General features: G+C 35.3%; 1 protein-coding gene, 1 long non-coding RNA gene and 1 pseudogene across 3 annotated transcripts; all 3 read left to right on the top strand.

The window, feature by feature from the left end:
- Positions 1-17,298: 17,298 nt before the first annotated feature.
- Positions 17,299-21,074, top strand: LOC106664041. Its single transcript, XR_002910243.1, has 2 exons — positions 17,299-17,489; positions 21,026-21,074. It is a non-coding gene; the product is annotated as an uncharacterized LOC106664041 (long non-coding RNA).
- Positions 21,075-23,872: 2,798 nt separating this feature from the next.
- On the top strand, positions 23,873-24,504 carry LOC112126811 (annotated as a pseudogene).
- Positions 24,505-34,982: 10,478 nt separating this feature from the next.
- Positions 34,983-39,428, top strand: LOC106663966 (MICOS complex subunit MIC10-like). 2 transcript variants are annotated; one of them, XR_001340117.2, is made up of 5 exons: positions 34,983-35,204; positions 35,293-35,344; positions 38,916-39,085; positions 39,164-39,235; positions 39,296-39,428. XR_001340117.2 is itself a non-coding variant. In XM_014389228.2 (5 exons), exons 1-4 carry the CDS (start codon positions 35,060-35,062, stop codon positions 39,176-39,178), a joined length of 378 nt encoding a protein of 125 aa, XP_014244714.1. In that variant the 5' UTR covers positions 34,983-35,059; the 3' UTR covers positions 39,179-39,235; positions 39,296-39,428. The 2 variants fall into 2 exon arrangements, 1 of the variants encoding a protein (XP_014244714.1); XM_014389228.2 differs by having other exon boundaries at positions 35,293-35,340.
- Positions 39,429-72,089: the final 32,661 nt, after the last annotated feature.

The raw sequence follows: 72,089 nt of genomic DNA on the forward strand, positions 1-72,089 counted from the left end.
GCTAGAAAATTTTCGATAAAAAAAAACGAATTTATACAATGCTAGAAACTTTTATAAACACTTTGAGTGAGTACGAATACTTTGATTGAATCTAAACAAATTTCTAGCATTGTATAAATTCATTCTTTTTTTAATCTAAAAATTTCTTGCATTGTATAAATTTAATTTTTTTTATCTAAAAATTTTCTTCCATTGTATTAATTCATATTTTTTTTCACATCCTACATGTATTTTTATAAATCACACAATGTTTATAAATCCCAGGCCCTGAAGATGATCTCAACAAAGATCGAAACGTTGGCACGATAAAGAAAATGTTTTTCTAAAACCTACGTCATACCAGACCGCATCTCACGATCTCCGAATAATCATTAATTTATTTCCAGAAATAAAATATTTTCTGTTATTCTGTTATTCAATATTCTTCTAAGAATACTTGAAAATAGCTCAGGATGGTCAAAATTTCAAAAAATTGTAAATTTTATTTAAAAAAAATTAACTTCTAAATAAAGTCTAAAATCTTATTAATATCTGTTTGTACTTCTATTAGACTCTAATAACACATTCACAGTCATAACACGGTTGACGATAAATATAATGCAAATTTACGTTGTTGTGTTTAGCAGTTATTCATAATTGATAAAATATTTAAAATGTAGAATATTTTTCAATTAATGTTGAAATAAGAACAACATTAAAGTTCAAAATATGCAAATAAAGCAAAAACTTCATCCCTCGATGCAGCTTTTTTTTACTCGGCTCAAGAAAGGAAACAGCCTAAAATGCAATTAGCTTCTCATGTTTTCCCGTCTTATAAAATATGTCACTGGAATCTTACGTAATTAGCGAGTGTAAGAACGTTTTAATAAGTGTTTCCAGAGAGGGGATCATGCATATTCATCCTGCTGATGAGGAGGGCGGCGTCGAGTGCTCGAACGTTGTTTTTATATATTAGTAAACTAAAGTTAATAGTGAGGGCCAAAAGCGAAACGACAAAAAAAAGCAAAACGTTAAGAACGAAAAGCACGGTTTAGTTAATGAACACATAATTTGTTTGATATTTTCGACATTAAGACAAAAATAAAAAAAATAAATGAATTTACTTGCTGAACCTTGAATACATTAGTCTGAGAAAAAAAAAATTAAATGAAAATATAGTAATGTAAAATGAACAGCCGATGAAAGAAATAAATAAGAAATATTTTTTTTATTAACAACCTTTTACGTTTTAGCAAATAATTTGCAATTGAGACAGAAAAAAAATGTTTAAAGTGAAAAAATATAAATGGTGAGTATAAATTGTTATGTATTTAGTTGTTATATGTCAATATAATAAGTGAACCGATAATTTGAAAATGTTATTTTTAGTACATTACATTTCGTAGTCCGATTGACCGAATAACGTTTTTCAATTAACTAATCTTTATATAAGTTATTGGTTGAGATAAAAAAGTCAGTGACATGAACGGGATTCGAACCCAGGGCCTTCGGCTCAATACGCTTCTCTAACTACTTCAGTCATTGTGACAGCGGCGTATTGAGCCGAAGGTCATGGGTTCGAATCACGCTCGTGTCACTGACTTTTTTATCTCAACCAATACCTTATATAAAGATTAATTAATTGAAAAACGTTATTCGGTCAATCTGACCGCGAACTGTAATGAATTTAATAAATAAAATAAAGTATATCTTCACGAAAGCTCTCTGTGGCTATTTCATTTGTCGCCGGGAATCGAATAGATTCACAACATTTGAAAATTGGCAAAAAGGATGGAAAATTCGAAAGGTAGGGATGAGATGGTAAGTTAGTGTCCGAGTGGATCGAAGTCACAGCTCAAGTGGTAGAGCAGCGGCGCATTTAGCCGAGGATCGTGGGTTCGAATCCCGCTCGTGACACTGACTTTTTATCTCAACCAATGCCTTATATAAAGATTAATTAATTGATAAACGTTATTTATGGTGCATTTTCGTTTTACGTAGTAAATTTGTTGAACATGATCCTAGTCAATACTACTTTATGTGACGTAATTTATTTTTACTACGACCATTTCCAATTTATACACATCGGTAACATAAAAATTGATTCAAATTGATCGACAGTTACGTTATTAAAAATGAACAAAGAAAAGAAAAATAGTAATTTAAATTTTACTCATGACTGAAAAAGTAAACATCGAGATTTCCAGATCTTTCCCATTCGGATATCTACAACTCGCATATCCGATAATCCGAATAATTCTGATTTAATCTCGTAAAGGGTTGAAATCTACGAAGATAAATGTTGCCTGTTTGAGTCCGGGCTCGAGGATTACCTGACCCCCTTTAAGATATAGAGATTGGTACGGTTTTCCAAAATGCAAGATCCGTTTCAGGTATTAGGTTTTATTTATTGTTTTATTATTCCCACCCAGTAGCCAAGGGGAAGATATTTGTGAATTTTATCCGAAAAACAGCGAACTCTTCTTGGATATTTTCGTAAGTAAAATACGTCATATCAAATCAAGAAAATACAAGATATAAATTGATTAAAAACTTATCAGTTTGAATTTTTCCATTGTTTAATTTTTTTCACTATTTCGCATTTGCCAGAATCTTTGATGTTCAACCCTTCCACAGCAGATTCAAGTGTCTTAAATCAATTAAAATACACATTCAAGCTATTAACTATTATCTAACCAGAATTTGGCGGGAATCATGGTTCTCGATATACTGCTGAACTTACAACTACGCTAAAATTTTGTACAGACTAAACTTTTTTTTTGTAATAAATTTACATGGAATACATTCCTTTAAGTTTCAGATTAAGTGGCGGGGCAGTATTGCAATAATTGATCTATTTGATCCGTAGTCTAAATATAGAGGATTTTTACAATTCACTAGTTTTTGTGGTCCGCGTGACCAATTAATATCTTTCAAGTAATTAAAGTTTTTAGTTGAGATAAAAAAGTCAGTTTCACGAGCGGGATTCGAACCCACGATCTTTGGCTAGATACGCCGCTGCTCTACCACTTGAGCTATCGTGACCTCGATCCGCTCGGACACTAACTTCCCATCTCAACCCTACCTTTTGAATTTTCCCTCCTTTTTGTCAGATATTCCTTTTTAATTATTTTTTATTATTATCTCCCAAAAACCAAACTAATATGCATTTTATTGTTAACCTTTGTACAAAGTATATTTACATTGCTTTTGATACATATACTGCTGTAATAGGGTAAGATGTGGAGTGGGGAACAAACAAAAATGCAAGAATCCTATTCAAATTTGACGTTTTATTTATTTCAATTAATTAAGATTTTTAGTTGAGATAAAAAAGCCAGTGTCCGAGCGGGATTCGAACCCACGACCTTCGGCTAGATACGCCGCTATTCTACCACTTGAGCTATCGTGACCTCGATCCACTCGGGCAGTGACTTCCCATCTCAACCCCACCTTTTGAATTTTCCCTCCTTTTTGCCATTTTTCAAATGTCGTGTAATTATCGTGTTTAATGATTTAAAATGAAGTATGCTTCACTAAAGCTCTCCGTGGCCGTTTCGTGTGTCGCCGAGAATCCAATTCGATTACACGACATTTGAAAAATCGCAAAAAGGAAGAAAATTCAAAAGGTGGGGTGGAGATGGGAAGTTAGCGTTCGAGTGGATCGAGGTCACGAAAGTTCAAGTGGTAGAGTAGCGGTGTATCTAGCCGATGGTCGTGGGTTCAAATCCCGCTCGTGACATTGACTTTTTATCTCAACTAAAAACCTTAATTAATTGAAAGATATTAATTGGTCAAGCGGACCACGAAAACTAGTGAGTTTTATTTATTGTTTTGATATTTTCGACAATAAACAAAAAAGGAGTCTCTGAATTATATTTAAAAACATTAAACTCCACTTGGATGTATTTGAAGTAAAATTTTATAAAGGTAACAGCATTTTTGTATTCCAAAGTTGTAATAAGTGTTCAATTGTTTAAATGATCGTGTTATCAGAATTTCCAAATAAATTGAAGTAAAAACATGTCTTAAAATTATATTAAAGAGATTAAACTTCAATTTTTATCTCAACATAAAATAATTTTAAAATAATTGTATATTTATTTTGAGCATGTCTCAACATGAAAAAGATAGGTGGGATGTAAGGTCAAAATCTATTTCCATAAAGGACGATTGCTCGCCCCCTTGTGAATCATGCATAAGTCCATGAGATTCTGGGGCTTATTTTCCCTAATTAACTCCTATATTATTTAAGCCGGCTGACATTCTCTTCCGAAGATTTGATCGATCATTAATAAATTTCCCAGGGAAGATCCAGTCGTCGGCGAAGTAGACGAAGGAATCGTAACTTTTTGAAAATCTAATTATAAATTATTTTGTATTAAATCGACGATCGATTCGAGGAAAGAAGGAAAACAGCAGTGCAATTGTTTAATTGCAATTGGGTTTTCTTCTCATAAATTAAAACCATCCGAGAGCTTATCATTTTCCTCATTTGTTTCCAATGTTGATTGATTAAACTTAAAAGTATATTTTTTTGTTCAACCTTTTCTCTAATTAAGTCGACCCAAGCATACTAATCGCGTCATCGATCCAACGGCGGTGTCACCACGATTAATTGGCTCAAAACTGAGGGTCAGAGTTGGTACTTAAAACTTTTCGCGAGAGTAAGTCGACATTTTCCGAATCATTTTGAAACCCTTCCTCTCTCACAAATAAACTTGAAATTAATCCTTGGTACAATTAGCCAATCAATTTAATTTTGTAGATGAATCTATAGGGTTGTTTCCCATGAAATGTCCGATTTTACAGTTTCTGAAATTCATAAAGGATAGACAGATAGGGGAGAGATAGAGAGAGTGAGAGAGTGAGAGAGAGAGACAGACAGATACACAAAAACAGTGAGAAAGTGGGTGAGAGATAAATAGATAGATAGAGAGGGAGAGATAAATAGATAGCTGGATATATAGATAAATAGATAGATAGATAGATAGATAGATAGATAGAGAGATAGAGAGAGAGAGAGAGAGAGAGAAAGAGACAGACCGAGACAGAAAAACAGTGAGAAAGTGGGTGAGAGATAGATAAATAGATAGAGAGAGAGACAGAAAGAGGGAGAGAGAGAGAGAGGGAAAGGCGAGAGAGATAAATAGATAGATAGAGAAATAGATAGATATATAGATAAATAGATACAGAGAGAGAGAGAGACAGACAGACAGAGACAAAAAACAGTGAGAAAGAGGGTGAGAAGAAAAGACATAGAAAAGCAGAGCGAGAGAGCGAGATGTGTTCAAGGTGTTAAAAAATTTTTGACAAGTTTGGGAAAATGAGGAAGGAAGTGAGAGAGAGAGAGAGAGAGAGAGAGAGAGAGAGAGAGAGAGAGAGAGAGAGAGAGACAGACAGAGACATAAAAACAGTGAGAAAGTGGGTGAGAGAGAAAGACATAGAAAAGCAGAGCGAGAGAGCGAGATGTGTTCAAGTTTTTCGAGATGAGTTGACATGTTTGGGAAAATAAGGAAGAGAGAGATAGATAGATAGATAGAGCGAGTGAGGGAGTGAGAGAGATAAATAGATATATTGATAGATAGATAGATAGATAGATAGATAGATAGATAGATAGATAGAGAGAGAAAGATAAATAGATAGATAGATAGAGATAGAGGGAGAGAGAGATAAATAGATAGATTGATAGATAGATAGATAGACAGATAGATAGATAGATAGAGAGAGAGAGAGAGAGAGAAAGAGGGAGAGAAAAAAGAGAGAGAATAGACACGTTTGTACAAACTTAAAGAGAACGAATAGTGCCTTTGTAGCTAGGAAAAATGTATAATTTTCTAACCATCCGAAATAGCTTACTAATAGAACAAAAATGTATCTACAAAATCCGGTTGGATCCATGGAAAACGTAACTTTTTAAAATTTGATTATCAGGTAATTAAAAGCCTTACCCACAAAAACGATTTAAATGAAAATTATTAAATTAGAACAGAAGTTAGAAATAGAGAATAACCGAGAAATATAACAAGAAAAAATAGATTTTTAAATGATTAAGTATGCAAGAAAGTGAACGAGTAAAGCATTTTCATTTTATCACGTTCCTTTGGTAGTTTATTTTTACAGAAAATTATCTGGGTTATTATATTCTATCGGGGTTGGACTTGTTCCTGATTGTGTAGAAAACTTCAATAATAGAAGCCCATAGGGGGCATTTCTTTTCTTGTTCTATATTCCCCGGAAAAGCTAACAGCAAAATTTAATAATTTTGTAAAAGGAAACGGAAAAAATCAAAAAAGGGAAAGAATGTTTTCCCATCTCCGGTCATCTCCATGAAATAAGGGGCCGGGAGGATTTTTTTCCCTTGGAAGGTTCCTCCGAACTGGCATTACCGAGGGGAAGGGTATTTGATTGTTTTTACAGTAATGGAGGATATGGTCACTTGGGAGCATCTGCTACAGGGAAAGCCTCTCTTCCACGAGTCGACCGAATGGACTCCTCCATTCATAAAACCTAATGGGCGACGAGGTCTCCGGGAATACCAAGTGGCATTACGTGGCGATCGTCCTGTTCCCCAGGATGGGACGAGATTTATGATAATAAAACCTTCGGACTTATTTACCGTGATGACAGGCGTTGTTGATTTGGTCTACATATACCTTCTCGTGGATATGATGCTCACAAAAAATATGAATTGCTTTAGGGCACATCTTTTTGTGTTTTCATGGTCGTTATGTAGATTTTGTCTTACCTGACTCAAGAGAGCTCATCCAACATTCCAGCTTATCGGATTGGTGATATCGACTATTTGATCTGTCTCGTTCTTTCATATAAAACATAATTTCAAAATAAAACTTACTTTTTTTTTTTANTGATCACCATCACTTCACACATAACATTAATTATAAAATAAATAAAACAATCACAACATTCCTCACATCATACATTTCTATATAGTAAATTCACTAGTTTTCGTGGTACGCTTGACCAATTAATATAATCGAATTAATTAAATGTACTTCTTCCTTATCTTTCTTTATTGTTTTTATGTTACCGATGTGTATAAATTGGAAATGGTCGTAGTAAAAATAAATTACGTCACATAAAGTAGTATTGACTAAGATCATGTTCAACAAATTTACTACGTAAAACGAAAATGCACCATAAATACTGTTTATCAATTAATTAATGTTTATATAAGGCATTGGTTGAGATAAAAAGTCAGAGTCACGAGCGGGATTCGAACCCAGGATCTTTGGCTAGATACGCCGCTGCTCTACCACTTGAGCTATCGTGACCTCGATCCACTCGGACACTAACTTCCCATCACAACCCCACCTTTTGAATTTTCCCTCCTTTTTGCCATTTTTCAAATTTCGTATAATCTATTTGATTCCCGGCGACAAATGGAGTGGATTGAAGTCACGATAGCTCAATTGGTGGAGCAGTGGCATATCTAGCCGAAGTTCGTGGGTTCGAATCCCGCACGAGACACGACTTTTTTATCTCTACTAAAAATTTCTACATAGTATTCTTCAACAATTTGGCTTTCCTATCCTTAATTATCCCCGTATATATAATCCTGAAAGGATAATTAGGCCGAACCTGTACCCAAGTTTTTTCCCATTGTCGGCTCTTTTCACCTCAAAGAAGCCAACTCCTCGTATAAAAATCTCTTCCTATCCCGACTTCCTTCTTCACCACTTCAAAATCCAACGTATATAAACATAAAACATCAATCTCAATGGCACTCAACACGAACCTAACAATGACACATATATACGGGAAAAAAACACTTTGAGTTAGTATAAATAATGTATAAATTCATTTTTTCACATCCTACGAGTATTTTTATAATTTAAAAAATGTTTATAAATCCCAGGCCCCGAAGATGATCTCAATAAAGATCGAAACGTTGGCACGATAAAAAAAATGTTTTTCTGTACCTAGTCACACCAGACCGCATCTCAAGATTTCCAAATAATCGTAGCGATTAGTGAAGAAGTTTTCATAAAATGCTTTAAAGTTATGCTACAAGTTTAAGTTTCTAAAAATTAACAATCGATAATTTTATAAACTTTCTATCTTAAGGAAGCATGTGTTCTATTTCAATTGTGCTATAGTTACATTAATGCATCGATTTATGCTTTAAAAAGAAACCAATGATATATATATTTCATACAAAAGCTAAATATGAATTAAGGTTCGCGACTTTTTTTTCGTCTAAAAATACATTCTTTTTTTTAAGTAAATCTCTTTTCAATAGAAATGAAATTAATTTGTTGTGGTTTCGAGCTTTTAAAATCTCGTGTATCACGTTTTGATGATATTCAACTTTATGAAGACCCTCTTCTTTATGAATAATCTCGTTTTTAAAAAGTTGTATTTTTCTTTTTTTCAATTTATTTTTTCAAAGAAGTTTCAGAGGTGAGATATTATAACACTAATCAAGTAATAATAAGCGTACAATCGTAGCAAGAAAAGTTTTTAAAAAAAATTCAGAAATTAAAAACAATCTTGAAAAATTGAATCACAGGTTAAGATAATTGCCACAAATAAGGAATCAGTATGTATAAAAAAACATTCGGTTAACTCTTTCCTATATTTACATGTATAAAAATTATATTATACTATAATGATAAAAATAATTCTACTTGAGCCTAAAAAGCTACCAGTACAACATTTACTTTTTTACAAATAATGATAACACCATTAAGGAAGAGTAGCGTCTGTTTTACGAACCAAAAATTATGAAAATTTTTGTATATAAAAGATTAAATTATTTTTTGAACGGAATGAAACTAGGTTCATGAAATTCCTGGCTTTATAAGTGTTTCAAATAATTTTTTTAAAGTTGCGACTCAAGTATACTCGTACACCACGCTTTGATGATTATGCAAAACGCTATGCATTATATTGTATAAAGACACTCGTCTTTTATGTTTATTATATGTCAAAAATTATTTTACTGCGATGAGAATTGGTGTGAAACGTTTTTATGGCAAAAAATTTGGCAGCAACGGTAAAAATTCGAACTCGATCAAACGATCGCTCTTAAAAAGAGTTTTTCGTATTTTGGTAAAACTTTCTCCAAAGCTAACCGTCATATATAAACAAAAATATTGAGGAATGTAGAGCAATAATAATCAAACAGTTCTAGCAAGCTTTTTTTTTAACAGTTGTGAAGATAGCATTTTTTTACGAGGGTTCGGAACAGCAGGGGTCATATAAACCCTCAGGGTGCCGGTGTTTTTGAAAAAATGCCCATTTGCATGTATGTCGTGTTCAAATGCAGGGCCGCTGGATTCGAACCCGGGACCTTTACTTTACAGTGATGAGCGCCGTGTCAACGTCTAAACCGTGCCACCGACGCCCCAATTTGTTTTATTAAAAAAATATATAAATTTGAGTCAGACGTTAGAATGTTTAAAAAATTAATTATTCATGTCTCACAACTTTTAGCTCTATCTTACATAAAATTTTATTGAATTTTTATTATACCATAATCATAAAAATGCATCCATTTGAGCAAAACATTTATCAGTGTTAAAGCTCGAAAGCAGCAAAGAATGAAGGCAAAATTTACTTTACAACACAAATAATGGTTTAACGAAAGTTTTTCGTAGCAAAAACCCAATTTTTTAAAAAACAAAATATTTTGTAGATAGGAGACACTGGTTTTATGAGATTTCGAGCTTTAACAGTGATATTTTTTTGGGAAAGTTTTGAGCCAAGTGCTCTCGTATATCATGTTTTGACGGTTTTGCAACTCCCCATATGTTATGCTGTATGTAGAATATCGTCTTTTATGTTTATCTCTATCTACCATGTCAAACATCGTCAAATAGTTTTATTCTGTTGTGCAATGTTTTCTGGCCGAAAATGGGCTGCATCGGGAAAAATTCGAGCTTGATTTGAAAATCATCTCTAGCAATTTCTATTTTCTCAACTTTCAATACACTTTTTCTCCAATTTATGTCAAAACTATTTAATCATAGGTAAAAGTGTGTAAGTTAACAACTAGGACTATTTTGTGACGTGGGCGCAAAAAGAGATAGAACAACAGAGAAAAAATTGACTCTTGTTTGAGTCAAATGGTTCACAGAACAGAAGGGTAACAAAAAGACAAACTAACCAAATAGGGTTCTTAGTTGGGTTAACAACTCTAATCTATCAAGTTGAAGGGTGATGTTTTCTCTGAACAAGTTAGCACAACCCCCTGGGCGTACGGTAAAGGCAAAAGTCAGAAACATTTTGCTAAACTTACAAAAGGCTGGATCCAGTAAAGCAAGCAAGAAATAGGATTATTGAGGATTAATTGACAGCATTGCCTATTTATTTTGTATATCAGAATATTTAGAATATCAGTAGAAAGGAGTTGCAGATGTTGACAAGAAAAAACAAATTTCATATTTGATTACAAATGCCTAATAAGGAGAAAATGTTTACTCACAAAAAGTTCAATGTAGCTAATCTGAGAAGACACTTTCTTTAAAATATGGCAAAAAGGAGGGAAAGTTCAAAATGTGGGGTTGTGATGGGAAGTTAGTGTCCGAGTTGATCAAAGTCACGATAGCTCAAGTGGTAGAGCAGCGGCGTATCTAGCCGAAGATCGTGGGTCCGAATGCCGATCGTGACAATGGCTTTTTTATCTCAACTAAAAACATTAATTAATTGAAAAATTCTTTAAAAACTTAGCAAGCTTACAAAAGCCTAAAGCTAAATATTTATGAACGTTGTCCACCTTATTTACATATAGTTTTCATATCTGTTTTAACAGTTTGATGGAAAAGTTCTTTGCGAAAATAATTGATTGTGTATTTCATTTTTCTATGTTCTATGAATTTGTATATACACTAACTGGCAAAAAGTTCTGACCACTTGTAATATAAGTTTTATTTATTAATCAAAGTTTCACGTTTTTTAACGTTTAATAATTAAGTCTTTGTCTATAAAAGTCTATAAAAAGACGGACAGATAAAATTTGCTTAAATTTTGTTTTAATTTTGTAATTATCATTTCAATATGGCATATTTCCTTCTCTTTCCTTAATTACAACTTGAAAACGCCTCGGCATACTTTCTACCAGTTGGAAATATTTCTTTGCTGGAGGTTTGACGGTCTTTTGGATAAAGAGATTTTCAAGACCGTGGAGTGTATCAGGAAGTTATGGTCATGCACTTATTCGTCTTTTGAGGTTACCTTGTACATGTTGGAGGTGTTAAGTCTGGAGAACGGGCAGGCCTGGCTAAGACCTTCATGTTATGCTGTTAAAAGTTTGTTCTATGCGAGCGACATGTGTACGGACTTTATCGTACATAAGGATAGAATTGTCGCTTATGACATCGAGGATAAGCAACGCATGACATTACAAAAGTTCATCCACATAGCGAGTGGCCGTCGAAGATCCTCCACGAACGACAACCAACTCTGTGCTACTCTCCATTGAAATCCCGCCCATCACCGAGCTACGTTGAAAAGGCTGGCTCTGGCAAAAAATTTCAGGCTTCGTACCTTTCATTTTGCCTTCTCCACACTCTTTCACGCCCATCAGGAGATCGTAGAGGAAATCTACCCTCATCAGTAAAACTTATAGCAGGCGAATTTTCCAAGAGATGTGCAACTGTGTTCTGGTAAATTCTGACCTCTTATTGAGCAAAACGCCATCAGTCAATGATTTAATCTTTTTCCAGCAGGGAGTTCAGAAATTTGGACACCTCGAACTTCCTGAAGCTGAGGAATTGTTTGAACAAGAGTAAGGTGGCGTTATTGCAAAATTCTCACAGTCAAAAAACGGTCCTGTGGTTCTGTTACTTTAGGGCGTCCAGAACCGGTCCTTCCATGGTAGGACCCAGTTCCTCCAAAACGGCTAACGGCGTCTCGCATTGTTTCGTAGGGAACTTCAATGGAAGCAGCCGCATACCTGATGGAACGTCATCATCATACGGGCCACTCCACGTCCAACATTCTCATCCCTAAGTGGCATTTTTAAATTGAAAAATTGAAATTAAGAAAACAAAGATGAACACTAAACATTTTATTCCTTCAGAATCCAAATGCGACTGAATAAACATTTTAAACTCCTTAAAAATTAAACATTGAAAAATCTGTAGAGGGGGGACCGCGGTAGCCGAGTGGTTAGCATGAGAGACTCTCACGCCGCGGTCGTGGGTTCGATTCCCACCATCGCCTCTGGCCCTTTTTTCACAATAACGCCCCTCTCACCAATTTGAAACACACATATAAGAATTGTCACCATGGCTAATATGCATAGTTCATAACGCAAAAAAAAAAAAAAAAAAAAAAAAAAAAAAAAAAAAAAAAAAAAAAANATGTGTAGAGATTAGTGACCGTTAATCGATAGTTATTCAGATATCGTGAGATGCGGTCGGGTGTGATGTATGCACTCTCAACACGACACGCAAGGATGGCACAATTACACAGAAGACAAACTCTTTGTGCCCTGAAGATGATCTCAATAAAGATCGAAACGTTGGCACGATAAAGAAAATGTTTTTCTGAAACCTACATCGCACCCGACCGCATCTCACGATATCTGAATAACCATTGAAAAATCCTTCATCCTTGTTTAGGATAAATGATTAAGTGTGTTTACATCTAATTGATATTCCCAATTTGAAACATAGCTCAAATGAAGGGCAGAATATTCTTTTATCGAGAAAACGAAAAAAAAAAGTTGGGTGGAATTTTTTGCTTCTAATCATCACAAAACGATACTTGTAAATCACACAAGAACCTGTTGTTCTTCTATTTATTCCATTTAAGCTCACTTTTCTTAGATAAGTACGCTTGCTCCTTTAATTTACTTTTCATGTAATTCTTTAGTTATTCTCACTCCATCTAAAAACCTTAATTTTATTTTTCAAATTTGAGAGTCGAAGATGCTGTCTTTCTTTTGAAACGCCATTGTTATTTTTATACTTTATACTTTCTTCTTCTTTTTTGTTTGTTTGTAGTTTACTAGTTTTTTTGTTAATAATCCCATTTTACTGTAGCAAGTCCTATAAATGTGCTATTAGAGGGAATAAATTTCAAAAATGCTTTTAGTATGGCACTTTCCTTAAAATAGACTTCTTTTTTCTATCTCCAATCTTTCACCTTTACAACCTGAAACTTCGGATTCGGTGATACATCAAGCTTAAGCATAGACACATTTAGCTTAACATATACATATACATAGTTTACACTACAAATCGTAAAGCTTGTCACATGACTATTTATCCATCAATTCAAATTCTCCAGTGAATATTCTAAGATATATTAGGCTATATCTGGACATAAAGCCTGTCTGTTCTCCAAATGGACAAATCAATCGAACAACATCAGAAAGAAAATTCTGAATGAAACTACTTGTCAAAAACATTACCTAATAAAATATTATTATTTTGAGCAATTTTGATGCTAATCTTGTTCAAAAATAAAAATTAACATTTAGCATCAACTAATCTTTATGTAAGGTATTGCTTGTGATAAAAAAGTCAGTGTCACGAGCGGGATTCGAACCCACGACCTTCGGCTTAATACGCCGCTGCTCTATCACTTAAGCCGTAATGCCAGCGGCGTATTGAGCCGAAGGTTATGGGTTCGAATCCCGCTCGTGACACTGACTTTTTCATCTCAACCAATACCTGACATAAAGATTAATTAATTGAAAGATATTATTTAGTCAATCGTACCAAGGCCAAATTAATGGATTTTGCATTAAGTTAATAGTTAAATTTATATACTCGTTATTTTCTTTTAAAACAATTTTGTAGGCTTCTCTAACCATTTCTAATGGACAGTTTTAGCCAAAAGCTTTGGAAAAACTGAGAAACATACTTACAAAATTTTGAAAAGAAAAAATCAATACAAGAAAAACAAAACTGGGGCAATTTTAATAATAGTGGAATTATGTAGTAAACAATACGTCTAATGTAAGAAGGGCAGGAAAAACCTCTCGGATTAATGGAAAACAGTCCCGACAAAAGGGAAGAACCTAAGAAAGCCTTTTGTGAAGAAGATAATTAAATTGAAATAAAAGTTGGTTCAGAAAGAACCTGCGAAGGGTGGAGGGGTGAGCCAGTAAGCACTCCACTCAAGCTTGTTATTAACACAATCTACTGGCAAGCCAGACGGGCTTGTTTGAGGCTAAGTCCTATCCGAGATAAAGTGAACAAGGCGATTGTAAAATTGGTTCTTCCTTCAAACAGATTTTGAAGTATTTCTTTTAAAAAATTATACGTTTAGTGAAAATATTTAAACACATGTTTATTAAAATTTTCCATTGCCAATAACTACTATCTCTTTAGTTAAAATATAAATTTGTAATTTCCAAAATTTTTTAAAATTATATAGATTTTATATAAAATTTGATATATTTGCTTAACTGAATTCTATTTTCCCCCATATGGGCAAAATGACTATTGATCAATACATTCCAGTAACAATATGTCAAGAAATGTTTGATTTTCCCCTTTTCAGTTTTATACAAGGCCTAGATTGTATATTATTTTGTACCAAGCCGAAACGATATATGTTCAATTGTCAATTCCGTTTAGAAACGATGAAAAAAAAATTTCCGACCCGGTGTTGCGCGATAAAAGACATACGTGATTTATCTGACGATGATTTGTTTACAACTGGGCACAATAAATGAAGTTTTCATCGAAGTTCCAGGTGTTTAGTGACCCCTGGAGGGACGTGGCATTGATTATCACGTTATCTGATCAAGGGGAGGCAGGAACGCCTCGTTTTCGATTCACGTCTAAATCTCACGCGGAAAAAAATTGGAGTTAATATATTCTGATAAGGGAAATGACAAATGAGTCTGATCTACCGGAGAAAAGTTTTACGACCTGAAAAATTGTCCAATTATTTACCCGATCTATAAAAACAACAAAAAATCCATTGACGGATTCGTCACAGTATTTTGTGAATCTATTGTAACGGTATAACAAAATGCGTTTTTAGTCTATTTCGTACACGGCCTCTCTCATTTTATCTCTCTCTCACTGACTCACTATCTTTTCTTTTTTTCTATATGAGTATTGCGTGCCTGGGTTCGTTCTTAGACGTAGCACAGGCCTTCGACAGGGTCTGGCATCCAGGCAAACTTTTTTAACTTAAGCACTTCCTACCCTCTCATTTTTTTCACCTTTTATTGAAATTCTACCTAACTGATCTCTGTCAGAGTGAGGTCCGGCAGTGAATTCTCGGAAGACAAACAGATACTTTACAGGTGTACCGCAAGGTAGTATCCTTGGTCGTATTATATATATCTTTTATACTGCTGGCCTACCAATACCCCCTAACGCTATTATCACCACCTACGCGGACGACACCGCAATTCTATCCTTTAACTCGAATCCTGACACGCAATCTTCAACATCCAGGAGCACCTTGAGCTTATGGAAGACTGGTGTAAAAAATGGAGGGCAAGACTGAAGAAAAATGCACTCCGTGTACTTGTACGCTGAAAAAGCAGTCCTCCATTGTAGATCAACAACAAAGAGGGACCAGTTTCCACTCAAGTCAAATACCTGGGAATACATCTCGACAGCAGACTGACGTGTAATCCCCACAAAAGACTTAAAAACAACTTAATACAAGGTCTACAACTAAGACTTCTAAAGCTGAAATCGACATTGACAATTTAAACAAAGCTAACATTGTACAAGACTTTTCTAAGACCAATATGGACATAGTGGAGCTGTGCTGTACTGCCAAACCAATATCCAACGCATCCAGTCCTTCCAATCGAAAATCTTTAGACATATTGTCAAAGCGTCTTATTATGTCACTAACCACAAACACATCGACATTCCTTTTGTCAACGAACTAATCCGGTACAAATTCCAAACCTTCCAAACAAACTTTTCGAACCATCTTAACCATACCGCTCGAGCTCTCTCCACCCAGACCCATCTTGAAAACCACGACGGATCAACGAAGGTCGCCTCGGGACCTAATCATGCACACTGAGCGCCAGCAATGGCTGGATCCTCAAATCATGTGTTCTAGCTGGTGCTAGTGTTTTGCTGTGTGATATATTAATCATGTGTGCATATTTCTATAGTATACTATCATGTTTAGGTAACAAATTAATTCAAAATTTTTTTTTGTATTTGTCTTATTAATTTTTAATAATAAATTTTTATTATAATTTTGTTGAAAATATATTTTTCTATATTATACACAATGTATTTACTGTATACTTATTCATACTATTTTACCTCCACTTTGGTCTCTTTCATTCTCTCACACTTCTTTTCGTTTTTATCTCTGTCGCTCTATCTCACTCTTAATATTATTTCTTTCCCCATGCCTTTATAAAAAATATTACTTTTCCAATTTTTACTGTCACAATTACGCTTACTACTAACTTATTTGTCTGTCTATCGTTTTATGTATCTGTCGGACTATCTGACTCTCCCCTTCTCACTGTATCTATCACTAGTGAGTCACTCTATCTATCACAGTCAAAGTGCACTCAATCACTATCATTTACTATCTCCTTCTTTCTTCCTATCTCTCTCTCTCTTTCTCACTCTCTNCTCTCCCTTTCACTCTCATTCTCTCTCTCTTTCTCTCTCTCTCTCCCTTACACTCTCTCTCTATCTATCTATCTATCGCTCTCTCCCTTTCATCCCCCTCTCTCTCTCCCCCTCTCACCCTCTCTCTCTCTCTCTCTCTCTCTCTCTCTCTCTCTCTCTCTCTCTCTCTCACACACACACTGTCAATCATTTCTTATCTATATAATTATTGTAATACATCAATTAACTTGTCATAGGGAGGTTTTTAATGTTGTCAACTTGCAAAATTTGAATTGTTTTGATTTATTAAGTTTCCTTTCAATTCACAATAGCTTTTTTCCGTCCATTTTTCCTCCTATATTAAACTCCCATTCGGAAAATCCGTGCTTGCCCCTCGTGCGTTGAATAAGATAGATCTTATCAATCAAAAAGCCAGTCAAAAGCTGGTTTTCCATGATTAAATTTAATGTCCCGCGGTTGATATATAGCTTCGGCTTGTTTTGAACGTGCTGTACTACTCGGATTTGAGGAGGGGTCGAAATTTCCCAAGGGCACCAGCACACCTTCTATTATACCTTCAGTCAACGCCCATACCGGGAGACAGATGTCGAGTAAACAACAAGGATAAACTTAATCCTGTATAAAGTTAAACCTAAGCCGGTCCCTTTATAAAGTTTTGATGGCTTGGAATGTCAACACAATGGAAAAACAGATCCGCGTTGCGGTTGATAATTTATATTGAAGCGGTTGACAAAAAAATAAAATAACACATTGCAAATTTTTCATCGATTTTTCCTATTTCATATGTTTTCATGATGTATAAAAACACTTTTTGAAAAATTCACCATTCTAAATTTACAAAATTGTTAGAAATTGAGACAGTATTCATCAGTACTATGTGCGATCCGGGCTGCTACGTTGAAGATGTCATGCCACGTGTAATAACAAACTGTACTACTGATCTTCTAGTCAAAATTGGTAACCAACGTGTTTTTATATTTTTATGTTACAAAAAATCACTGTCAAGGCGTTATCAATCGAAATATGCAAACAGCTATGTTCACCATAAAACAGCACCATTTTATAAATACAATGATATTAAATTATTGACAGATTCGTTTATCTAAAAACCAAACAAATTCTAAACAAGAGAAGCTGTTTTTAAACGATATTGTTTTCTAAAACACATGAACAACACAAGAAACTATATATTTTTCCAAGCATAGCAATATTTATCAAGTTTATACATCGTAGCAATTTTTAATTTTTTTATATGCTAACTGAACAATTTTATTATAGTATTTAAGAAATATAACAATTAACATAAATTAAAATCAGTAAATAACCAAGAATGCTAAAGAGGTGAGAAAAACCGACTGTAATAAAAGCCTCTTTGTAATAACAGGTCGAAATTTTTATAAATTTGTTTTAGTGATTTTTCAGGTGAACTCAATTGAATTTCTGAACATAAAATCTATCTATCTATCCATCTATCTAACTTTCTGTCTGTCTATCTATCTTTCTTTCTATCTACCTACCTATTTTCATAACTACCTACGTACATACCTACCTACCTATTTTCATAACTACCTACGTACCTACCTACCTACCTATTTTCATATTTATCTACGTACATACCTACCTACCTATTTTCATAACTACCTACCTACCTATTTTCATAACTACCTACCTACATACATACATAACTACCTATATACATACATAACTACCTACCTACATACCTACCTACCTACCTATTTTCATAACTACCTACGTACATTCCTACCTACCTACCTACCTATTGTCATAACTACCTACCTACATACATACATAACTACCTACATACATACATAACTACCTACCTACATACTTACCTACCTACCTATTTTCATAACTACCTACCTACATACCTACCTATCTACCTACTAACCTACCTACCAACCTACCTACCTACCTACATACCTATCTACCTACCTACTAACCTATCTACCAACCTATCTACCTATATACATACCTACCTATCTACCCACCTATCTATCTATCTATATCTCCGTACTTCTTTCTCTATCTTTCTATCTAAAAGTTTATCTTCCTATCTTTTCATTCATTCACTTCCTAATTTACTTCTCCATTTCAATTCTCTTCTCCCTTCTTTTTCCTATTATTTGTTCTTTTTTTCTGTGCTCGTCAACGTTTTAAATTCTTACCATATTCTATTGTTCTGCCATGTTTATTAGTTGTTAATTGGCATATATCAGAAAATATTTTAATTTAAATCGGATCGTATCCTAAATGAAAATATAATAGACGGTGTAATTAAATAAACATAAACGTACAGTGCACAAACCATTTTATTTTTATTTTATATGAATCAAAATATTTATTACCGGCTAAGTACAACTAAAATGATCTTTAAAATTATGTTACAAGTGGCTTATAACCAATGTTTTCAAAGGGACTAAACAAATTGAATATATAAATAAGCATACGTTACGATAATGTTTTTTTATTCACATCGTAAACTTTTCAATTTGTCTGAGAGCGTTGGATTCTAACACGCTTACAGCAATACATCATTTTTCACGTCATAGGAGTCAACATGACTGATAGTGGGCAGCGATAATAACGCAAGCTTGCGAATTCCGAGCAATTTCACTATATTCAGAAATACTGGGTGTATCTCAGATGTTAAGTTTTAGACAATGTGTTATGTTTTATTAGTAATTTTGTCTTTTCTGAAACTCTCACGTGGGCAAGAAAGTAGACGAATTAATACTAAGAAAAATTACACCCATCTTCATAATATATTTTTCAAAAAGTTAAGTTAATTTTATATGATAGAATGTTCGTAGAAAAGTAAGATATATAGAAAGTTAGATAGGGTTTGGACAGAATAGGTAGGTAAGTTGTTAGTGATAGATAGACAGGTAGCAAAGAAGTTAGCAATGTTAAATATAACTAATAATAGTTGGTAGGTTCATAGGAAGGAAGCAAAGACGATAGTTAAGTACAATTAAGTTAGTAAAGTAGATTAGATAGATCGATACATAAAGATGTATGGTCGTTGATTGTTTAGTTAATTAATAGGTAGGGTGATTCAATGAATACGTAAATACGAATATAAGTACGTAAGGAGTTGTGTAAGCAGATAAATAGATTATTATAGTTGTAGATATGACAATAGGTAGGTCAATACTTCGATGGCCTAGGGTGACAGGCAGGGTCGTAGGTTCGTGGCTATATTTAGTTGAGAAGAGCAAGTCATGTAGATACACAAATAAAATAGATTGGTAGTTTGTTTCATAAATAGGTAAATAGGTAAAAAAGTCCTAGCAGGACAGTTGGGTAGGCTGCTGAGTCGATGGGTATTATTCGGCAGGTACTAACTACTTTTGCTTGACAAAGTAGGAAAGAAATTTAGGAAAATAAATATATAAGTAATGGTAAGTTTATTATTTAAAACATTTTAAAATCAGACATGGTCTGCAACCGAGAAGAACTTTCCAGGGGGAAAAGATCTTGTGACAGTATGTTTTGGCATCAGTGGCCTCACATCGTCGTCTTAGTTTAAAGTTTAAATGTTGAAAAATTGACATTTTCTTGGTGAAATTACATACATTAGCCGAGCCAAAATATGTAGATGAATTTATTTTTACAATAAAACTAGAATAAATTAAAGGGTCGACTGTGGGTATCGAACCCACGACTGCAGGGTTTACAAGCCGGGAGTCTGACGCTCCAACATTCGCTGACCATAGTCTTTTTTTATATTTGATCTCGCATTTTATTAATAATTATTTCTTTTTCTTTGATATTCACCTTGTCATGAACTACGAACAAATTGGTTACAAGATAAATAATAAAGTAACACGAAATTGATGTTTAGTCGGCAGATTAAACAACCTAATTTTCATTAAATAAATTCATTTCCATTAGGTTTCAACAGCTTTATAATTTTTACTACTACTTATTTATTATATAATAAAATAAATTATTTCTGGAAACCTTATGTTTGTCAGATGGCCGTCTTATTGGTAACGACATAAGAAGGATATCACTTTTAGCATAAAGCGGCCCATAGACGATCAATATTATTGCGCAATATTTTGGATTGTGCAATTTAATTGATCGTGTGTAGACGATATTGAAAGTTTGTGCAATGCATTGACGAAAAGTTGAAAATATATTGTACAACCTGGAAAATATTGCACCGTCTGTTGGCATAATTGCGCAATATCAGTCAGTTTGTGAAGTATCAACAAGTGGTGCAGTTCGCATGCTCGTGGTTGCACAAAATATTGCACAAACTTCAATATCGCCTTCAAACAAAATTTTGTACAATATTATTTGAACGTTAAGGGACAACCGTCAAATTATTGCGCAATCTATATTGTACAATAATATTGACCGTTTATGGGCCGCTTTAGAAAGTAATACAAACAAAAAATTATTTATATTGAAAAAGCTTTGATCAAATACAAAAGGAGAAGAAGAATAACACGTTTTTTTTTCAGTATTCGGTTATGGCACGGGATGGTTTTTTGCTAAAATGTTCACTTCTCGTAAGTACTCTGATATTTATTTTATATTATTTTTTGTATCAATTAAAATAGATACGTACACGTATATGAAATTATCTTAATATACATTTTATATATTGAAATAACCATAAAAATTATTATGTATTTGGAAATCTGGACTGGTGTGACGGAGTTTTAGAAAAACATTTTTTTAATCGTTTCATCGTTTCGATCTTTATATTGTTGTGTGTCGTGTTGAGAGTGGCAGTGAGATATTCCTATTCCGATATTTTATAACCTTAAAAATTGATTATTGACTCTGGTATTGATGCTGTTTCCTTCGATACTAATTGTTTGACAATCTTTTATTATAAAATGAAAACAAAATTGGATTAGGGATAAAGATAAAGATGGGAATAAGAGAGGCGGCCAAGAGGCCTAATGCACCTCGACCTGAATAGATTTTTTTTGCTCCCCTGTTTTTTTACAACTCACTGGCCAGTTTCAGGTTGTTAGTCAGTCTCCATAGCTTTGCCAGCGCTCCTTAAACGAAGAATCTTCTTGATTGCAGTTTTTCTCGTCCTAGTTGCAAGAACCTGCACCTACATAGACCTTCACAGAAACATAGAATGTTTTCTGCAATCTCCAACTTTTTCTGTCAGTATCTGCATAGAGTGGTTCTTCTGTATGTACCCCTATCCAGTGCATGTGCTTTCTTAAGTGGGAAGGAATCGACCCTGAGTAGCCATATCCCACTAAATGACGGACTACGGTGACAATGGGTGGTACAGTGTGGAAAAAGCGAGGGGTGCAGCCTGAAAAGTCGAGCTTCGTGTGCTTGTTCACTTCCTTTCCTCAATCCAGGTACTTGGGCATTTATCCTTGAGACCTCTCCCAACCCGTGGATGCAAGGAGGTATCCAGGCGCAAAATAATTGCGCAGCCTTGAGGGCGTGGCAACCTCTCTGAAGCACAAGCTGGATTCGTGCTGGCCTCCGGGTCGGCAGAGGCAGGCGGGTGCTTTATCAGAGGCACACGAGGGTTAGGGTGCCAGATCCTGCCTGCATAGTAAATGGAGAGTAATAACCATCTGTACTATGAGGTAGCAGAAATGTTTCAAATTCCAGCGACTGCTACATGGGAACGTCCTCGTAATGGCTTAGTGGCGATGCTCCTGGCGGGAACTTAGAGAAGAGGCTGTTCTTCTATCTGTGACCTCCGCCCTAGCATTTGCGTATGGCCTTCGTTATAACCCCGGCCTTACGGTATACGAAGGTTCGGACCATCCACGGACCAGTTCAGGACGCTCAGACTACGCTGACGGAGCGGATCCGGAAGTTTTTACGCTGGAGGAGCCCCAATATTCTGGGAGATAGTCACCTTCTCTATCTAGGGAGTGCGTGGGAGACCAGGCTGATGCACTTCAGCCACCTTGGGTTCGACCACTAGTGATAGCCGTCTTGGCACCTCGGGGCGTGGGTTCCCACATCAACGCTTGCGGCTGTAACACCCATCCAGTCGCGAGCGAAGGTGCGCCATTTCTCATCTTGAATATCAAACCAGTAAGGCTAAAGATCCTCATTGGGCTTTTAAGGACGACCAAATATTTGGGAACCTTATGTCCGGTAAGGAGTTCAACTAGAATCCTGGTTCAGTTGCGATTGCCTTCCAGTAATTCTTTTTTAAGTTTTGCGAACGGTCCTTCACGCGCCTAAAACTTGCGGCATTGTTCCATCAGGTTTTAGTCTCATTAAAAATCGATTTTAATATGTATCCTCTTTTGTGCCCGGTTTAGAGAGTCCATGTTGACCCCCAACATGTCAACATTTTCGTTGCATCTATGCTCAGAGTGCCCAGTCATTAGTGTTGCTGACTTCCGTCAGGGCCTCCATACAGTTCCGAACACTCTGCCTTCGCCTCGCATGAGGGACTTAGTGCTGCCTGACTGTCAAACAAAATGGCTACCGCCCGGCATATATTCCTAACCTTTTTATTTCTCTGGCATATTGTTCAATCGCTCGTTCAAAATTGGCTTATAAAAGGTAAATGTAGATAGTGCACTTAATCCTATAAAACTAAACTCTTTCCTTTTTATCTTCTTACTCAATTCTGTTGGTGTGACTGTGTTTGTAGATTTTGGAATAAATTTTGTTTTTAGCCGCCATATACGACCAGGAGTCTGAACGTCGTGGTGTATAACCAACGACAATCCTTTTATTTTTCTCTTACCTTAATTTTTATTAGAGCATCAAATAGATATATGTATGATAACACGCACGGCCTCATCAGATGTGCTGATTTTGCAAAATTAAAACTTATACTGAAATAGTTAATTTTATTTGTTTAAAAAATCCAAGTATTTTAGTTAAAATTTTTTGTTGGTTTCGTGAGGAGCGGTCAAGAATGAGATAGTTTAGAAAAACATTTTCATTTTTTTTTGCCGACATTTCGACCTTTATTTGGGTCATCTTCAGGACATTAAGTGTGGTGCTATTCTTGTGGTGCCATATTGGTGTACCTTTATTATTGGAACTTAAAATTTACTTAAAACCTAAATTTATTAAGGTTTTTATTTGAGATAAAAAAGTCAGTGTCACGAGCGGATTCGAACCCACGTTCTTCGGTTAGATACGCCGCTGCTCTACCATTTGTAATGGATCTCTCTCAAACAAAAAAAAAACTCCAAACCTTCCTCACTCATCCCCTCTCTCAGATATCCTTCCCGCGCTCTTCAAAAAGCCCTCCTCGTATTCCCTATTTACGTGGCTTGTTTGTTATAAATATTCCCTCCAGTAGAGGAAAAAAAATCTTTCACTTTGGTCATGTTAAGTAATTAAATGGTTTTAAACTGCGTTTACAATGTTATTCAGACTTTCCGTCGTTCATATCCTTCAAGAACGAAGACGTTGACGTCGTTTTGGACTGCAGACGAGTGAAAGACCTCACGGAAGACGAGTTCGAGAAGGTGGTTGACTTAATGAGACTCAACATGAAAGTCTACTACGAGAAATGTGACTGGGGCTGGGACGAAGAGAAGAAGAGAGAAGAGTTGTTGGAGAGTCCTGCGAGGTACCTTCTGGCCAGGGTGCAGTGGTCGACACCACTCGCATACTCGTCTTCTCACATTTCAGGTTCGACTTAGATTACAAGCAGAGCGTACTGTACCTATACGAGCTCCAGCTGGATCCTGCGGTGCACAGGAAAAAGCTCGGACAGTTCATGCTCAAGGCGCTTGAATTGATGGCTTTTAAAAACTCCATGCAGAAGGTCATCTTGACGGTCCTCAAACACAACCACGCTCTGCTACCACTATTTGTAATGGATCTCTCTCAAACAAAAAAAAAATTCCAAACCTTCCTCACTCATCCCCTCTCTCAGATATCCTTCCCGCGCTCTTCAAAAAGCTCGCCTCGTATTCCCTATTTACGTGGCTTGTTTGTTATACACTTGAGCTACTTCATTTCAACTTATTAAATTCACTAGTTTTTTTGGTCCGCTTGACCAATTAATATCATTCAATTAATTAAGGTTTTTAGTTGAGAAGAAAGTCAAAATGTGTGGTTGAGATGGGAAGTTAGTGTCCGAATGGATCGAAGTCATGACAGCTCAGGTGGTAGAGCAGGGGCGTATCAAGCCGAAGGTCGTGGGTTCGAATCTCGCGCATGACACTGACATTTTTATCTCAAATAAAAACCTTAAGTAATTGAAAGATAATTGGTTTAGACAACGAAAACTAGTGAATTACTTAAAACGTTGATATTGATCAAATTTGCGAGCTTCTACTTAAAATAAAATCATGAAATTGTATTTTAAGGAATAATAATTTTTTTCGACCACGGTTATTTGTAATAACAGAAAGAACCATTTGGTCCATTTCAGCCACCTAATCGCCTCAGCGAGAAATAGGCCTAAGTCCAATTTCCAACCCTTTGTGAGAAACTAATGGAAAAATGGACATAATATTATCCGGACAATATTCCCTTCTCAAAAAGGGGAACAACAATGGTTGTGTTAATGCTCAAGAGAATGGGAGAAAAGAACAAAGGACATATATTGCCGTTTTATTCGGTCGGGAATCCGATTAGGAACCGATTGAAGAAATTCAGAAGACGCAACAGTAAAATCCCGACAAGGATCCCGTTATAAAATTGAGTGGAAAAAACACATTTCGGCTTTCTTATCCGCTTTTCTTTCAAAAGGGCTTCCTTTTATTTAGATGCCGTTCTCAATAGAAATAGAAAAATCCAAATACCTTTTGTATTTTTGATTTTGATTCCAGGAAATAAAATTACGTGTAAGAATAGGACGTGGCCTATGATAATAGGACTCGGAATCGGAGCTGGCATGGCCTCCGAAAACTGCAAAAGAGAAATGACCACTTTATTATCACAAAAACCCACTGTAAAGGTCGAGAGGCCACAACCAACCGATTTAAAAAAGGTAAAATATTAAATTATGTTACCAGTATTATTTAAATAACAGCTCTTATTTTCATTTTTTTTAGAAATTATGTTTGTAACCTGTTTTATTCGGTAATGGCTTAATCGATAGTGTCAGTATAGTACACTGTTTTACCATGAAGAGTCTATATTTTTAACAATAAAGCATAATTTTTTAAATAAATATATTTTTTTAATTTTGTTTACTTTATTATTTATTTTTTTGTGTTTATAACTTTAAACGTCATATTTTACCCTCGCGTTCTGAGTGTATTTAAACAAAAAAATAAAATTTGGACGTACATTCTGTCCGATTTCCCGGCAGCCGAGATTCTAAGTTCCAGTCTTTGATTTAACAATTAATTAATGTTTATGTAAAGTTTTTAGTTGAGATAAATAAGTCAGTGTCACGAGCGGGATTCGAACCCACGACCTTCGGCTTAATACGCCGCTCTACCACTTGAGCTATGGTGACTTGGAAGGTCGTGGGTTCGAATCCCGCTCGTGACACTGACTTATTTATCTCAAGCAATACCTTACATAAAGATTAATTAATTGGAAAAAGTTATTTGCTCAATCGGATCTCGAACTCTAATGACTTTGATTTAACATTTCACTAAATAAAATTATAAATTTTATTTTACCTGATGAAAAGAAAAAGTTTTTTACAGGGTGTCATTTTTATAAGGCTTAATTTTCCATGAATATATAACTTTATCGAAAAACCAAAAATTTTAATATATTTCGTCTAGTTTTAAATTTTTATTACTTTTTTAAAATGTTTGTTATTAGTACACTTCAGAGGCAGAGCAACTTTGAAATTTTAACCGAAAACTTATACTATTTAAACACTGTTTTAAAGAATTGTTTACACTTAGAAGAAATTTTTTAATTTTTATTATTATACTCAATAAGTAATTTTTTTGCTAATTGATACAAAAATTCCGTGCTTTGGTTTTAAATAGGTTATTTTTAACAATACTGCCACGGGAAAAACATAAAATAATAATACATAGCAAACATAAAATATTCTAATGGAACTGGAACTAATTGAGCCGAATATTTTGGGATGATGTTGATCGATCTGCTTGCAGTGATTACGAATGTTTTTATTTTATATACGCTAGAATTTTTTTAAAAATGTACGCTACATGTACGGACCATCAAGAACCAAAAATAGCAACATAGAAGTGTTCACAAAACGCATCAACATTATTCCGAACAAAAAACCGATGCACCAAAACAGCAAACAAAATTTACATTTCTCTTTACATTCTGTCCACGTAACTTTTGTTTTACCCAATTAAAATTTAATTGTGCCCCCATTTTTCAGTGTAAACTCTCCTTTAAAAACAGTGAGTAAAGAAGTTAACGTTCTCATTTAAAATTTCAATGTTTTACTCGCTATGAAATATCCTGACAACAAATAATTTTAAAAAGTTATAACAATTTAAAACGACTAAAAACTAATAAGTAGGAATTAGTTGGTTTTTCGACCAAGTGAACACATATTACTTCTTATTTAATAAAAATTAATATGACATAAAATAAATTTATCTTGTGAAATAAGATCATAAAAATTTGATTCTGATGCTCCTTTATGCTAAAAAGAATCACCCTAATTTTTAAAATATTTAAGATTAATATTATATATACATGCATTATACTTAGTGATCTGATTGGCCAAATTACTTCTTTTGACTAATTATTCTTTGTATGTAAGTCTTGGTTGAAATGAAAACGTTAGTGTCACGAGCAGGATTCGAACCCACGAACTTCGGCTCAATACGACGAGCTCTAACCACTTGAAGTTACGATAGCTCAAGTGATTAGAGCAATGGCGTATTCAGCCGAAAGTCGTGGGTTCGAAACCCGCTCGTGACACTAACTTTTTCATTTCAACCAAGACCTAACATACAAAGAATAAAAAATGCATTTTGTAAAATAAAATTATAAAATAGCCGATTTATTTTTTAAACGTTACAAAAATGTTAACAGAACCAATCAAACAGAAATATGTTTAAAATCCAAAAATTAAAAGATTTCTAAAAAGCCTTGGGAAACTTCCAATTTGTTCGGAAATAGTTTGGGGAAAACTTGAACGAAATGTGCCTTTTTTAAGTCTCCAGGTTAGTCGAAACTGGCTTAACAATATTGTTAAATTTTTAACTGTACTGTAAATAGTCAAGGCGAAGTGAAAATGATTTTTTAAGTATTTTCTACTTTTTTTATTCATAAAAAAATAACAATAAACAGGTTATACTTTTTAACTTAAAACTTCTTAATTGTTTCCTTTATTGTTTTGTATTCTTTGAACATTTAAAGAAAATTAGAATAAATAATTAAAAGCAAATTTACTAGTTTTAGTGGTCCACTTGAACAATTAATATCTTTCAATTAATTAAGGTTTTTAGATGAGATAAAAAAGTCAGTGTCACGAGCGGGATTCGAACCAACAACTAACTTGTTAAAGGAGGGAAAATTCAAAACGTGGGGTTGAGATGGGAAGTTAGTGTTCGAGTGGATCGAGGTCAGGTTAGCTCAAGTGGTAGAGCAGCGGCGAATCAAGCCGAAGATCGTGGGTTCGAATCCCGCTCGTGACACTGACTTTTTTATCTCAACTACAAACCTTAATTGAAAGATTAAAAGCAAAAAAAGATTTTTAAGGAAGATCATTCAAACTAATTTTTCAGATCTACGTCAAATTTCCCAGTTCAAAGCATTTGTCAATAAAAATAATTAATTCATATAATTGTTATAAAATCGCACAATCAAAAAATTTTAATTAATCTCAAACACGTGCCTTGAGAATAAATCTAAAACAAAATTATTCTTATGGGGATGTTTCGAACTTTCGTTTCTCCCCGGTTATATTTATTTAAAACAAAAAGCCCCATCTCTTTCAGACTCCAAAGATGCGGAATATAGAGAAAACAAATCAAACTTTTCAGACAGTGGCTCGGTCACGTACAACACGATACGTAAGTTAAGTTTATTACGGGGTCCTGTCCTTCTAAAAGAAATAAATATAGACGGCCGAGGAGAAATCCCAAATGTACATACATTCGCCCCTTTTACCACCGTTCTTGTTTTTGTCGCCTTGCCGAGAGATGGAAATCCTCTACTTGTATTCAACAGCCTATACCGAAAGCTTACAAATAGATTCAAAGCTTTATGATGACGCCGGGTTAAAACGACCGCGACCGAGGTATTTTCGTATCTTGTTGTTCGACCATACCGCATAATTTTTTGCGACGATATACAAAATTCATATCGACGACTAAAACGAACTTTTATAACCCTGCATTGAGAAAGTTTATTTTAAAAAAATATTACTACTGTTATTATATCCTGAAAGTCGGGCGTTACTTTTAATGCCCAGAAGTGGGATCGTTAGACATTAACTGTGTCGGGTAATGGTCATCCCATGTACACCGTCGTATTAGAGGGGCAAGGCTGTATTACGGTAAAGAGATTAATTTGGAATGGAGTTTATAGGTTAAAGAGATTAATTTGGAATGGAGTGTAACGAACCGATTCAAGGACATAGGGGTTGTTTAGGTTGGGGTCGAGTAGGATGGTATGGCACATTTAATACACATACATTTAATAAGGGCATAAGGACTCTTTAAATTGGAAGGTCTGGATTCGTTTTAGCCGAATGAGGAAAATAAATTGGAAGGTTTTCATTCTGTTTAAAGTGTTATAGGGTATCTTTTTAATTAGCTCTGCTTCTCCAAATGCTTCTAAGCTGTTACCATTGTTTAAGTGACCTTACAATAATCAGGAGGCTACGAAAAGATGGGAATCGATAAAAAAAAAAGTAACCGTGATATCACTATATATGAACGATATGGCATCGCAACGAGGGGAAAGGTTTATAGCGTAGAAGATATAAAGGAATTGTGTGAGAATACATCCTTGAGGAACACCAACCTGTTTTTGTAGTGGAACCAGTGACTCCATGAAAGTGATGACGAGATAAGTTGAATTTAATGATGACATTTCATTATGGCATCGCGATGAATGGAAAGGGGTATAGCGTATAAGGTAAAAAGTAATTGTGTGAGAATACATCCTTGAGGAACACCGCCTGTTTTTTTAGTGGAACCAGTGACTCGGTGAAAGTGATGACGGGATTAGTTGAATTTAATGATGAGCTTTTAATACGGCATCGCGATGAGGGGAAAGGTTTATAGCGTAGAAGATATAAAGGAATTGTGTGAAAATACATCCTTGAGGAACACCGCCTGTTTTTGTAGTGGAATCAGTGACTCCATGAAAGTGATGACGAGATAAGTTGAATTTAATGACGACATTTCAATATGGCATCGCGATGAATGGAAAGGGTTATAGCGTATAAGGTAAAAAGTAATTGTGTGAGAATACATCCTTGAGGAACACCGCCTGTTTTTGTAGTGGAACCAGTGACTCCATGAAAGTGATGACGAGATAAGTTGAATTTAATGACGACATTTCAATATGGCATCGCGATGAATGGAAAGGGGTATAGCGTATAAGGTAAAAAGTAATTGTGTGAGAATACATCCTTGAGGAACACCGCTTGTTTTTGTAGTGGAACCAGTGACTCCATGAAAGTGATGACGAGATAAGTTGAATTTAATGATGACATTTCAATATGGCATCGAGATGAATGGAAAGGTTTGTGGCGTAGAAGGTAAAAAGTAAGTGTGTGAGAATACATCCTTGAGAAACACCAGCCTGTTTTTGTAGTGGAAAGAGTGACTTCGTGAAAATGATGAAGGTATAAGTTGAATTTAATGATGACATTTTACTTTATTGAGCTTTCACAGCAAGCATCAGTCTCATATCTTTTATCACATAATTATCCATGCATAAACTTAAAAAAAATACTAATCAAACCTATTTAGAATTCACCATTTCTCCTTATGAAGAGATAATATTGTTTCTCAAGGCATAACCTTAGTATACCACTTTCTCTTCATCTCCCTTTCTACCCTTGTTATCCTTTTCAAGTTAAGTACCACCTTCACAAATCCCCAGGCAAAAAACGCCTGGGCATGATATAATTATGTCCTCTATAATGCCATCATAAGATCCTCTCGCTATCCCCTCTTATGAAAATTATTCCTACGTTATTCTTATTTTTAAACTCACAACCCCCCAACCACATATCCTCTTAATACAAGATCTACTTTCTCACCAATTCGGCTTCCGTCATCATCATTTCACTTGGTTTCAGATTTGTCGACACTATCTCCTCTGCTCTAGAGAATAAAGAGTATTGCTTTTGTACTTCCTAGATGTAGCACATGCTTTTGATTTATCCTGTAATCCTATCTAACCGACTGCTGCTTCAGAGTGAGAAGTTTTCAGAAGCATCGAGTTTTCAGTCGGAAGTCAGATAAGAGCAAGTCGGCGTCCCACAAGGGAGCATTCTTGGTCTCATCCTTTAAATTATTTATACTATAGCCTATGCGCCTTAATACCATCATCAACCTACATGGATGATACCGCAATTTTGTCCTCAAACTGGAATCCTACGCACAGCATCCAAGAAAATCTTGAGCTTAACGAAAACTGGTGCAAAAAGTGAAGACCATGATTGAAGGAAAATGTACTCACAGTACGTTCACATTAAATAAACAGTCTTTCATTCAATTCAATTAAGTAAGACAAACGTACTTATATGTATTGGGTAGAAATAAAATATAAAAAAAAAAAAGATTTTAAGTAGTCTGCGTCCTCATCCTTTTCACCTTTCTTCTTATCTAAAGTCCTTGATTTCTAGAATATATCAATGTTCAAGACACTGCGCTTCTTATTCTTCTTCTTGTTTTGTTATATTAATGACTATCTTAAATCCATAAAATACTACTCTCATTACGTTTATGTGCGGTGGTCTACTTGCAAAGGCAGGAAACCTCTTTTTCCTCTAAGCTCTTAAAACTTTATATAATTTTGAATCATTGGGTTTTAACTCAGTTTATTCGGGAAAGCGCGGGGTTTTTTTTAGACGCTCAAAAATTATTTTTTCACATATTTGCCCTTTTTTTTAGAATTCGCAAAAGCTAAAAAAGGCAAATTTTTGAAAATAGTTAATTCCTAATATTACAGCATACAAACGAGGGGAAATTTAATTTAGTTGCAATTTAAAAAAATGAAGTGTTTTAAAGAAATTTGTGTAATTTGATGCGTTTTGATTTTTTTTTTTGATCCGATTAACTTTTTTACAAAAACCCTCCGGCTTTTTAGAATCTTACATTTTGCTACGAGTGAAAAAAAGTCAACCAATTTGATTAAAAACGGGTAAAAATAGTGAAAAACTGAAAATAGGTTAAACAAACAAAAATTTGAAAAACAGCAGTTTTTGGTTTTTTCTGTGTTGAATAAAATTACGTCACAGCCGATGCATCGATTTATATCTATAAAAAAAACTATTTTACGAAGTTTATGAGTATTTTTACTGCGATGTTTCTTGGCGTATGAATTTTTTACTCTCTAGTGTAATGTTGTTTTTAGCTAGCTTAATTTCTAAATAATAAAACGTAAATGCATGTTCAAAAATGGAAAAATATTCGGAAACCGTTGTCGGTTTTGCGACTCAGTATTGAACCGTGCACGTCATCTTCAACATCTCTTCGACTCAGCAGAAACCATGACACCTATGACCACATTTTGCCCAAAAAAACTAACAAATTTAACCAAAACTAACCATTTGGTTTAATTTCATAATTTCAAAGGAAAAAAATATTTTTATTTTAATTTTCTAAGCTGGGAAATGTTGATACCTAACTCGAGAGCTGGGAGGTAACCATCCTTTAGCATTTGATATTTGCCCAATTCAAAAATAAAAATAAAGTATTTCTGTTGTTAGAAAAAAATATGTAAAATTATTTTAAAAAATATTGCAGCAAAAAGCACAAAAAGCTTTTAATAATTGATTCTTTAAAAAAAATCTATTCTGCGGCATATCCAAGCCACTTCCTTTAAGCAGATGAAAAAAATTCACTTCAAGTTTCAATTGTAAAAATCCAGGATAATAAATTCAATTAGCTTCTGGGCTCTTCTAACCGAGTTTATTGAACGAAGAAAAGACCCAGATATCGTGTGAGATCTAGTTCTGTTCCCTAATATCTTTTGTTTATGCTTAATAACCACCCTATAGGGTTTCATGGGAAGATTGGGATTTTCCTTCATCAGACCTTCTCCTGTAAATCCCAGATTTCTCGCCGGCGCTTTTCCACCCTTATCAAAGTCAACGTGACCGCCGTCTTCTCTTCTTTAGCACACGTACAATCTTGATATGCTCTCTTGTTCTTCCCCACTTTGGCTAGATAAGTGTTGTATAAGGAGGACTCAATTGAGAGTTTGATGATGGGCTTAAACGTCTGTTTTGTATGTTTTGTCTTCGACTCCCAAACCCTGATCTGTACTCTAACTTGAAGTAGTTATACCCCACTTACTATTGTCAATTCTTCTCGCTCTTTCATCTTTCTGACGATATATTACCAATCCCCTCTTGACATATAAGTACTTCTCTAAATTTCACCCTATGTACATTCCTTCCAAACTCGCTCGCGCGCTTCTAACATACATCCACCGTTCGAAAAAAATTCCTGCATATATATATATATATATATATATATATATATATATATATATATATATATATATATATATATATATATATGCAGGAATTTATTTGTCGACCAATCTTTTTAATAAACTATTCTTCCTTTCAAGGGATCAATGGCAACTTGAAGCATTGATATTATAAATATATTTAAAATTTTTGTAAAAATAACTTTTACATCTAATGGGCAAACTGATTCTAAATTCGTTGACAACCAAGAAGAAGAAAACTGCCATTCATAATGATAATGAAGATAATAATTTTTCAAATTCTACCTGTTTGGCAACTACTTTAGGGCAAAATGTTATGCATATTGGATCTTCTCGTTGCACTTTGGTAATGGGTGTTGAGCAGAAAAGTTTGATCTGCAATGATGATAATTCTGGCTCTTCAGATGTCACTATCAAATCTGCGAAGAATGAAGTGTCAGCTTTAGAGTTGCAGGTCAAAAATGTTACAAAAAATAAAACTATTGTAAATACTGAATTAGCACAAGTATATTTTATGCGAAAAAAGAAGATTGCATGATCTTAATTGAATCTTAGTTCTTATGCTGCGTTTTTCTCTTCATTGTAAGAGAAAAGTTGTACTAATTTTTGAATTATTTTAGTTTTCAATGTTAAAAGTATCGATCACTTTTTCCCTCACGAACATTCTGTATCAAGGTATGGTCTTGAAGCGAAGAACGAATTCAGTTCTTACTGCTATGTTTCGACCCATGGTCATCATCAGCGCGTATATAAATTTCAAATGATGAAAAACAATTGTTATATCAATTGTTCAAATATGTTTGTCGTAATGCTAAGTTAATAAAGACCCTGATGATGACCTTAAGATAGGTCTAAAACTTAGCAGTAAGAACTGAATTAATGAAGTCTTGAAGAAAAAAGGAAATTCAGATCTCACTGTCAAATCTGGGAAGAATGAAGACTTAGCTCCAGAGTTGCAGGTCAAAAAAATTAAAATATTGTTAATACTGATTTAGCACAAAAGCAATATTTTATGCGAAAAAAGAAGATTGCATGATCATAATTGAATCTTAGTTCTTTTCGACCTTAAGGTAGGTCGAAAACTTAGCAGTAAGAACTGAATTATTGAAGTCTTGAAGAGAAAAGCAAATCTACTTCTTACTGCCACGTTTCGACCTATCTTAAGGTCATCATCAGTGGGTATGTTAATTTTCAATGATGAAAAACAATTGTCATATCAATTGTTCAACTATGTTTTTCGTAATGCTAAGTTAATAAAGACCCTGATGATGACCTTTAGATAGGTCGAAAACATAACAGTAAGAACTGAATTTGCTTTTTTCTTCAATACCATACCAGAGTGATCGTGAATTATAACTTAATTATAATATTTTTTTATATGTTTTCGTCAGTGGTGTCTTTTTAACTTTTACATTATTTTATATTTTCAACGATTATTTGAACGTTTTAGTTACACTATGATTAATAATCAGTAAAACTTTTATTTCAGTAATTAATTTTATAATTTAAATAAATTACCCCTGACTTATGGATGAAACCACATTTGGGTCAAAAATAAACTTAGTAAAACTACATAGATATTTATATTTGTTTGTTAAGTTTGTATGTTATCTGTTATTATTACAAAAAAATTAATCTCCTTACAGTTATTCGTTTACCACAATTATCGTTATAGCAAACAACCTAAATTACGTAGAGCCAATACATGCAAGAAAAATACCACCACTCAAAAAGTGGTTAGGTTTTTTTAAGGGTCGTACAACTGGATTTGTAAAATAGTGTGTTTTCCCTTAAGTCTTGGACGAAAGACAAAGTGGTTGTAAATGGAAAAAAATGTTAAATATAAAATTATTGGCCAATTCGTATAGTGCATGGAAATAAAGGCTAATAAAAAAAATCAAAATAACCTATAAAACACATGGTATACAAATAAACAAAGATTTTATTTCACCAAACACTACATACACTCTACAACACTTTCAATGGCACATAAATATCCATTTATCATCCCAGATTCATCGTGGAAAAAGAAAGAATGTACGACCTACCTCGGTGACTCGTCATTCCAGGAGGAAAAGGTGGGAATTGTTTATAGCAATTGCAAACGCGACGCGGTCGTTAAAGTGGGTAAGAATAACGTAATTTTTTTTCTAAATCCTTCTCACCAATTCCCTTCTTTTTTGTTCAATTTTCAATTTTTCATGATTTTTTTTAGCGGGTGGAGTAATACTTGGTGTAATGTTATCGAACCTCTGCGCGACAAGTAAGTACGTTAAAAAACAAAAGGGGTTTTTACAATTTTGCCCAATTAAAAAAATTATAAATGCATAAAAAATGTAAAGTAAATGTGAACTAGGTGAGGGGTTGTTTTAAAAGAATAAAAATTGATATTATTCAAGGCTGAGTAGGTAGATCAGCTTTGAATATTGTGTTAAGGGAAAAGCGAGTACGCGACCCTGCGGGACTCTAGACAGAATTGGGTAAATGAAGGAAAACAGAAGTGTTTTGGGCAATTTTGAAGTGACTGTCTGGAATATGATTTTAATATAATGTACTAGGTACGATGGAACAAGGTAGGTATCAATTGCCTGAGAATCCAAGAAGACACCTTACAAGTTGTGTAAAAGCTAGTCTAGTAGGAACCTCAAAATCCGATCGTGACAGATAATTTAAGAAGGTTACAGGCATTCATTATACAGGCTTAGTAAGGGTCTAGTATCTTACTAATTATAAAGAAAAAAGTGATGTCAGCAATAACTGCTTGACTTGGTTTCTTTTTCTTAAGACTTATATATGAGTCTGAAATCAGGCCAATACAAGCCGGTGTCCTACAAGGGAGTATCCTTGGTCCTATCCTTTATACCATCTATACTGCTGAACTACCTACTCACCCCAATATCGTCATAACCACCTACGCGAACGATACTGTAAATTTGTCCTCTAACATGAATTCTACCCAAGCTACCTCTAATATCCAAGAACACCTTGAACTCGTCGAAGGTTGGTGCAAAAAAGTGGAGGACAAGATTAAACGGATTAAACGGAGAAATCCAATGTACGTTTGAAAAAGCAGTCTTGCCCTCCACTATACATCAACAATGAAGAGATACCGACTTCCACTCAGGTCAAATACCTAGAACAACCTTGACAGCAGACTGACGTGGAATCCCCACACAAGACTTAAAAGACACCTCAACAGAAGACTTGGACAATTACGCAGACTACTAGGACCAAAATCCGGGTTGACCATCAGCACTAAACTGACCTTATACAAGACTTTACTACGACCACTTTTGACATACGGTGTTGAACTGTGGGGTTCCGCCAAACCATGCAATATCCAGCGTATCCAGTCCTTCAATATCAAAAGTCATCAGACAAATCGTCAAAGCTGCTTTTTACGTCTCTAACCTCACGATCCACAAAGACCTCCACATTCCTTTTGTCCACGAACTGATCCATTCCTGATTCCAAAAATTTCCTACCACCCTATCGATCCATCCAACCCTACCCCTAGAGCCCTCTCCATATAATCCCATCCCGAGAATCCACCACGTCGCCTAAACCGACGATGGCGACGAGACCTCCTTGCCCCTCAATCCTTTAAAATAAGTGCCACCACTGGCTGGCTTCTCGTGGCATGCGTCCTCCGGGTGTAGCGCTGGCATCAGTGTTAGTGCTGTGACCGAGCGGTGAGCAATATACATTGTGAGCACATTTGTATTATGTACAAGTCTGTATAGGCTACAAATAAAAAAATAAAAAAAGACGTATAGAAAAAAAATAGAAATTCCATATAGTAGAGAAGTGGGTAGAACAAAATAAATAGATAGGTTATGATGATTGTTTTTTTTTTACGTAGACAAACAAGTATTTAAGAGGAATTAGGTCGTAACCAGATTTTTGTAGTTTTTTGGGGATTACAGATTAAAACCATAAAACATTTTTGTTTTTAGAAAAGAAGTTAAGGTGAAATAAATACTAGGGTTATTCACGATGTAAGATGTGTAACTCGTGTTAACTCGAATAGAGAAATGTCCAGAAAGATCGTGAACACCCCCTTCTTTTCGTAGCATGCTAAACGTTAATATTTCCGCAGTCCTGCGGGTGGTAGAACCAAAAATAAAGCTATAGCAGTCCTTTAAGGCTTGTTGTTATTTGCTTTTTTTTTGCGTTAAATTGTAAGATGCCAGAAGTTAATAAAAAAGGAAAATTAATCAATACTTTCATTCAAAATGCTATCTATTCACTCGAAAAGTACTAACAAATGACACGCTTCCATTCCAGCCGACATATCTTACTTGTATGCTAAGATCCAACAGCCTCCAACTTTATAGGTTAGGGGATACATCTATTATAAATGAGAGTAGAAGGATAGGTCAGAAATTAACAAAAGAAATGTTTTGATATGATTTAATTAATGCATATTTAAGAATAAAAATACGTCTTAATAAAAAACAGCTGTTAAATTCATGGCTGCCATGTTGGTTACCTACGCCCTAACGGATAGCAATGTAACTACATTTTTGACCTGGCATCTAGCATAGATCGAGCAATGTTAACTAGCCGATTCTTACAAGTCTACGTCATCATTTTTCTCGATCTAGCAGGACCTAACAGGGTTAACACAAAGATCGTGAATACCCCTAATATAACATTTATGCTAAACAGACATTAAGTCGCTTAAGGGGGATAACTTTGCTTTCGGGTTTGTTTCTCACACGCGTTTCTCACTGAAGAGGTCGAAATGTCGGATGCTTTCAACGACTCGCAGACCAACACCCAGCATCACATATCTATACTATTTATGCTAACAGAAAATATATTTATCAATGATTATTCGGAAATCGTGAGATGCGGGCTGGTGTGATGTAGGTTTCAGTAAAACATTTTCTTTATCGCGCCAACGTTTCGATCTTTATTGAGATCATCTTCAGGGCATGGATTCTCAAACATTGTTTAAATTTATCAAAAATATTTAGAATGTGGAAAAAAGTAAATTTATACAATGCAAATAATTTTTTTTTTATATATTCAATCAAAGTATTTCTACTCACTCAAAGTGTTTAATTTCTGTGTAATTGTGCCATTCTTGCGTGTCGTGTCGAGAGTGCCAGTGAGCTTTTGCTATTTTGTGTTTATATTGGATTTTGAAATGGTGGGGAAAGAAAGACATTTTTGTATAATGAATCGGCTTCTTTGAGGAGAAAAGAGCCGACGAAGGGAAAAAACGGTTCGGCCAGAATACACTTTCAGGATTATATATACAGGGATAAATAAGAAAAGGAAAGCTAAATTTTGGAAAAATTAGACAACGGCATTGTCTGGATGTCAACACGACACACGAGAATGACACATCTACACTGAAACAAACACTTTGAGCCCTGAAGATGATCTCAATAAAGATTGAAACGTCGCACAATAAAGAAAATGTTTTTCTGAAACCTACATCACACCAGACCGCATCTTACGATTTCCGAATAATCATAGACTGACGGTCACTAATCACCACACATATTTATCAATTTTTCTTTCGGTTGTTCATGAATTAAGCTTTTTCCTCCATGTAAAATCATATTTAAACGTGAAATTTACTTCCTAACACAAGTGTTAATATTCACAGCCAATTTTCTTTTCTAAATGTATTATATGAACAAAATGAAAGAGATGTTAGATAAGTAGAGCGCAGGTATTGTAAATTTTCGAAATAACATGGTTAACATGGGTATCAAACGATTTTTTTTGTTGGTTTGCGTATTAGCCACGTTTGAAAGAACAACTAATATATTTTACTTAAACCGAAGGGGAGAACAATCTTGTAATTGAAGTTTTTTCTAGAAAAAAGAGCAACATTATGCACATGGCCGACTTGGCCTTTGTTCATCGGTGCGGGATTGGGACTCGGAATGGCGTCTGAAAATTGCAAAAGAGATTTAAAATCTCTCTATACGCCGAAACCGGACGAAAAGAAACAATTCATGGATTCCAAACGACGTTATAAAAACAAGGTATGTACTTTTTGTAAATGGTCCTACTTCTACGTTTACAATATATTGTGGATGTGAAATCGTGTTTTTTTTTTTCAGTTTTGTAACGAATGAAAATATAAACCTCAGATCTTACAATGTTCTTTGTGCCAGCATCGTTTCATAAAACAAGTGAGTAATGTCAAACGCATATATATTTTACTCATTATCAAAGTCGTTTTGTTTTTGCAGCCTTGTTCTCTGTCGTAAAAACCAAAAAGTCAATGACGTTTGAGTATTGTTTAAGTATTGACGATTCTTTTTTCTCCACGATTTCTTATACACAACGTATATACTCCACAATAAAAAATACGATAATACTAAATATATGTGTTTTTTCTTTTAACTTTGACATACGTGAAAACACAGAAAAAAAATTAAAAAATATGACCCTATAACGAAATATAAAGTGTATGTACCCAAGGTTTAAAATTTTCAGTAATGATTACGAAATGTGTACAAATATCCTTAAAAACATTCGTGTCTCACATATTTATATATACTAGCCTTATAATAAAAATAATTTGGAAAGTTTATTGGCACAAATAACTGAGGTCATCGCATGTTTTACTTTTCTTTCTGATCTTCGGCCTGCAGCCATTTAAACGTCTCGTTGTATTACTGATTCTGCTTTTATATGAAACTAAGTCGACATACAAAAAGGCAAGAGTCTTTCCATTGTAGCTCAGTTTGTCAACTACAGAACAAAAACATCAATATACAGGGTGTTACAGGGTGTCAATACTGCCATTATGGATTCACGAAATAAAACATAGTTTAGTGCCACAAGAACTTGTTATCTATATTGATTCTTTCCGGAGATAACATTTTTGTAATTTTAGTCTAAAATCAATTTTTTTACATCAAATCGTAATTTATCTACTTCAACATTATTTAAATACAAATTCGACCTTTATTTCGCAAACTACATTAAATTTTCTCCGAGGTAACATTTTTGTTGGAAAATTCTGGTTTCCGAAAAACATGATGTCCAAACCAACGAGAGTAACAACCCAATAATATCGTACATTTCATACTTTCAATAAAAGCGTTTATTAGTTGGTAACTTCTAACCAAGCACAAATCCAGGAATTTCTCATGTCCCCCTGCCGAAGTCAAATATGTCCTTACCTGATTACCTTATCGCAAGTTTCCTGATCTTATGACGTCCAGAATCCTCCGTGAATTTCGTAAACAAGCCATAATTTACCTCACATATCTCTAAAACTATATACTCCGCACTACACACTTCCCCTTGCTTTGGAAATTCTCAAATATCATCTTATTCCCCAAGCCAGGAAATCCTGCTCATAATGCATGTTCCTACCGTTCAATCAGTCTGTTCCCTCTCTTCTCAAAAATATTTGAGAAGATCCTATTAAAACGTTAGATCCCTTAACTTAAATCTCACCATATTCTCCCGGACCATTTGGTTTTCGCAACAATCCACAACCCAACAGGTGATTTGCGTTGTAGACCATATAACCTCATCCCTCGAGCGAAAAGAATACTCTGCGGGAGCCTTCCTAGACGTATCACAGTTTGATCGTGTATGGCATGAAGGTATGTACAAATTAAAGCGCGTCACAAACACCTTATACTTAATCATTCGATCCTACCATACTGGACGATATTTCAGGGTCCATCATGGGTCGGACTACTCCGACTACTGTCCTGTGGGAGCGGGAGTAGCCCGCTAGCCTGTGGTGCTGAACACTCTTGTACCTCCTCTACGAATCCCGTCCACACCTTCTACTCTCCTTGCATTCCTTCGCTCAAGACACCTTTCGTCCAATCCCGATCCTGAAAAAGCGTCGGAGGAGTTCCAATCACACGTATAACGGATTGCCGTATAATATGGAGAGTAAAAATAAATGAAAACAAGTGCACCCATATTACGTTTACCCTCCGAAGCAAAACTCCTCACAGAATACACCTCAACAGAATCCCTATTCCCAAAGCTGACTGCGTACAATACCTTGGGCTCTATCTTGACTCACGACTGACGTGGAAAGAACACGTCCAAATAAAAAAACAAGAACTGAATAGCTGATTTGGACTACTGTACTACTAGGACGCAAAACTAAATTCTCGTCAAAAAACAAACTAACACTGTACAGAACACTGAAACCGATTTGGACAACGGACTAGAAATGTGGGACACCGCTAACTGACTAACATCAAACGAATTCAATCCTTCCAATCCAAAGTCCTTAGAGTTATAGTACAAACTACTTACTATATCTCCAACGGCACCCTCCAGAATGACCTCAAAATACCCTTTGTAAATAATATTTATTTAGAAATCGTGAGATGCGGTCTGGTGTGATGTAAGTTTCAGAAAAACATTTTCTTTATCGTGCCAACGTTTCGATCTTTCATGAGATCATCGTCAGGGCCTGGGATATACAAACATTGTTTGCATATAACAATTACATTTTGAATGTGGAAAAATGAATTTATACAACGCAAAATATATTTTTTTTAATATATATTCAATCAAAGTATTTCTACTCACTCAAAGTGTTTGTCTTCTGTGTAATTGTGTCATTCTTGTGTCGTATCGAGAGTGCCAGTGAGATTTTGCTATTTTGTGTTTATATACGTTGGATTTTGAAGGGGTGGGGAAGGATGTCGATATATAAAAGACATTTTTGTATAAGGCGTCGGCTCTTATCCGATAACTTCAAAATAGCTTTCAAAAATTATAAAACAATTCAAACAGTTTATTCCAAAATTAAAGATGCCACACCAATAACAAATAAATCTGACGTAATCCACAAGATCAACTGTTTAAACTTTGTCCCTTCTTTTCCTCTTGTCATTGCACGTGACTTTAACGTACCGTATGAGCTGATCTCTAGGTTACATGGTTGTGCTGTACACTCTTTTCAGAGTTTGCCATGTATAAAAATATAGCTAGGTCAAATCAGAGCTCCTTGCTTGCAATACCACGAGAAGAATGTATCTAATTTTTGTTACCAACTAATAAACGTTTGCAGTAAAAATATGATATTTACCATGTTCTTTTTTTGCTGCTCTTGTTATGTACGTTATCACTTCTTTTTAAAAGGACAGTCCCTACTCACAGTAAGTTGTTTTGCAACGATCCGGATTTCGAGCCTTTTAGCTCATCATCAGGTTGAAGGACTTCTACAACCACGTCTCTTGACATGAATCGCTAAAGTGAACCGCTGATACCTCCGCCAACGCGACGTTCCAATTATCATCTGATTTTTTTAATGACGCTCAATTTGAACGTGAGAACCATGGGTGGGAAGAATCCGCTGGTATCATAGTGTCTATAGTTGTGGGTTTTCTATATACATCTATTTCAACTAGGTTGTTTATTATGGACAGATTTAGGTCTAAAATGTTCAAACAACCATCTTTGCCAATTCGCACGTTCAAATTGAGCGTCATTAAAAAAATCAGATGATAATTGGAACGTCGCGTTGGCGGAGTTATCAGCGGTTCACTTTGGCAATTCATGTCGAGAGACGTGGTTGTGGAAGTCCTTCAACCTGATGATGAGCTAAAAGGCTCGAAATCCGTATCGTTGCAAAACAACTTACTGTGAGTAGGAACTATCCTTTTAAAAAGTATTGAACACCACACTCACTCCATCATTTATCATTTCTATACGTTATCACTTTTTCAACCTTGCAAAAGAAATTTCGCTACAAGTTCGAAAATATGAGAAAGTGAGCATATCCTTCTGATACTTATAAAAAAAAGCAACTTGATGTAATCCCCAATGATTTTGATAGAAAAGTCATTGCATGAACCACAATTGAATATTGAAAAAAAAAATACACGGGTTTTGCTATTGTTATTATTTTGGACGGCTAGTGTGTATCCGGAAGGGCGAATTTTTCAACGGAAATTTTGTTATCTAGCAGAAAATTTAATATAGTTTCCGAAATAAAGGACAAAATTTCTATTTAAATGTCGTTGAAATTGAGAAATTACGATTTTACGTAAAAAATTTGATTTTAAACTAAAATGAGAAAAATTTAATTATCTCTGAAAAAAGTCAAGATACATATCAGATTCAGGTGGCACTGAACTAAGATTAGTGCATCCACAATGGCAGTATTGACATTTCACCCTGTAACATTAACACCCTGTATATAACGTAAAAACCAAAATAGACATTCGTTTTCTCGATATTTTAAACAAACAAAGTTGTGTTATTATATACCAAAAATTTCTTCTTCATGATAAAAAATTTGTCATTGTACTAACGACCAAACGTTAGTGTTATTCAGAGACTTTTCTTTAACGTATAAGGGTAAAAAATGGAAACATACCGACACACATAAAAAATAACTGACTTATTTGGACAATAATCAAGCTAAATTCTATGTCATCGACAAGACGTTGTATGCTGGAACACAACGATAAGACAAAGAAACAAAGTGCCTCAATTTTGCTTAAAATACGGTAAATAATTTTAATTATTATCAGGAAACGCCAAAAGCATAAGAAGTTCTCTATTCAGAATAATCTAGTCTAATCATATTACAACAATGATACGGTTAAAGACACACAACATAAACATAAGCTACGAAGCAACCCGTAAAATTTGACCGAGTCCTCTCTTCATTTGCTCAATAGTAAGTAGAGAAAGAAGTCTTTGCCAAATGGAAAGAGATCTGGAATAAATTTGACATTAGGACACACACACACACACACAATTTCCGAATAAAGCGTGTAGATTGGTTACAAAAGTTCCAATATCCTCGATAATTACACAGGATTGGAGTGGAAGACTAAAAACTACCTCAAGAGATTTCATATCACTGATGATGACAAACGACGCAAACGTCGGAACATTATGTAGAATGCATAATTTTGATCAACATAGAGTGGAGCTATAGAGAAAAATGTACCTCAGTGGTGGGGATTGTCCTCCAAGTTTTAACCATCCATTCACTAGGTGACCATTGTGAGCAAATTTACATATCATCTCATTTTATAGCACATTTTATAGGTTAAGTTAAATAAAACACAATTTATTAAGGTTTTTAATTGATATAAAAAAGTCAGTGTCACGAGCGGGATTCGAACCCACGATCTTCGGCTAGATACGCCGCTGCTCTACCACTACACTCTATCGTGTCTTCGATCCACTCGGACACTAAATTCCCATCTCAACCCAACCTTTTGAATTTTCCTTTTCTTGCCATTTTTAAATATAATAATATTTATTAATATATAAGATATTAATTGGTCAAGCGGACCACGAAAGTGAATTTAATAACACGCCGTAAATAATTTGTGTTATAAAAATGACTAAAGGTCTTTGACATGTTTTCAAATTGTTTATAAGTAATGCCAATTTTTATGGAGAAACTCTAGCATTTCGGAATAAACCACAAAACCAGAAATATATGCCTTATTACTGAGAGTCAGAATTGGGTGGAATTTTTGGGTGTCCAAATAACAGTGTTGGGCAAAAATTAGTTATGTCTAATGATTAATGATTTATCACTCAGACCGTTGGTCATGATTGGTAGTAAGTGACTAATTTAGTCATATGTGATTGATGGCTAAATTAATCATGATTAGTAATTAAATACGAGGCACGACTAATTTAGTCAGAATGTGGTTAGTCATGACTAAATTTCGATAAATCTTGTTCAAATGAGTGCTCAAAAAAATGAAAAATACACAACTTCATCACTTTAAAAAATTTTTCTAACAGAATTAATTTTGTCAAAACGAAAATCCTTCAACACCTTATTTATCAAAAATCAATCTTCCTATTATAAGTAAAACTACGTCTTTATGAAAAGCCAAAAAATAATGATAATAATAATAATAAATTCTAGAACAAGCTACGCTTTGAAAAGTAAATATGTTTATATAACCGATCAAAGGAAAAATATTTCTTTGAATTAAAATTTATTCCCCTTGAAAGGAGAGATTTCTACATTATTTGGAAAACTGAACATCTAAGGGTCTTGATTGTAATTAAATAGACATGGAGAATAATTATGGCACTTTTCGTTTATGATAACACTTTTTGAAGGTTGGCTTTATGCACGACTCTCACTCAAAATTTATATCCGGAGTCTGTTGGATTTTGGTAAGTAGGTCATTGTAGCCAGAGTTGGGCAAAATCAACCTAATTCAATCATGATTAAGAATTTTGCTTGAACTTTAATCAGGATTGAATTAGTCATGAGTAAATTAATTATTGTAGAAATGATAAATGACGGAGTGAGTGTGGTGTTCAATCCTTTTTAAAAAGATAGTTCTTACTCACAGTAAGTTGTTTTGCAACTATCCGGATTTCGAGCCTTTTAGCTCATCATCAGGTTGAAGGACCTCAACAACCACGTCTCTCGACATGAATTGCCAAAGTGAACCCGCTGATACCTCCGCCAACGCGACGTTCCAATAGCAGCTGATTTTTTTAATGGCGCTCAATTGAACGTGCGAAACGCGGAAATTATATCACAAATAAATATTATACTAGTAAATACTTAATATTATTAAATTACTATAATAATAATAATTAAAATAATTAGTTTAATTATTTGGATGTTTGATATTATTTATGTACATATTTAAAATGGGAGATAGATCAAAATCTGTTATATTATTAATGCATTTATCACCATGTTCAATTTTACATTTTTTAATTTCAAATTTCTCAAACCTAAAGACAAAGTAGACAACTTGGGAAAAAGCGGGTTTTACCAAATCAATTGTAATGATTGTGATATTAAATATATAGGACAAAGCGGTAGAGAAATAAAACCAAGAGTAAAAGAACACTTGCCTAAATCGAGCAAATTTTCGGAATTTAAGGACCTGGATTCTAAAAGAAACAAAACATAATTTCAATTCAAATCTAAATACAAGAGTGTTACATAGTTTCAACAAAGGGAAAGAACTAGATTGGTTTGAGAAATCTGAAATTAAAAAATGTAAAATTGAACATGGTGATAAATGCATTAATAATATAACAGATTTGGATTATTGTAATGTTATTATTTTTGTAGTAATTTAATAATATTAAGTATTTACTATTATAATATTTATATGTGTTATAATTCCCACTTTTCGCACGTTCAAATTGAGCGCCATTAAAAAACCAGCTGCTAATTGGAACGTCGCGTTGGCGGGGGTATAAGTGGGTTCACTTTTGCAATTCTCGTCGAGAGACGTGGTTATAGAAGTCCTTTTACCTGATGATGAGCTAAAAGGCTCGAAATCCGGACGTTAAAAAACAACTTACTGTGAGTAGGAACTATCATTTTAAAAAGGAATTATTGTATGATTTAGTCATACCTCATGATTGAATTAATCATGACTAAATCATACAATGATTAATTTACTCATGACTAATTCAATCGTGATTAAACTTAAATCAAAATTCTTAATCATGATTGAATTAGTTAGATTTTGCTCAACTCTGCCAAATACCCTTTGATATTTGAAACTATATTCGTTTAACACAACAATGTTAATGTTTATTTAGGTCATGTTTTATTTGCGTTTATTATAATGTGCACTGAATTTTAAAAGATGAATGAGTAGGAAGGGAAATCATATCGGAAATCGTCTCTTTCAAACTGTACTCACCTGGCGACCATGTGCTAAATGCCTACCGGACACAGTTGTGGTCAATCTTCGGCCGGATCACACATCTAATTCAATCTCCATGCAAATTCAACCCTTTCCACCGTACAGGGACCGGTTCGGGGCGCAGACAGAACGAGGGCAAAGGTCGGAGGGAGACACAGACAAACCAATTCCCACACATAATCAGATCGGCCCCTAACCAATCGCGACATATCAACGATCCTGATTTCGGAGTCAAAGGTCGTAACTGGTCGTACATAGGAGCACATTTTCATCCGTCCAAAATCAATGGACAGGTCGAAAATGTTTTATTCAGCTTTCGAACATCGTGTTTTTACGCCCTATCGAAAATTGGCATTTAAGATTCACAGTCGATGCGAACATCGTCGTCAACCAAGTTTAACAGCAATAATTAAATTCAATGTCCTACTATATTGTAAATCAAATAAACTAAAATGCTTTAATTCAATCAATTTTTGCAATGCTAAGCCTAAATGGAAGCTCACATGAAATCCAAAAATAATTGCCTGGAGGAAGTTCAGGATCCTTTAAGACACATTTGGGGTTAAACCGCAAAATGACCCTATGGCTCTACACCTGAGCACCACTGCTGACATATGGGTCGGTGACGTGTTGGACCAAGACTTTAGAGGCCAAAGCGATTAACCTAATAAGATGTACCCCAAAACAAGCTTGCGGCAGTGTCACTGGAGCCATGTGCATAACTCTAACTGCGGCCTCGGATGTGTTGTTAAACCATCCACCACTCTTATTTTAATCTAAGGAGAACCCAGAGCATAGGCTCATAGGTTCTTAAATGGACAAATAATCAAACACTGGAAACTCAGGAAGGAGATAAAAGCAGATGCCATATTAGGCATACAATCATGCCACTACTCTAAAATAAAACTTTACCAAAAAGAACAAGGTTTACCAGAACGGAAAAAGTGGGCCAAAGGAACACCTCTAAAGGCAAATGTCTACTGGTATCCTAACGGATTAAATACTGGGAAAAGCACGGGGCTGAAGTTATCGGGAAGAATCTGAACAAACCAAGTTTAAACGAAGGTTTCCTATGTGTTTTATAGCTCACTGGCCAGCTTCACGTTGTTAATCAGCCTCCACAGGTTTCCTAGCGGCTCCTTAGTGTAGGACCTTGCTTGGGTTTTCCTGTCCTAGTTGCAAAAACCTTCACAGAACCATAAAATATGTTCTACGTTCACCTCCTCTTCCTCGAAGTTTCTTCTGGTTAGAACTCCTATCCGGTTCATGTGCTTTTTTAAGTGGCAATGTCCTGTCAGGAGTGCAACCAGAATCCCGGTTGCGGTTGCCTTCCAGTAATTCTTTTGTAAATTTTGCAGATGATTTATCTATGATCTCTTCCAGTGCCTCATACCTGTGGTATTGTTCCACCAAGTTTTGGACTCATTAAGAATCCATTTTAAGATGTATCCTCTTTTGTGGCAGGATGCTAAACCACAATAAGATCATGACCCAAGCCCACACTTTCGTTACCTCTATACCCCGTGTGCCGAACACTTTTTGCCTTCACTTCGCACGAGGCTAGAACCTTTAGTGCTGCTTGACTGACTGAGAAGATAGAAGAAGAGAATATATTCCCGGAATGGATTTATAGCCTTTTTAATTCTCTGGCGATGTGGTCAATCGCTATGATTGCAAACTGGAAAACTGTTTACGTCAGTTCCGTCCCCCCAGCTCCGGTGCGCTTGTCAGTTTTGGGGCCGTCGGTCCGTTTTCAGTCCCTGTCAGAACGCCAACCAGAATCCTGTCAGGCAATGTCCTGTCAGGAGTCTAACCAGAATCCCGGTTCGGTTGCGCTTGCCTTCCAGGCATTCTTTTGTAGGCTTTGTGGATGGCCTTTCTATGAATCTCTTCGCGTGGCTCATACCTGTGTTATTGCTCATCCTGGTTTTGAACTCAAAAAAACTCATTTTACCTCAATCACAGCAACTGCACTCTGCGCCAAAGTAATAAAACGGCTATGAACACATTTCAGAAACATCTTCTTTGTCGGTCAGACAGCACGTAATGTTTTAGTCTCATGGTGAAGGTGACAACAATAACCTGACCCTGGTCTTGGTCCCGGGCATTCGGGGCATAGAGGTAATAAGAAATTGGACATGTTAGCCAAAAAACAAGCCAATAAAAATTCTCTCGTCTTCAAACCCTACTGCGTCCTAGCATCTGGTCACAAGAAAGTACATCCAAAAATGGATTCTTAACGGGTCCATAACCAGGTGGAACGAAATCACAAGAATGAGTCACGGGAAGAAGGGTAGGGTAATAGAAGGCTCATACGCTAGAAAAAGGAATTACTTCAGGGCAACAGCAACAGGACCAGGATTCTGGTTGGACTCCTGACAAGGCATTGCCGGCTAAGAAAACACATGTACAACGTAGAACACTGCACAGATATTGCCAAGAAAAGTATTTTATTTTATTTTTATAATTTGTAGTACAACTACCATAAAGTAGGTAACAAGTAACAGTGAGCAAGGTAATTAAAAAAAGACAAAATTAAAAATCAAGAGTGGAGAAAACACCCATTGGTATTACTCCAATGTTACAATAATATTGTTTGTTTAATTGATACGTGTGTCATTATCACTTTCACTGTCATCACCATCACTTCCTAGGAGATCTCGCGGCCATTGTCTCTTCAGTCGGCGGGGAGGGTTTGAGGGGATTCGTCGGGATGCGAGGTTTCTGATGTGTTGGTTTACGTTAGTTGGGAGGTTTTTATGAAATTTACGGTAACGGAATCGTATTTCATCTTGTACGAAAGAAATATGTAAATCTGTATGTGTAGTTTGGTTCGATACATAAAATGAAGCATCTAGTTTTTTTCGTAGCATTATGGACTGGGCAGTTTGAATGCGGTGGATATTGGAATGTTTGGCTGAGCCCCACACTTCCAGTCCGTAAGTCAAAATCGGCTTAACTATGGTGTTGTAAAGCAGCCTTTTATTTTTAAGAGGTAAATTAGAGCGTTTGTCTAGAAGTCGTGCAAGAACTCTAAATCGTGTCATTTCCTGACGTTTCAGTCTTGTGTGAGGATTCCACGTCAGGCGTTTGTCGATGTACAATCCGAGGTACCGCACCTTGTCCGCAGTTGGGAGGGGAGTATTGTTTAAGAAAACATGAGGGGAGATCTTTTTACGAAGAGTGAAAGTAATGTGGGTGGATTTGTCTGTGTTAAATTTTATCCTTTTCTTTTTACACCAAGACTCTAGTAGGATGAGGTGTTGTTGGAGGTTTTGAGTGGAAATGACAAGGTCGGAGTTGCTAGAGATAATTGCCGTATCTTCTGCAAATGTGAATGTGGTGGTTTCGGGATGAGATGGCATGTCAGCTATGAAAACCTGGTACAGTGTAGGGGCCAGAACGCTACCCTAAGGAACACCAGCATGGATAGGAAAATATGAAGAGAGGGAATGGCCTTCGATGACTTGGAAGAATCGGTCAGTGAGGTAACTGTGCAGTACGAGAGAGTAGGTGGATGGAAGGATGCCCTTGAGCATGAACAGCAGTCCCGGGTGCCAAACTCGATCAAAAGCTTGGCTTACGTCAAGAAAGGCTCCGGAACAGTACTGACCCATCTCAAGGGAGGATGAAATAATGTCTACCACGCGGTGACACTGCTAGACAGTTGAATGGCGGTTACGAAAACCAAATTGATGGTCTGGGATAATGTTTTGAGAATTTAGAATCGGAAGAATTCTAGAAGAATTTTACCCAAAGTAGGTAGTAGACTTATTGGCCTATATGAAGGAGTAAAATGTGTTGGCTTTTTTGGCTTAGGGAACATTCGAATATACGAGTGCTTCCAAGCTATAGGGAAGTACGTTGTACGAAGAACAGAATTAAATAGGTATGTAATGAATATGATGGCCTTTTTGGGAAGGTGCTGGAGAATTTTTGGTGTAATAAGATAAAAAAAAATCAGAAAAGAAGACCGCGGAACATTTATTGTGTAAAAACTAATTAGGTGCGGATTCATGCAACTAGGAGAGGAAAAGCATAATTCTACAGGAGCCACAAGGCTATTGAGGTTGATTAACAACCTGAAGCATGCCAGAGAGTTATGAAAAAATATGTTAACTCAGGTTGAGGGGGAGAAAGCAATGTAACCGCCTCTTTTATTCCTGTCCCCTACCCTACTATATTTTAAAATAATTAGACTACTTTTTAATTTACACTTGTTTTAAATGTAAAATAAAAAATAAAGGAAAGCATAAAAACTGATCATAATCGATGACATAAAGTGGAAACTGGACACAAAGCGTTTTCAACGAAAAGGGGGCGATTCCATTTCGACCCCTATTGTTGCGTATTCAAAGAAAAACGCGATTGCTTGTAAATATAAACTGGCCTGAACTTTATTTAAAGAAAAAGACAAAGGGCGCTCATGTCTTCGAGGGGTGGGAGCAATTATTCCGCGGACGCGACCGGATGAGACTTTCCATTCTTTGCAAAACGGCTCTGATTACTTCTTCCTACAATGGGTCCGGGCTTTGTTTCCGAAAGTACAGCTTGCAAATATACGAGGAATCCGAAGAGCCTTTTCTGTTAATGCCGTGCATTTGTAACCGAGGCAATGAACAAAGCCTGTTGGATGTGAATCCTGATAATTTTGTCCGCAACGACCTTTTTTTCCTTTATGAAAAGGTTTGACGTGAAATGGCCATCAAAACAGAACTCCTTAGTTATTAAATGCAAAGAATTTAAACTGAAAAATATATACAGATATAAGATGTTAACATTGAGAGATAAATAGACCGTAATGGCCAAGTTGCACTCAGTGAAACTTAGTCTTGATTAACTCGGGTTAGTTCAATTAATTAATCTTTAAGTTAGGTATTGGCTGAGATAAAAAAGTCAGTGTCACAAGCGGATTCGAACCCACGACGTTCGGCTAAATACGCCGCTTCTCTACCACTTCACCTATCGTGACTTCGACTTTTATCTCAGCTAATACCTTACTTAAAAAGTAATTAATTCAAAGATGTTATTTGGCCACTCGGACCACGAAATCTAATGAATTTAATAAGTAAAATGAAGTATATCTTCACCAATGCTCTCCGTAGCCATTTCATTTGTTGCCTAGAATCGAATAGATTACAAGACATTTGAAAAATGGCCAAAAGGTAGGAAAAATCAAAAAGGTTGGGTTGAGATGGGAAGTTGGTGTTCGAGTGGATCGAAGTCGCCATAACTCAGGTGGTGGTAGAAAAGCGTCGCATCTAGCCGAGAGTTGTGGGTTCGAATCCCGCTCTTGACATTGACTTTTTATCTCAGTTAAAAACCTTAATTAATTGAAAGATATTAATTGGTCAAGGGGACCACGAAACCTAATAAAATGTAATAAACAAAACGAAGTATACTTCACTAAAGCTCTCCGTGGTCATTTCTTTTCTCGCCGAGAATCGAATAGATTATACGACATTTGAAAAATGGGAGGGGGAAATTCAAAAAGTGGTTGAGATTGGAGGTTGGTGTCCGAGTGGATTGAAATAACTTTGGCTCAAGTGGTACAACATGAGCCTATGGGTTCGAATCCCGCTAGTGACAATGACTTTTTATCTCAATTAAAAACCTTAATTGAAAGATATTAGGTCAAGGGGACCACGAAACCTAATAAAATGTAATAAAAAAAAACGAAGTATACTTCACTAAAGCTCTCCGTGGTCATTTCTTTTCTCGCCGCGAATCGAATAGATTATACGACATTTGAAAAATGGCAAAAAGGGGGGAAAATTCAAAAAGTGGTTGAGATTGGAGGTGGGTGTCCGGGTGGATTGAAATAACTTTGGCTCAAGTGGTACAACATTAGCCTATGGATTCCAATCCCGCTCGTGACACTAACTTCTTTCTCTCAACCAACAACTTTCATAAAAATTAATTAATTGAAAGATGTTATTTGGTCAATCGCACCACGAAATCTAATGACTTTAAAATCATATTTGATGATTTTCATAAATTCAGTACGCTTCGACAATCTTCTAGAGATTGGCTAGTTTAAAAAAAAACTTCCACATTCAGCAAGCATTCGAATGGTATGTTATGCATGGTAAAATCGGTACTTTTTATTAAGAGCATGCTAGATCAAATCGCAACATAATGTTTTTCACATTTTTATACTAGTGAAGCAATTTTTAATTGATGAAAACTTGAATACTGCATATTGTAATTAAAATAAACCATCTTATAGTATTATTTTTTTATTTATAGTTTACTATAACGTGATTTTTTTCAACTCACAGGGAGCGACTTTATTTGATAAATTCGTCATTTTATCAACAAAAAACTATATCAATTTTTTCGTTCGCGATCCATCAATTCAGGGGTAACATTTTCCTCCATCGATGCAAGATGTGTCATCCCGGTATATTTATAGAATTTATACAACGGTCGACCACTTTCTGCCGTATTCCTGAAAGTTTTATCATCACCTGGAGTCTTGGGGAGATGTTAACGTGTAGGCACCTGATGCCAGCGTCGAGAACCGTGGGCCTAAGTGATTCACCACCCTTTTTAGCATTCACAAAATGATAGCCGAGAGATAAGGACCACCCCCGTGGAAGTTTTTAAGACAGAGCCTCTTCAAACTTAACGCAATTATGTAAATTTAATTATTCAAATTCGTCTTCGGAGGTCTGTCTCTCCTTAATTCCCTTACGTTTTCCTCCTGGAGATGTTTATAATTGCCGCGATAGAGAATTCTCGTAAAAATTAGGGTCAGGATAATTTTATTTTAATTTTTTTTTTTTAGATTCCTCGTCCATGAAATATTCAAAAGATGGTTAAATCTTAAAATGTTACAATAGTACTGTAATAAATCGACGAGGACGATATAAAAGCGAAGGAAATTCATCAGTTTACGTGGAAAATGTATTAAGAGCATTGTTATTCAAGGGAAAATTCTATTCTGTTTACATTCAGGGTTATTCTCTGAATAGATGATCATCCTTGTTTTAACTAAAGAAAGCACAGAGACTCAGGCGGACGTTTGATTGTTAACTGAATCCGAGTCTTTGTGTAAAATCGTAATCAACCCAGGGAGAATTGTATCCCCTGAGGTAAAACTCTTCTGAAAATATTTTATCAGAGTGCAAATTATGATTAAAATTATAATAATTATTTATTTATACCAAAATTGTTATTATTTTTTTTTTGAAAATTAAATTCTCTGGAGAAATATTTAATTATGCATATGACACTTGTATCATTTTCTCAGGTGATAATTTAATTAATTTAACTAAAACTACAAATAATTATTCTTTTTGTGTAAGATGAGATCAAAAAGACGGTGTCATTAACGGGATCCGAACCCACGACCTTCGGCTCAATACGCCGCTTCTATACCACTTGAGCTATCGCGACTTCGATCCACTCGGACACTTCCCATCTCAACCCCACCTTTTTGCCATTTTTCAAATGTGTAATTTATTTGATTCTCGGCGACAAATGAAACGGCCACGGAGAGCTTTAATGAAGTATATTTCATTTTGCTTATTAAATCGATTAGGTTTCGTGGTAGTGGTTTGAAAAATGGCCAAAAGAAGGGAAAATTTAAAAGGTGGGGTTGAAGTGGGAAGTGTCCGAGTGGATCGAAGTCACGATAGCTCAAGTGGTAGAGGAGCGGCGTATTAAGCCGAAGGTTGTGAGTTCGAATCCCGCTCGTGACACTGACTTTTTTATACCAACCAATACCTTACTTAAAGATTAATTGATTGAAAATAATTTGTTATATTATATGGGTGGTGAAGTATTCATTCAATAAAATATAATAACAACTCATCTATTGCTTCAAAAATCCCCAAACTTGGGCTGCATAGGAAATTATAGTTCTTGAGTAAAAAATGTATAATTTAACCGAGAAAGGAATATTATTTTTTATTAAAATATTGTTAAAAGAAGACATACTACCATACTTTGCTAAGGTCAATTTCTGCATAAAATTGGATTATTAAATGAAAGTTTTGGCGTTAAATTTACCCCCAGATATTTATATTTATTTACAATATTAATACTGACGCCAATAAATTTCCAGTGTTCTATCTCGATTTTGGAAAATCGTAACATTCCACTTATCCACGATAGGTTCCAAATTTGACAATATACAGCTAACTTATTTATCATTGATTCTAACACAGTTGAGCGGTCTGCAGCAAATACAATGTCGTTTTATAGTACATTAGACAATTTTTTCACCTCCTTTCGAATCCCACCTTCTACAAAAGCAGGCAGATACAAGTGATAAATAATGAAAATAATAATGGTGATAAAAGACACCCTTGCCTTGTGACAAAAAATATGGTTTTATAATGTCATGATTGTAAGAGAGGAAAGTGTTTTTTTTTTGCCCGAAAATCAAATTTTTATTTTTTCGCCTCGATCATCTTCCTTTTCTAGTAAGGAGGTATGTAACCTAGTTATAAGATGGATAAATTTTTATTAGTTAAAAACCAGTGTACGTAGGAAATTTGTGAAAATCAACCATGAGTGTTATTATTAAGAGTGTGTATTTAGTGCCGGGGATTGTTTACGCCAATGTAAACATTTTTATATATGTTAGTCAATTAGAAATCTTATCCTTTATTATTTTAAATTTATTATTTTTAAAAAATTAAAAAGACAAAATTTGTAAGACGATCACGGCGCTGGAGGGAGAAACAGGTCAATTTTCAGCAATCGTTCGTAAAAGGAGTGTCACCGCCTGGTTCTTGACCCGTACGCACGAACGTACAAAAGCTCTCTTCAGGAGTCGCTCCCTGGGTTTCAACCTGTTCGCACGAAGTACAACTGTCTTCAGCGTTCATTCAGTCTCTCCCGAGGATTCAACTAGTACGGACGAACGTACATCAGCGGTCTCCAGTCTGTCGCTCTCTGGCTTTCGACGGGTACGAACGAACGCACCTTTGACGTCGTCCGGCGAGTGGCCCCCAGACTCCAATCTCAAGCTCCAAGATAAGCGCCAAATCGCTTGATCTTCACTGTCGTGAGTCGACAAGACGTACGAACGTCCTTACTCTTTTAATTCAACATTGCCATTTTTTGTATTAACTTTCTTATAACCAACCCTCTATATATCTATATTTCTATATATTCGTTCACTTTGTTTTGTTTCTGGCCAGATTTTAGTTTCCGTATTTTTATCATAAATTGTCAGTTAATAAATTTAATCATCCAACGAATTATTCTTTTTTTTTAACTTTAAGTCCTTTACGCAACAGCCGGCAACTATCCCTGGTAACGCCGCACTTCGAGGGTAGATATCCAATACTCACTCCCGCCGACGGCTACGAAACAGGGATTAAGCGATAACGCGATCGCTTGGACCGAGCCAGAGGCCGCCGAGGAGAACAGTAAACAGGCGCGGTAAACACCTACGAGTGGGCAACAGATAGAAATTCTGCGGAAAACGGCTCGTCCGGATTTTTCTTCATGGATATTTCCATTTTTGGAATTTCCAACGGGCGCCTTCCTCACCGGACCACGGCGACGAGCGAGGACTGTCCGTTTGTGGTTTTCTGAAAGGATATAGAGGCGGCCCCGATTCTCCGGAGATTTTCTCTTTTTTTTTTTTTTTGGAGCGAATTTCGGCAGGACTGGATCCCAGGAGGACTCGGCAGACGGTTGTGGCTGGATCAACGATTCCCAAGTAAAATTGTTGGTTTACGGAAAAGACTGAAGAAGGAATTTTTGTTTGTTTTAGTTTTAACGATTTGTTATTGTTAATTTAAATTATTAAGTTTTAATTTTTTTAAGTAAATCCAGATCTGGTTTATGGTTTATTTTATAGCTAATTAAGGAAACAAAGTACCTATTTTAATTTTATTCAGTTTAGGAATAATAAATCGCCCCATTGTTAAGCGGATTCTCATTTTTAATTTTTTCCCCTCTTTATTAATCTACTTTTTTTTGTTTGGCTTGATTATTTTGTGGCCAGGTACCTCGTAAATACATAAATAATCATTTAAGCAGAGGGAACTCGTATGCGATAAGGAGAAGGTAAGGTTGCTGATCAGGACCCGCCGTGTTAAGGTGGCCATTCACGATCACTCCAAATGGAACCGCGCCAAGCCGTACAGCTCCATTTGGAGTGCCTGAAATTTGAGGGGAATTCACGACCGCTCCACAGCCAGTCGCTCCGAACGTCAACCAGTGATTTACCTTCTCAAAATGGATGACGATCTCTTGTGCTACTCTTCTGTTTATTTACATATTAAAAGCAAAAAATCGAAGAGAAAATGGTGTAAGAAGTGGCTCCTAAACAGAAGCCGTAATACCCATATCAATTTGATGAAAGAACTTTCCCTTGAACCCGCTGATTGGAGGAACTATTTAAGGATGGATGAAACGTCTTATTTATTCATTATATTTAGTGTTCTATTGACCAAATTACTTCTTTCAATTATTTAATCTTTTTTGTAAGGTTTTGGTTGAAATGAAAAAGCTAATGCCACGAGCGGGATCTGAATCCATGGCCTTCGGGTAAATACGCCACTGATCTGCCACTTGAGCTATCGTGACTTCGATCCTCTCCGACACCAAAAAATGGCAAAAAGAGAGAAAATACGATTGTAGGTTGAGATGGGGAGTTGGTACCCGAGTGGATCGAAGTCAGTATAGCTCAAGTGGTTAGCGCAGCGGCGTATCTAGCCGAAGATCGTGTGTTCGAATCCCCTGACACTATTTTTTCATTTCAACCAAAACCTTACAAAAAAAAAACGATTAACGTCTTATTTATATTTACTCCAGCTTGTTACCCCCTTGATTAGAAAACAAAAGACAGTCATGAGAGAAATCATCTCTACATGAAAGGTTGACAACCAAATTACGATTTCTCGCTAGAGGGATGAAGAACTTACAAAGAACTTAAGTTCTCTACTACGGTTTCTGATCATTGTTAGAGGTTATCAATACCACATCTCTCATTGCATTTGTATCCTTTGTTTTGAAAACGTCGACCAACTGGTTGAGGATCGAATCTCTTTTATTTCTATCGTGGTAATATAATCATTGTCCACCACTTTCATAAACTTGGTAAACTTTCATACAATTCAATCACCTCAACAAGAAAATCTCGATTGGATGTCATTACCTATAAAGAATAAACGTTTTTGACTTTTTGAGAACGTACGACGGAGATGTTTACTCAGTGACAGAAAGACGGAGACTGCGCCAACAAAACGAGGGTTTTCCCATTCACGACCAGGCCATCGCGCCAAAACCCCCACCCTCCACGCCAGGTTTTCCCATTCACGACCAGGCTATCGTGCCAAAATCCCCACCCTCCACGCCAGGTTTTCTCATTCACGACCAGGCCATCGCGCCAAAATCCCCACCCTGCACGCCAGGTTTTCCCATTCACGACCAGGCCATCGTGCCAAAATCCTCACCCTCCACGCCAGGTTTTCTCATTCACGACCAGGCCATCGCGCCAAAATCCCCACCCTGCACGCCAGGTTTTCCCATTCACGAACGCGCCATGCCGTCGTCGCGCCGTAGATATTTGGAGTGGCGCGATGGAGATTGGACCGGTCGAATATTCGGCACAGCCGGGCACGCCAGTTCAGTTTTGCCATTGACGTGGTTTTTGGAACGGCGTCGCTCCGTTTGGCCTGCTTGGAGCGATCGTGAATGGCCACCTTTAGGCTGGCTTTATCCTGGCCCAAGCCTAGTGGCCTTGCCTGGAGTGCCACCCCCTCCCCCGTGGCGAGTGTCCGCCATGGAATAAAGTAAATCATTTATTTTTTTATAGAAAATATACTACTTTCCTCTCATATATTGATTGATTTATTTGTTTATTTATTTTTATCAAATTTATTTAGAGTACAAACAAGAATATACTTTTAGTTAAGGAGTTCCCCATTACTCTGGACGCATAAAATGGTGTGGCGCCCAACTCACCAATATTTCTTTGGTCTTTAATATTTCTTTTATTTTTTTTATTTTTATTTTGTAAATTGTCTCTCCAGTCTCCCCCACACCCGACGAGCTACCGGGATAAGTTTGCTCTGACCCGAAATAATTTTGGGTGTAACAGCCTTAAAACCATCTTTGTGTAAAAACTATCAGTAATTCCCTCAGGCTTCTAGACGTACGAGCTTGTATGTACAATATGTATAACTGTGTTAGTATATTTATTAATTTATTTGGAATACCTTAATTGTATAACTTATAGTACTGTGCACTTCTATCCGGCGAGACAAATGCTGATTTAAAATCTCGGACACCAACTCTCCACCTCAACCGTTCAAATTTTTCCTCTTTTTGCCATTTTCAAATGTCCTGTAATCGGTATTCGATTCTTAACGATTTATGAAGTGGCCACAAGGAGCAGTTAGTGATGTAATACTTCGTTTATTAATTAAATAATAATCCATTTATGAGTTAGGGGGTCAATTGACCAACCAATCTTTCAATTAATTATTCTTTCTTATATTGTTTTATTTTTATTATATTATATTGTTTCTTATATTATTCTTTCTTATTTAATTAATAATGATATAAAAATAATTAATTTTTGGTTAAACTCAAAATTTCTACTTTTAAACAACAAAAATGTATTGTATTACATTTTTTCATTGCAAAAAATACTAATAATTTAAAATTTGCTTTTGATACTTCTGATGACAATGATGTGTGTTCTTGCTTGCCTGTCCCTACTGCTTACAATTAGATTTAGATAGTTAGATATCTTGGACTGACATTGAACTCAAATTTGAGATTTAATTTACATATTGATTCTTTGGTTTCCGGTTTGAAAAAGCTCTTTTATAAATCAATTAATTAAGGGTTTTCGTTGGGATGAAGTGTGACGAGCGGGATTCGAACCCACGAACCTCGGCTAGTTTCGCCGCTGCTCTAACCACTTGAGCTATCGTGACCTCAATCCACTCGGACATTAACTTCCCATCGCAACCCAACCTTTTTGAATTTTTCCTCATTTTTAAGTAATTGTAATAAGTAATAACAGTGGCGTATCTAGCCGAAGATCGTGGGTTCAAATCCCGCTCGTGCCATTGACTTTTTTATCTCAACTAAAAACCTTAATCAATTGTGATATATTAATTGGTCAAGCTAACTTCCCATCTCAACCCCACCTTTTGAATTTTCCCATTTTTGCCACGGCATTTGAAAAATGGCAAAAGGGAGGGAAAATTCAAAAAGGTGTGGTTGAAATGGGAAGTTATTGTCCGAGTGGATCGAAGTCGCGATAGCTCAGATGGTAGAGCGGCGGCGTATCTAGCCGAAGATCGTGGGTTCAAATCCCGCTCGTGACACTGACTTTTTTATCTCAACTAAAAACCTTAATTAATTGAAAGATATTAATTGGTCAAGCGGACCACGAAAACTAGTGAACTTTTTTATAAATTTAGAATTTTACGGAACTAATACGAAATTTTAACTTTTAAAGACAATATATAATACATATCCTAGTATATCCATAATATACTATGGTTCTGATTCCTCGGGAGGTACTAATAAATGTTACACTAAGACTCTGAATGTAACTATAAACTCACTTCTCAAAATTATTTTACGTAAACCGTATAGATATAATATGAAAAAATTATACAATGAATTTAAAGTAATGAATCTATACCAAATCTTTCTTAAACGTTCATGTTTGCATATATATAAAAATAATCTTGTAACTAGTTTCAAAATTGAATATAACATAAGACACAATTCATTGGCTTACTCATATTTTTACAATGAAAAAACTACGCAATATTATAATTTTTCTTTTAATATGTTATATATATATATATATATATATATAAAGAAAGGATTAGTATTAAACAATTTCAAAAACTACAAAGAAGGCAAAAAATTTATAGTTCCAAAAATTTTAAAATGTAGTTAAGATATTTTAAAGTCAAGGTTTAATTTGGTTGGTTTTCTTTCATGCTACAAGTTTATTCTGTACTATGTTTGTATGTTTATTTTTCATTTTGTAAAGATATATTCTTTTTATTTCTCTGATGAACTACAAAAGTCCCTACTGTCTAGTACAAACTTTGCTTTTTGACAGCAGGCAGGGATGTACCAAAATATTATTTTCTGTATACATATATAATACAAATTTAATGCAAGATCAGGAGGCTACAGACGTGTTATCACCGATTACGATGAAAAAAAAATTCATGATACGAACTCAAAAATCGTTCCTGCGAATGGGTTATTAAACACGCCAAAACGTATTTTAAGTTTTTATTTACATAATATATTTAAATATTCAACATTTGCTCGATCAGTCGATACATTATTTTTTCAATACGACAATCAAACAATAATTAAATAATAAAATTTAGTGTGTGGTGATTAGTGACCGTGAATCGATAATTATTCAGAAATCGTGAGATGCGTTCTGGTGTGAGGTAGGTTTCAGAAAAACATTTTCTTTATCGTGCCAACGTTTCGATCTTTATTGAGATCATCTTCAGGGCTCAAAGTGTTTGTCTTCTGTGTAATTGNATCGTGACCTCGATCCACTCGGACATCAACTCCCCATCTCAACCCCACCTTATGAGTTTTCCCTCCTTTTGCCATTTTTTTTTGCCATTTTGCCAATGAATTTTTTTTTTTACGTTTTGGGAATTTACACCCAATAGTATAATAAAGGATACTTGTATTTTAGAACATTTTATTAAGCCTCCATTAAAAACAAATCATTTTGTATCTGTAATTTAGGTTATTAATTTATAAAATGTTGTATTATTTTGATGTAATATTTAAAAAATAAAAGTTTACTTACCGACGAGCCGTATAGTTCAGATGGAAGAATGTTGCCTCTTGTTTTTTAATGCACAATTATGTTAAAAAGTTTTTTATTTAGGAAGTTGTTAAGAAATAAGTCTTGTTCTGCATTCCAAAAAAACTCCTGAATATAAATTTTTGTTCAATTAAAAAAAATAAATAAATAAAAGTTTCTAAAAATGAATCCGACTTGTGTTAGGAAAAAAATGTTTTGCTTTTTTTATGGAAGAGTGTATTAATTTTTAATTACCACCATAGAAGAAGTTGTAAATATTCAGAACCTTCATTAATTTAGATATGTTTAGCAACTCGATTTTTCATAAAGGAATCAATTTATCGCAAATATGTGCGATGTTGGAAAGCCAATTTTCAATATTTTCGTGGCTCAAATGGTGCGGTGTCCCGCGTTTCTACCTGCTACGTCAAGTGTACATGCACCGCAAATCCATTTCAGTTAAAATTACAACTTAGCGGCCAAGTTAAAGCCAATTGCATCTTACACCACTCCCCCAACTTTCGGACTCGGTTGAGTAATGGGAGAAAGTTTCGTACAACTGTGGGGCGAATTTGTCAATCCTGTATCATTAATTTAAAACTTGGGCGCTCCATTAAGAGAGATCAGTAATATAATAGGGTCCAACTCGCGATTCGGAAATAATTAGAATAATTAGAGCTGGTGGTTCTTAATTTATATTTGGCTCAAAGAGTTAAAAAGACTGATTTGCTGATTTGAACGAAAAAAACCTTTCCTCTTGGGTCACCCAACTCGATTCTAATTACTGGATTTACACGCAGTCTACGGACTTGGGCGAAAAGTGGAATAAATTGGAGAGCACTGCAAAATAATGACTTTTTCTCTGAGTTAGGACGTGGCTAAAAGCCGGTAGTTACTGGAGATGGAAATTACTGGCCTATTGCTTATGAGGAAAAAAGCGGAAAGCCCTTTATTTTTCTTTTTGCTAAAAAATGCTTTATACAACAGAAACAAGAGAACGACACAAAAAAATTAAAAATTACAGCAAAACCATTGATTTGACATTCAAAAGCAAAGTTTCTGGTTTTATTCAAAAAAGTAAAATTATTCATATCCAAAATTTCTATTAAGTGATTTAATATCCACGTCTAGTATCTAAGAAAATCATTCCATTTTTCCAACAAATACAGGAATTTGTCATAATCTTCAGAAAAGTACTGCATATAGGGAGTATAAACTAGGGAGAAAGGGAGAGAGAGAGAGAGAGAGAGAGAGAGAGAGAGAGAGAGAGAGAGAGAGTGTGTGAATGAGAGCGAGCGAGCGAGAAAGAGAGAAAGAGAGAGAGTGAGGGAGGGAAAGAGTAAAGAAGAAGGTGATAAGGAAAAATAGAGTGGGACATAGAAAAACACAGGTAGAGCGGAAATCCCTTTATTTTTATTTTTTATAAAAAATGCTATACACAATAGAAACAAGAGAACGACACGAAAAAAAATAATAAAAAATTAAATGTTTTTTGGTTTTATTTAAAAAATTAAACTATTCGTATCCAAAATTTTATTTATGTGATTTATTATTTAAGTAGAAAATCATTCGATTTTCCCATCTAAAACAGGAATTGTCATTATCTTTAGAAAATTTCTAGTATACACTAGCGAGGGAGGGAGAGTGATTGAGAGAGAGAGAGTGAGAGAGAATGAGAGAGAGAGAGAGAGAGAGAGAGAGAGAGAGAGAAAGAAGAAGAAGGTGCGAAGAAAAGGTCGAGTGGGACATAGTAAGACACAGGTAGAGCAAAAAGCCCTTTATTTTTCGTTTTGGTAAAAAATGCTTAACACAACAGAACCAAGAGAACGACATGAAAAAATAAGAATTAAAAATTAATGTTTTTGGGGTTTTATTAAAAAAGTAAAACTATTCGTATCCAAAATTTTAGAGAGAGAGAGAGAGAGAGAGAGAGAGAGAGAGAGAGAGAGAGAGAGAGAGAGTGAGAGAGAGAGGGAGAGAGAAGAAGTAGAAGAAGGTTTTATTAGTTAAGTAGAAAATCATACGATTTTCCCAACTAAAAAAGGAATTTGTCATTATCTTCAGAAAATTTCAGCAGATAGGGAGTATATACTAGGTAAGGTAGGAGAGGGACATAGTTAGCAAGACACATGTAGAGCGGAAAGCCCTTTGTTTTTATTTTTGTTAAAAAAGCTTTACATAACAGAACAAGAGAACGACATGAAAAACAGAAAATTAAAAATTACAGCAAAAGCATTGATTTGGTATTCAAAAGCGAGGTTTTTGGTGTTTTGTTAATAAAAGTAAAATTATTCATACCCAAAATTGCGTTTAACTTATTTATTATCTAAGTTTAAAATCATATGATTTTTTCAATTAATACAGGATTGTGTCAATATCTTCAGAAAATTTCTACAATAGTGAGGGCGGGAGAGTGAATGAGAGCGAGCGAGAGAGAGAGAGAGAGAGAGAGAGAGAGAGAAGAAGAAGAACGTGTTAAGGAAAGCTAGAGTGGGAAATAGTTAATAAGACACAGGAAGAGCGGAAAACCCTTTATTTTTATTTTTGCATTTTTAGAAGAAATTTATATTTATGTATTTATCTATGTACCTATCTATATTCATCCCTTTGCTGTCTCTCTCTTTCTCTCTTAATCTCAGTTTTACTCTAACTATCACTATTTTTCTGTTTTACTTCTCTCTCTCTCTCTCTCTCTCTCTCTCTCTCTCTCACTCTCTCTCTCTCCCTCTCTCTATGTAAAAAAGAGAAAAATATATTATATAGAGAAATATATATTTCTCAGTTTTACTCTCTCTTTTATCTATTTATATTTTTCTTTTTTATTCCGCATTCTATCTTTCTCTTCCACTTTATGCATCGATCTATCTGTGGATACATATATATATATATATATTTCCCTTTTGCTCTCTCTCTCTCTCTCTCTCTTAATCTCTCTCTTACCCTATCAATATTTTTAAAATTTTTATGCCGTAAAATACACAATAGAAACAAGAGAACGGCACAAAAGAAAAGAATTGAAAATTACAGCAAAACCATTCATTTGACATTCAAAATCAAAGTTTTTTATGTCTAAGTAGAATATCATACGATTTTTCCAACTAGAACAAGAATTTTCCATTATTTTCAGAAAAAGTCAGCATATAGGGGGTATACACTAGTGAGGAATGTGAAAGAACGAGAGAGATCGAGTGAGGAAGGTGGGAAGGAAGGTAGAGTGGGACATAGTAACACACAGGTAGAAGGGATAAAGAGAATAGTTATAGAAGTTTTATCCTCCTATAGAAAGGATAAAAAGTTGAAAAAGAAGAGAAACAACTTGCACTTAAAATTTGGTGTAGTAATTTTGTTGTTTTACGTTAATAATTTATCGTTACTATGGCCAACATAGATAAAAAACATATGAAATAGAAACGTAAAAGAGCCAAACTTTTATATTAAGTAAGCTAGTCAATCAAGAGTTTAAAAAAATAAAAGTTTGCCCTAGGATTAGAGTGAAAATCCCCTAGGAATTTAGAATGTTGGAGAGACTGCGTGCTATAAAACTTGACGAGCCGCTCTTACCTCGGATAGTGTAACAGTAAAAAGTTTTAGAACGAACGAAATTTAATCAACACTCACTCCCTGGACATACGATACGTGAAAGGCTGACGACATCAGCTGTAAATGGGTAATAATAACGGCCCGGCTAGCTTATGCCTGACAGAGGCAAAATAACTTTTCACACCCTGAGGTGGAATCTTGGACGCGAACACGTGTCCGGTTACGAATTCGATGCCAGTTGTCTTCTTTAGTTTGCTTAAAATGCTTCTTAAAAAATTAATGATTTTCCGTCCAAATTAATAAATATAAAATCAATTCCGTTTCAGTAAATTTTTCACGAAACAGTTTAACATTAGCTTGTTTTTAGGACTGATACAATTTATTTTTACTTGACCATTACCACTTCATATATTTTGCGTTACCGTCGAGTGCTTAGAGTTACGGATTGGTTCCAGTTACGTTATGTGTTAGGTTAGATTAGAGTTAGTACTCGATAGTGGCTTCTTTTCAGTTTGAATAGCTTGTAAAACGAACCGCAAAAAAGTTGACCGTGTTTTTTATTTAGAAATCTTGAGATGCGGTCTGGTGTGATGTAGGTTTCAGAAAAACGTTTTCTTTATCGTGCCAACGTTTCGATCTTTATTGAGATCATCGTCAGGGCCTGGGATTTACAAACATTGTTTACATATAACAATTACATTTTGGATGTGGAAAAGTGAATTTATACAATATATATATCCCTTTTGCTCTCTCTTTCTCTCTCTCTCTCTCTCTCTCTCTCACTTTATGTATCGATCTATCTATCTATATATAATCATATATATTTATGTATTTATCTATGCACCAATCTATATTCATCCCTTTTGCTGTCTCTCTCCTTCTCTCTTAATCTCACTATTACTCTATCTCTATTTTTCTGTTTTACTTCTCTCTCTCTCTCTCTCTCTCTATGTAAAAAACAGAAAAATATATTATATAGAGAAATATATATTTCTCAGTTTTACTCTCTCTTTTATCTATTTATATTTTTCTTTTTTATTCCGCTTTCTATCTTTCTCTTCCACTTTATGCATCGATCTATCTGTGGATACATATATATATATATATATTTCCCTTTTGCTCTCTCTCTCTCTCTCTCTCTCTCTCTTTCTACGTATAAAAGGGAGAAATCTATATTATATAGAGAAATATATATTTCTCCCTTTTTCTCTCACTTTATCTATTTATATTTTTCTTTTTTACTTCTCTCTCTCTCACTCTCTCTCTCTCTCTCTCTTTCTACGTATAAAAGGGAGAAATATATATTATATAGAGAAATATATATTTCTCCCTTTTTCTCTCACTTTATTTATTTTTTTTTTAAATTTTTTTTTTACTTCTCTCTCTCTCTCTCACTCTCTCTCTCTCTCTCTCTCTCTCTCTCTCTCATACACTTTATGAATCGATCTGTCTGTGTATCTATCTATCTACATATCTTCCTCTCCCTCTCTCTCCTTCTCTCTTACCTTATCAATATTTTTACTTTTTCATCTTGTTTCATTCTCTCTCACTCATTTTCTCTTTCTCTCTATGTGTCTATCTCTTTAGATATTTATCTATCTACCTATCTATCTATATTTTTCCCTTTTACTCTCTCTCTCTCTCTCTCTCTATCGCTCTCTCAATTTCACTCTCTTTCTCTATTACTCTATTTATCTATATTTCTCCCTCCCTCTCTTTCTCTCTCTTTCCCTCCTTTCTCTCTCTCTCTCATTCACTCTTTATCTTTTTTGCCATTTTTTTTCTGTATCTCTTTTCAATTATAATGTATTACTTAATTTGGTAGTGTGGAAGTAATTTACCACATTTAAATCGTATTTTGATTTGCTAAATTTCTTTAAAAGTTAAGGGGAAAGAATATAATTTGATTGGTGTATTTATCATATCCTAAAAAATTCATATGGCCAGATTTTTCTCTATACTTATTTATATCAGTCTTTATTATTTTAATTAACGTAAATGGACGCCTATATTCGGGATTTTATTTCAACTTAACTCAGTTACAATTGGAACATTAATGTGCAAAGCCTTGCGCGTAGATTAAACATCAACTAAAAGTGATTAGTCGCCTGTTTTGCCGTCATCATCATTAGCTTTGTTAATAAAAATCCACGTATACGATAGGGTTCCAGTTTGAGTTAACGATCGTTTAAAAACAAACGAGTAAAATACCGGGCTTTTATACGTTCTGACATCGTTTATAGTATCGATTGTACTAAAGTGCTAAACTAAAAGCTGTACTGGAAAATAATATATCGGAGGTTTTTTATTTTTATTTATTTTTTTTTTTTTATCGACAAGACAAATTGATTCAACTAGGTAAAATTAATATGCAAGGAATAGCCTTGTATTTCCTTAAAGTAGGTGTAAATTTTGTCCTCTTTTGTATAGAACAAGTTAGGCAGAGAATATATTAGATTCTAGATCTCATTGGTGAAACCCATTCTCCAGGAACATTCGGAACTGTCCTACGGTAGCTGGAGGCGGAAAACCTGACACATCTCCCTATATTACACCCCCACGGTACCTGTGTTCTATGGGATTCATATCGAACGTGCCGGATTGTAAATTATGTTGATCCTAACATCCTTTATGTATTGTTTAACAATAGGAGGAACTCGAAGAAAAACAAATTCAGTGTTTGGTTTGAAGTTTGTTTCGGCTATTTTTCTTTGTCTGCAGCTTTCCTATCCCAATTTATTCCAAGCGGTAATTTCCCGGATACATTTCGTAACGAAACAACTAGGCATATAATAAAAAAAAATATGTCAAAAAGAAATATATTCACCTCCGTTTCACTTTTGAATAAAGTTATTTCTCCACGCGTTTCTGAGTTTAAATGTACTAAGCGATCTTTCAACTTAGCTTTACAGGGAAAACAATTTCCGAGAAAATAAATTACCCCCGCTAAACGAAAGCAGTAACTTCTACACAGCTATTTAATGTAAACCTTTATAAACTATATTGCTCCGAGGAGAGATTAAGTTAATACCAGACTTCGAATTGCTCCCACTTAGCTAAGTTGCTCGGATGATTCTGGCAATGAAAAAGTCCTAAATTATTCATTTCCTCTTTGAAATTTGGTATAAATATTTATAAACCTTAAAAAAAAAAAAAAGAAGAAAACCGTTAGCCTAACTCGCCAAATATGACGGGTCTCGATTTGGCAATTTCCTCTGGTAGAATATTGCGCTTTTATGAGAAACACGTTGTGCCATTGATGATAAATGCCGATTCCATTGTACAGGGTGGATCGTCTCAAAAGCTGATTTACACCCTTTGTGTAATTCTATGTTGGGGGAGGAGTGGGCGGACGGAAATATGCTTTGCGCTCGTTTTTATACCTCTACACCCTTTCGGAGAAGCACAAAACATCCGCGCTGGTTTATTGCTCTCCCATTAAATATGAGGCTTGACTGCTATAAAAAAAATAATTACAGACCCAAGTCTAATGGCAGGATAAATTTTGAATTTTTTTTGTTTAAAAATATTATATCGCCACGTTCAATATTACGTATTTCATGCTTAACATCAATATTTATATCATGGAAAAAACATCACATGACTGTGATTTATGCGGCAAGATATAAAAAAAAGTGATTGAACGGAAGTCATTGTACAATGTACTGGAAAAATCCTTAACGAGCCGTTTACCCAGAGTTAAATATTTATTGGGAAATATAAACGCCGTGTATTATTTGTCATTCAAGCAATAATTGCTTAAAACCATTTATTTTTGATGAAATTATAATAAACTTTTTTGCGTTTTAGTTTATACATCATAATAACGTGTGAAAAATATGCTATGCTGAGCGGAATAGGATTTCTCAAAACTTTTTTCAAGACGACCTTGTACAAGAAAAATATGGTTAATTTGTGTATAATGTAATATAAGGTGGAACAATAAAAAAGTTAGAAACAATGTGGCTAATGACGTTGCTAGTCGACCATTTCCATAAAGTGAATCTGCATGCAGGCCCACAATTGCTCCACTCTATTATACGACAGCGCTTCTGGATTATATCCGCCAAACGTTTGATTCGATCCCGAGTTCACAAGTGTCTCCGGTGCCACCAACTACGAGTCCAGGGATATACGCAATATATGGGCGAAATCCCATCAGCTCGATTCGAGCAAGGGCGTGCCTTCATCAACGTTGGAGTGGATTTTACGGGTCCATTTTATATCCGCGAATCGAAGAGGAAAAGAGCAGCAATAGGAAAGGCATATGTCTGTTTATTCGTTTGTATGAGCACTAAAGCAGTTCACTGTGAAGTGGTCTCGGACTTGACTAGCGAAGCCTTCCTCGCGTGCTTAGATCGGTTTATCGCGCGTCGCGGTCTACCAGTTCGCATTTTTTCCGATAACGGAACAAACTTTGTGGGAGCCCAACGCAAACTTATGGAACTCCAATCATGGTGGAAAAGTCAACAGTTGCAAGATAACCTCGCCAATTACCTCAATAAGAGAGAAATACAATGGACATTTAACCCACCCTATGCACCTCATTTTGGAGGAATTTGGGAGGCAAACATAAAGTCCTTTAAAAGTCATCTTGTGAGAACTTTGGACTCACGCCCGCTTTCCTTCGAGGAACTGAGTACCATAGCGAGCAGAATAGAAGCCCTGCTTAATTCCCGGCCACTACATCCGTTATCTGCCGATCCAGATAACTACGACGTTTTGACGCCAGGACATTTTCTCATCGGTGCGCCCTTATGTTCGATGTTAGAATGGGATGTCGCTGAGATTCCTAGTACGAGGCTGTCTCGGTGGGAGTTTTTGCAACAAAGGATGCAACGCCTCTGGAAAAGGTAGAAAACAGATTACCTACATACTCTACAACTGAGAGAAAAATGGTGTGATCCTGCAACCAAGATTGAAAGGGAACGCTGGTACTCCTGATAGACGACCATGCACCACCCCTGCAATGGGCTCGGGGAAGAATTGTTGCCTGCCACCCAGGCAAAGACGGAATAACACGCGTTGTTCCCGTCAAAACCGCGAAAGGCATGGTAACTCGGGCAATTACAAAACTAGCCCCTCTACTGTTACCCCTTTTTTTTGAGAGGAACAAAAAAAGGGAATAAAATTTAAAGTACTCTCTGCTTGAAAAGTGAAGGAACATTCGAACGACCCGCGCGATGGTTTGGAAGGGACCGGAGTCGAGAGGAGGAGTGGAGAGAGACGAGTTAGGTCAGGTCGGCGTGGCGACACGGACGGATCAAGCTCGCTGGTGATTTTTCCCCGGAAAAAGAGAACGAAGTAAAGGCAGGAATACTTCATCCACAGTTAAGTGTGTTTGTATGGTGGTGGCAGGCCTGACTTGAAGTCCTCGGGCTTCAACCAAGACAAAGATCGGTGTAGGACTCAATAAACGATCGTGGAGCGCGTATACGCACATTGTTATTAGTTGTTAATTAAAGTATTGTATGTTCTAACTATGAGAGGTACCTTTTTTTTTTTATTGTTCATGATTTCTTTTTGTTGGTGAGGACATTAGTACTAAGTTAATTTCTTTTAGTTTAGCGTTCTGTTACTTTAGTTATAAGAGAAAAAAAAGGTGTTTTTTTGTTTTTAAATAAATTGTATTAAGGGATCTATCTGTTATTTATCTATTTTACCTGTATTATTAGTGTTATTATGAGTAATTTTTAAGGGTCCGCGCTGCTTGAAGACCAACGGAAGGAGCTCCGTCATCAGTCCTCGGTGGCAGTGTGGATAGAGTCGCTGACTCTCAACCATGGAATCTGAGATCTAATTGAACCTACGGCCAAATATTTTTTTTTCCCTTTTCACCTCTCTTTCTCTCTTCCTATGCCTTTCCGGTTTTCTTTCTTCATTAAAATTTAGTTCCCGTTTCTTATCAACATTTTTTTTTCCTCTTTATATTATTATTATTATTTTTGTCGCTTCTTCTTTTGTTTCCTCTGGACACAAAAGGGAGAACGACTGGCGCCCAACATTTTTATTCCTTTCGTTTACTTTTTTTTCCTTCCATTAACCCACCCCCTTCACCACTGACCGGCTGGCCACCTACGTGAGGTTTGGACCGTAACACTACTTCCTGAAGAAGAGTCAATCCATCATTCAAATCAATTGTAACACCAATTACAAGAATAACAACAATTGTGGAAAAAAAACTTTGTTTTTGGTGGGCGGTATGTTCGGGTTTGAATAAGTTCATTCGTTTTTTTATTATTATTCTTTTTTTTTATCGAAGTCATTTTTAATTATTTAATAAATCATTGCAGTTCGTTTTAGTTTAAAAACGTTAAAAAGATGGAAAAGCGGCCAGAACGCGATAAGAACTCTGTGTTTATGAACTGTTAATGCTCGGGCTGTAAACACAGGTCCGAACTGTGAACGCGCAAGCGATTGGGAACGGGAGGAAGTTAGTTGTGATCCAGCGTTAATGCCTGCCAATCCAGCGTCCTTTTGAGATTTACGCACGCCCGCTCGCACGCAAGCACGCACGCATCTTCTTGATTAACCAGGAAAGACTTTACAGTTTATTTTGCCTTGTTTTATTTTAATTTTTTTTGATCAGAAAGTAACTGAAAAGAGTTTTTTTTTGTTTTATTATAATTTTAACTGAGAAGTAATATTGTTTATTAATTATTTTGTATAAAATCGTTTTTTTTCTTAATACACACTTTATTTGTGAACCAACGCAAACAATTTTTTTGTTTTTTTTTGTAATTCATTAACAAAGGACATTCTGAATCTACAGTTCCGGCAACCGCCGGGGAAAGGTTTACCGCCCAAATTTCTTACAAAAAAATTGGAACCGGTCACCCAAACCCCAACACACATTATGTATATACATTGACACTCAGTTTTTGTTATAATTCCTTACAAACCTCGTTATAATTCCTTGTCAATTTCAGTGAAGAACTTCGTGAACAAGCCAGATCAACCTCGCGCTTTTTATTCTATAAGGAACATTACCAAGATGATTTCAATATGTTTAACCTATCTAAGGACAGGTCCAAAGGTTCGTCATTGGTCGAGTTAAGG

Source organism: Cimex lectularius, unplaced genomic scaffold (genome assembly GCF_000648675.2).
Source record: "Cimex lectularius strain Harlan isolate CLEC.00 unplaced genomic scaffold, Clec_2.1 scaffold26, whole genome shotgun sequence".
Lineage (NCBI taxonomy): Eukaryota > Metazoa > Arthropoda > Insecta > Hemiptera > Cimicidae > Cimex > Cimex lectularius.

What these genes read in the sequence shown, in the direction of transcription:
- LOC106663966 (XM_014389228.2), top strand. Translation starts at nt 35,060, where the DNA reads ATGGCACATAAATATCCATTTATCATCCCAGATTCATCGTGGAAAAAG. An exon ending in CGACGCGGTCGTTAAAGTGG is followed by an intron (nt 35,205 to 35,292) that starts GTAAGAATAACG and finishes GATTTTTTTTAG; the next exon opens with CGGGTGGAGTAATACTTGGT. An exon ending in ATCGAACCTCTGCGCGACAA is followed by an intron (nt 35,341 to 38,915) that starts GTAAGTACGTTA and finishes AGTTTTTTCTAG; the next exon opens with AAAAAAGAGCAACATTATGC.